Genomic DNA, 72089 nt, shown 5'->3' with positions numbered 1-72089 from the left:
ATAGCCAAAGATGGCACCGGGGGCCTGCCAGGGGGCCCACAAGGTCGGGGGGAGGGGGGCACGCCCTCCACCCTTGTGGCTGGCTGGTGGCCCCCCTCTGTTTCTTTCTTCGACCAATATTTTTTATATATTCTAAAACATGCTCTGTGAAGTTTAATGACTTTTGGAGTTGTGCAAAATAGGTCTCTAATATTTGCTCCTTTTCTAGTCCAGAATTCCAGTTGCCGGCATTCTCCCTCTTCATGTAAACCTTATAAAATAAGAGAGAATGGGCATACGTATTGCGATATAATGTGTAATAACAACCCATAATGCAATAAATATCAATATAAAAGCATGATGCAAAATGGACGTATCAACTCCGCCAAGCTTAGACCTCACTTGTCCTCAAGCAAAAGCCGATATCGATAAATATGTTCACATGTTTAGAGATAGAGGTGTCGATAAAATAAAATATGGACATGAGGGCATCGTGATCATCTTTAGAACAACAACATATATTGCCATATACTTTCTTATGCTAAAGTTACAATTCGTTCACAAAGCAAAGTATGAATCAGAAACTTCATTGAAAACTAACAAACTATGATCTCGGTCATTGAAGCAATTGCAATTTATCATAACATCGGAAAGAGTCAATTAAAGATCTTATCAGCAAGTCCACGTACTTAACTATCATTTAGTCTTTCACAATTGCTAACACTCATGCGATACTTATGGGTTCAAAGCTTCAGCCGGACATAGAGAAAGATAGGGGCTTATAGTTTCTCCTCCCAACCTTTTACCTCAAGGGTAATGTCAACAGTAATACTTTATGATAACCTACATCCGAGTGGATATATATATGTCCAAATCTCTCCAACATATAGAGCTTGCCAAAGGAAAACGTATAAAAAGGAAAGGTGGTGAACACCATGACTCTTGTATAAGGGTAGGAGATAAATGTGAAAGATAGGCCATTCGCAGAGGGAAGTAGAGGTTTTCATGCACTTTTATGGTTGGATGCACAAAATCTTAATGCAAAAGAATGCCACTTTATATTGCCGCTTGTGATGGGACCTTTATTATGCAGTCCGTCGCTTTTATTTCTTCCATATCACAAGTTCGTATAAAGCTTATTTTCTTCACACTAATAGATCATACATATTTAGAGAGCAATTTTTATTGCTTGCACCTATGACAACTTACTTGAAGGATCTTACTCAATCCATAGGCAGGTATGGTGGACTCTCATGAAAAAACTGGGTTTAGGATGTTTGGAAGCACAAGTAGTATCTCTACTTGGTGGAAATAATTTGGCTAGCATGAGAGGGTAGGCAAGCTCAACATGTTGGATGATCCATGACAATATAACATCTATTCGGATATAAGAAAACATAACCTATTATGTTGTCTTCCTTGTCCAACATCAACTTTTTAGCATATCATATTTTAATGAGTGCTCACCATTACAAAAGATGTCCAAGATAGTATATTTATATGTGAAGCCTCTCTTTCTTTATTACTTCCTATTAATTGCAACAATGACCAAAACTATGTTTGTCAACTCTCAATAACTTTTATTCATCATACTATTTATATGTGAAGTCATTACTCTATAAGATCAATATATGATCTTTTTACCCTTTCTTTAATTTTATTCCCTCAAGATCATAGCAAGAAAGCAAAGCCCTCAACTCAAAACTACTCTTTATTATATATAACTCACAGACTCGATTACATACAGGGAATATAAAGAAAAACTCAATGCTAGATCATACTAAAACTTTATTCTACTAGATCAAGATATAACCAAAAGGATCGAACTAAGAAAAACGATAAAGATAGAGATGTGATGGTGATACAATATCAGGGCACTCCCCCAAGCTTGGCAGTTGAAAGGGGAGTGCCCATACCCATGTATTTAGATCTCTTTCTTCGTGGGTGGTGATGAAGGAGTTGTTGCATTCTTCTTCTCTAGCTTGCATATGAGGCTAAAATTTTTCTCCCTCAGATCCTCATTCTCGAGCTCGAGCTTCATTATCTTTTTGCATAATGCCGCCTTGCTGTCCCGCGAAAAACGTGGTGGGATAGATTGGACCTTAGGGAGGCTTGACTTCTTGAACTCCACATGCATATCGCCAGGTTGAGGTAGTGGATCGTCCTCTTCATCCGAGCTTGTGTCCTCATTTCTCTTTGGATCATAGTATTCTTCTTCCTCCGTGGTCCAACCATAATGTTCCACATCCCCATATGCTTTTGGATTTGTGATATAATCAGCCATGTAGCTCTCTCCCTCTGAATCTTGGGACGACATCTCACTCCAAATCTGCTGTAGAAACAACTCAAAACAAAAACAAAGGATTTTGTCGTGGTACGGTGGTCAAAACCTTCGGGAGATTATATAATAATTTTTTTACCGACAAAAAGAAGTATCATGCAAGAAAACGGAGTCCGGAAGGCACACGAGGTGGCCACAAGGATGGGGGCATGCCTAGGGGGGTAGGGCGCGCCCTCCACCCTCGTGGACACCTCATGTCTCTTTCGGACTACTTTTAATTTTCCTAATTTTTTTAAATATTCCAAAATTGAGAAAAATTATCATTGGAAACATTTTAAAGTCAGTTTACTTACCGTACCACATACCTATTCCTTTTCGGAGTCTGAAACATTCTGGAAAGTGTCCCTTGTGTACTCCTCAAATGTTACGATATTAATTATATTGGTCTCAACATTTATTGGAGTACCTGAGATGTAATGTTTGATTCTTTGACCATTTACCACCTTCGGATTTGTGCCTTCAACGCTATTGATTTTTATGGCACTGGAACGATAGACCTCCTCGATGATGTAAGGGCCTTCCCATTTAGGGAGAAGCTTTCCTGCAAAAAAAATCTTAAACGAGAGTTGTATAGCAAAACATGATCACCTACATTAAACTCACGCTTTTGTATCCTTTTGTCATGCCATCTTTTAATTTTCTCTTTAGACAATTTGGCATTCTCATAGGCTTGGGTTCTCCATTCATCAAGTGAGCTAATGTCAAATAACCTTTTCTCACTGGCAAGTTTGAAATCATAATTGAGCTCTTTAATAGCCCAATATGCCTTATGTTCTAGCTCAAGAGGTAAGTGACCATGCTTTTCCATAAACTATTTTATACGGAGACATACCCATAGGGTTCTTATAAGCAGTTCTATAAGCCCACAAGGCATCATCAAGTTTCTTAGACCAATTCTTTCTAGATCTATTAACAGTCTTTTGCAAAATTAATTTGATCTCTTTATTGCTCAATTCTACGTGACCACTAGAATGAGGATGATATGGAGATGCAATTCTATGGTTGACATCATATTTAGCAAGCATTTTACGGAAAGCACCATGAATAAAATGTGAACCACCATCAGTCATTAAATATCTAGGGACTCCAAACCTCGGAAAAATAACTTCTTTAAGCATCTTAATAGAAGTGTTATGATCAACACTACTAGTTGGAATAGATTCTACCCACTTAGTAACGTAATCAACATCAACTATCATATGTGTATACCCATTAGAGGAAGGAAAAGGTACCATATAATCAAAGCCCCAAACATCAAATGGTTCAATAACAAGTGAATAGTTCATAGGCATTTCCTGACATCTACTAATATTAACAATTCTTTGGCATTCATCACAAGATAAGACAAACTTACGGGCATCCTTAAAGAGAGTAGGCCAATAGAAACTGGATTGCAATACCTTATGTGCACTTCTATCTCCAGCGTGGTGCTCTCCATGAGACTCGGAGTGGCACTTGCGTAGGATATGTTCCTGTTCATGCTCAGGTACACAATGTCTAATAACACCATCTACTCCTTCTTTATAAAGGTGTGGGTCATCCCAGAAGTAATGTCTTAAATCATAGAAAAACTTTTTCTTTTGCTGGTATGTGAAACTAGGTGGTATAAATTTAGCAACAATATAATTAGCATAATCAGCATACCATGGAGTATTACGAGAAGCATTTATGATTTAATTGTTCATCAGGAAAGCTATCATCAATAGGCAGTGGGTCATCAAGAACATTTTCTAACCTAGACAAGTTATCTGCAATGGGGTTCTCAGCTCCCTTTCTACCAATAATATGTAAATCAAATTCTTGTAGCAGAGAACCCATCTAATAAGTCTAGGCTTAGCATCTTTCTTTTCCATAAGATATTTAATAGCAGCATGATCAGTGTGAACAATTACCTTTGAATCAACAATATAAGGTCTAAACTTATCACATGCAAATACAACTGCTAAAAATTCTTTTTCAGTAGTAGCATAATTTCTCCGGGCACTGCCTAGAGTTTTACTAGCATACTAAATGACATTTAATTTCTTATCAACTCTTTGTCCTAGAACAACACCAGCAACATAATCACTAGCATCACACATAATTTCAAAGGGTAAATTCCAATTAGGTGGTTGAACAATAGGTGCAAAAATCAAGGCTTTCTTAAGTATTTCAAATTCTTCCACACAATCATCATCAAAAACAAAATGAACATCTTTTTGCAAGAGATTAGTGAGAGGCCTAGAAATTTTAGAGAAGTCTTTAATAAGCCTCCTATAGAAGCCAGGATGACCAAGGGAACTTCTTATACCTTTGATATCTTTAGGACATGGCATCTTTTCAATAGCATCTACTTTAGCTTTATCCACTTCAATACCTCTTTTAGAAATTTTATGTCCCAGGACAATACCTTCATTAACCATAAAGTGGCACTTCTCCCAATTCAAGACAAGATTAGTTTCTTCACATCTCTGCAAAACCCGGTCAAGGTTGCTTAAGCAATCATCAAAAGAAGTTCCGTAAACGGAGAAATCATCAATGAAAACCTCAACAATCTTTTCACAAAAATCAGAGAATATAGCAGTCATACATCTTTGAAAGGTAGCAGGTGCATTACATAGACCAAAAGGCATACGTCTATAAGCAAAGGTACTGAAAGGGCAAGTAAATGTGGTTTTCTCTTGATCATCTTTTGACACAGGTATTTGAGAGAAACCAGAATAACCATCTCGAAAGCAAAAAATGAGTATGTTTGGATAGTATTTCTAGCATTTGATCAATGAAAGTAGAGGGTAATGATCTTTTCTAGTAGCTTTATTTAATTTGTGAAAATCAATTACACCATTCTATAACCTGTAACAATTCTTTGAGGAATCAATTCATTCTTATCATTAGGAACAACAGTAATACCTCCCTTCTTAGGGACACAATGAACATGACTTACCCATTGACTATCAACAATAGGACAAATTATACCTGCCTCCAGGAGCTTTAGTATTTCATTTCTTACCACTTCTTTCATCTTGGGGTTTAACCGTCATTGGTGATCAACAACTGGTTTAGCATCTTTATCCAATTTAATTTGTGCTGACATAAAGTGGGACTAATGCCCTTAAGATCATCAACAATATATCCAATAGTGGCACGATGCTTCTTTAGAGTTTTCAATAATTTCTTTTCTTCATGCTCTGAAAGGTTAGCACTAATAATAACAGGATATATCTTCTTATCATCAAGATAAGCATATTTCAGAGTATCAGGTAATTGTTTAAGCTCAAACACGGTATCACCCTTGGGTGGAGGAGGATCCCCAAGGATTTCAAGAGGCAAATTATGTTTCAAAATAGGTCCTCGATTAAAGAATACTTCATCTATTTACCTTCTTTCATTCATAGACATATCATTTTCATGGTCTAGCAAATATTGTTCTAAAGGATCATTAGGAGGCACGACAATAGAAGCAAGACCAATAATTTCATCCTTACCGGGAAATTCTTTATCATGGGGTTGTCTACGAAATTTAGAGAAATTAAAATCGTGAGACATATCCCCCAAACCAACAGTAACAATATCTCTCTCGCAGTCTATCTTAGCATTAACAGTATTCAAGAAGGGTCTACCAAATATAATGGGACAAAAATTATCTTATGGGGAAGCAAGAACAAGAAAAATAGTAGGATATTTAATTTTCCCACACAAGACTTCAACATCTCTAAGAATCCCAATTGGTGATATAGTATCTCTATTAGCAAGCTTAATAGTAACGTAAATATATTCTATCTCAGTAGGTGCAATATCATTCATAATTTCTTTATATAAGGTATAAGGAATTGGACTCGCACTAGCACCCACATCACATAAGCCATGATAACAATGATCTCCTATTTTAACAGAAACAACAGGCATGCCAACAATAGGTCTATGTTTATCTTTCATATCGGGTTTGGCAATTCTAGCAGCTTCATCACAGAAATAAATAACATGCCCATCAATATTATCAATCAAGAGATCTTTAACCATAACAATACTAGGTTCAACTTTAATTTGCTCAAGGGGTTTGGGTGTTCTAATATTACTTTTGTTGACCACAGTTTAAGCTTTAGCATGATCCTTTATTCTAACAGGGAAAGGCGGTTTCTGAATATAAGGAGTAGGAACAATAGGATCAACATTATAAGTAATAGTTTCTTCTTCAACTTTAACAGGTTCAACTACTTTAACTTCAATGGGAGGATTATATTTAAACCACTTCTCGTTAGGGAGATCAACATGAGTAGCAAAAGATTCACACAAAGAAGCTACTATCTCAGAGTCAAGTCCATATTTAGTGCTAAAATCATGAAAAGCATCGGTATGCATAAAGGATTTAACATAATCGAACTTTAGAGTTGTGTTTAATTCTTTCTAATAAATCCCATTTGAATTCAATATCCTTCTTCATATAGGAACCAGCACAAGAAGTATCGAGCATGGATCGATCATTATGAGAAAGCCGAGCATAATTTTTTGAATAATAATTTCTCTTGAGAGCTCATGATTGGAATATAACATTGACTTAAGCCTCCCCCAAGCTTGAGCGATACTTTCTCCTGATTGGAATATAACATTGACTTAAGCCTCCCCCAAGCTTGAGCGATAATTTTTTTGAATAATAATTTCTCTTGAGAGATCATGATTGGAATATAGCATGGATCGATCATTACGAGGCCAAAAATTATATATATAATTTCGATCACGATGAACCAGATGCATAGGATAAAACTTCTGATGAAATTCCAATTTCAATCGGTTGTAGTTCCATGATCCAATATCATCCAATAGCCTATACCATGTCAATGCCTTTCCCTTCAAAGATAAAGGGAAGACCTTCTTCTTGACAACATCCTCGGGAATACCTGCAAGCTTAAATAATCCACAAACTTCATCCACATAGATTAGGTGCATATCGGGATGTAATGTTCCATCTCCTGCATAAGGATTAGCTAGTAGTTTCTCTATCATACTCGAAGGAATTTCATAATAAATATTTTCAGTAGGTGCAGTAGGTTGAGGAGCAACTCTTTGTTCTTCCAGTCGAGGTGAACATACCCGGAACAAGCCCCTCAAAGGATTATTTTCCATAGTAGCAAGTGACAGTAAATTTCAGAACACTATATAAATGTTTCCTTACCAAATCCCACTTACAAAAGGCGCTTCACTCCCCGGCAACGGCGCCAGAAAAGAGTCGTGATGACCCACAAGTATAGGGGATCTATTGTAGTCCTTTTGATAAGTAAGAGTGTCGAACCCAACGAGGAGCAGAAGGAAATGATAAGCGGTTTTCAGTAAGGTATTATCTGCAAGCACTGAAATTATTAGTAACATATAGTTTTGTGATAAGATAAATCGTAACAGGTAACAAGTAAATAAAGTAACTAAGGTGCAGAAAGGTGGCCCAATCCTTTTTGTAGCAAAGGACAAGCCTGGACGAACTCTTATATAAAGCAAAGCGCTCCTGAGGACACATGTGAATTGTTGTCAAGTTAGTTTTTATCATGTTCATATGATTCACGTTCGTTACTTTGATAATTTGATATGTGGGTGGACCAGTGCTTGGGTGGTGCCCTTCCTTGGACAAGCCTCCCACTTATGATTTGAAGGAAATATGCCCTAGAGGCAATAATAAAGTTGTTATTTATATTTCCTTATATCATGATAAATGTTTATTATTCATGCTAGAATTGTATTAACCGGCAACTTAGTACATGTGTAAATACATAGACAAACAGAGTGTCACTAGTATTCCTCTACTTGACTAGCTCATTGAATCAATGATGGTTATGTTTCCTAACCATAGACATGAGTTGTCATTTGATTAATGGGATCACATCATTAGAGAATGATGTGATTGACTTGACCCATCCGTTAGCTTAGCACGATGATCGTTTAGTTTGTTGCTATTGCTTTCTCCATAACTTATATATGTTCCTATGACTACGAGATCATGCAACTCCCGAATACCAGAGGAACACTTAGTGTGCTATCAAACGTCACAACGTAAGTGGGTGACTATAAAGATGCTCTACAGGTGTCTCTGATGGTGTTTGTTGAGTTGGCATAGATCGAGATTAGGATTTGTCACTTCGAGTATCGAAGAGGTATCTCTGGGCCCTCTCAGTAATGCACATCATTATAAGCCTTGCACGCAATGTGACTAATGAGTTAGTTGCGGGATGATGCATTATGGAACGAGTAAAGAGACTTGCCAGTAACGAGATTGAACTAGGTATTGAGATACCGACGATCGAATCTAGGGCAAGTAACATACCGATGACAAAGGGAACAACATATGTTGTTATGCGGCTTGACCGATAAAGATCTTCGTAGAATATGTGGGAGCCAATATGAACATCCAGGTTCCGCTATTGGTTATTGACCGGAGATGTGTCTCGATCATGTCTACATAGTTCTCGAACCCGTAGGGTCCGCACGCTTAACGTTCGGTGACGATAGGTATTATGAGTTTATGTGTTTTGATGAACCAAAGGTTGTTAGGAGTCCCGGATGTGATCATGGGTATGACAAGGAGTCTCAAAATGGTCGAGACATAAAGATCGATATATTGGAAGCCTATGTTTGGACATCAGAAAGGTTCCGAGTGAGTTCGGGCATATACGAGAGTACCGGGGGGTTACCGAAACCCCCAGGGGAGTATATGGGCTCTAATGGGCTTTAGTGGAGAGAGAGACGCAACCAGGGTAGGTCGCGCGCCCCCTCCCCCTCTGGTCCGAATTGGACTAGGAAGGGGGGGCAGCGCCCCTCTTTCCTTCCTCCCTCTCCCCCTTCCTTCTTTCCTAGTCCAACTAGGGAAGGGGGGGGGAATCCTACTCTTGGAGGGAGTAGGACTCCTCTAGGGCGCGCCATAGAGGGCCGGCCCTCCCCCTCCTCCACTCCTTTATATACAGGGGAGGGGGCACCCCATATACACACAAGTTCATCATTGATCCCTTAGCCGTGTGCGGTGCCCTCTCCACCATAATCCACCTCGGTCATATCGTAGCGGTGCTTAGGCGAAGCCCTGTTCCGGTAGCATCGTCATCACCGTCATCACGCCGTTGTGCTGATGACGCTCTCCCTCGACACTTAGCTGGATCTAGAGTTCATGGGATGTCACCGAGCTGAACGTGTGCAGATCGCGGAGGTGCCGTACTTTCGGTACTAGGATCGATCGATCGTGAAGACGTACGACTACATCAACCGCGTTGTCATAACACTTCCGCTTACGGTCTATGAGGGTACGTAGACAACACTCTCCCCTCTCGTTGCTATGCATCACCATGATCTTGCGTGTGTGTAGGAATTTTTTTGAAATTACCGCGTTCCCAACATGATTAACCCCTCTTGCAAGCATCCGCAACTACGATAGAAGAATTAAGGTAAACCTAACCATAGCATGAAACATATGGATCCAAATGAGCCCCTTACGCAGCAACGCATAAACTAGGGTTTAAGCTTCTGTCACTCTAGCAACCCACCATCTACTTATTACTTCACAATGATTTCCTCTAGGCACAAATAATAGTGAAGTGTCATGTAGTCGACGTTCACATAACACCACTAGAGGAGAGACAACATACATCTCATCAAAATATCGAACGAATACCAAATTCACATGATTACTTATAACAAGACTTCTCCCATGTCCTGAGGAACAAACGGAACTACTCACAAAGCATATTCATAATCAAGATCAGAGGAGTATTAATTATCATTAAGGATCTGAAAATATAATCTTCCACCGGATAAACCAACTAGCATCAACTACAAGGAGTAATCAACACTACTAGCAACCCATAGGTACCAATCTGAGGTTTTGGGACCAAGATCGAATATAAGAGATGAACTAGGGTTTGAGAGGAGATGGTGCTGGTGAAGATGTTGATGGTGATTGACCCCCTCTCGATGAGAGGATTGTTGGTGATGATGATGGCTCCGATTTCCCCCTCCCGAAGGGATGTTTCCCTGGCAGAACATCTCCGCCGGAGCCCTAGATTGGTTCTGCCCAGGTTCCGCCTCGAGACGGCGACGCTTTGTTCCAAAAGCTTCCTTCTGATTTTTTCTAGGTCAAAACACACCATATAGCCAAAGATGGGCACCGAAGGCCTACCAGGGGCCCACAAGGTCGGGGGGGGGAGGCGCCTAGGGGGTAGGGCGCGCCCTCCACCCTTGTGGCTGGCTGGTGGCCCCCTCTGGTTCTTTGTTCCGCCAATATTTTTATATATCCCAAAAACATGCTCCGTGAAGTTTCAAGACTTTTGGAGTTGTGCATAATATGTCGTGGAGTTGACACGGCAGATGTCCTAGTGCAAGGACTTAGTCGTGGAGCCATCGCAACTAGGTTAGCTTGAAGGGGTTAAGCGGGACCAAGGACACAGAGAGTTTGCCCAGGTTCAGCCCCTCTCAACGAGGTAAAAGCCTACTCCTGCTTTGTGTTGTATTGCTAGGGTTTTGATTACCAGGGAGCGAATACGCTTGACCTAGCCCTCGATTGTTTGTTACCTGCCCTAAACTGCCGCCGGGTCGTCCCTTTATATACACAGGTTGACGCCCAGCGGCTTACGGAGTCCCGATCGGCTCATACACAACGTGTACGGCTCGGTGACTAACTACGCTTGCCTTATAATACGAGTCATACATACATGGTGGTTCATACTCCTGGCCCTCAAGTCGCCACTGGGTCTTGGGCCGCCAATGGGCTTGTATGATCCGCCATCTTCACGGTAAGCCGCCAGTGGTATGACCCGGCCCTCCTAGGAGGTACATACCCAGTAGTTATATCCCCAACATTAGGCCCCAAGTTGATTTGAACTTGTTCACATCAATCTTTAATACCTGACCTGTCAAAACCTTGCATCGATTTTTTGATAAACCTTGCTATAACCCGCCATGACATCAACTCTTAAAATCTTCATAAGTCACCATGACATCATTTCGCATTAATCTCATACAAAACCTAGAACATCTTAATTGATCCTTATCTTAATAAGTATCCCAAAAACCGAGGCGTCCATATAGCCAGATGATGGTTTCAGCCTCCTCGATTCCCGCACATGCCTTGTATCCACCTCCTTATAAATAGGGACATGGGTCCTTATCATTTCCCCCTCGTTTCCTCCTTCGTCTTCCTCCTTCGCACAGCCGCACCAGTAGTCGAGCTCCGCCACTGTGAGCTCCGACCACTGCACCAACCTAGGCCGCTGCATCGACCTGATCGGACCAGAGAACTCCGGCGTGCCGCCGCTGCTCCTCATCACCTGTCAGTGCATCTCCCCTTTCATCTCAGATCTACATTAGGGTTCAGACCGTTCGTCGGTGTTCTTGCCGTTCTTGCGTTGTTTCCATCAACTTTGACAACTTTCAATCTGGATAGGCCATAAACTTTGCAGGGAAGTAGTTTTAACATCATTTTCATCATTAAAATGGCATCTCTCCATATAAGATCCCATTAGAGTATCCCAAACTTTTCCACTGCCGCCACCTTAGGCTAGAATTTTACTGCTTTTCTAAATTGTTGTAGATCCGAAATTATTGCTCCAACTTGCGAAATCTGTTTATCCAACACTTAGTAAAATTTGAAGTACCATAACTGCTATGGTGGCTTATACTGTAAACTACGATCCACCATATGCCTCATAACTTGCAAAACCCGACACTACCTCTCCGGTTTCACCATGATTTCCTCCATATAATTTGATTCTGCAAAACATATCGTCAACCTTAAAACTCTGTTCGACTTAACAGCAGAATCCTTAATCCAGTACGTACCATTAGGCCACTTTTAAGCCGCTGATATTTCAAAGGTTCATCCCCTGGCTTAGTCTGTCATCTGCTTATAGCATATTATCTTTGAATCAATGGTCTGGTTTAATAACATGATCTCAAACTGGTAATGTTTCTTTGTCTTAGGCCTTTGTTTCTCAAGATGGTCAAGACTGTTACCGCCTGCAACTAGGTCGTTTCCCGGGTCACCGAAGAAGACTTGAAAGAATATGTTCAGACTTGCATCTTAGCCAAAAAAGAAGCCATCCATTGGAGGGTTCCAGGTAATGAAACTCACCCTGAGCCCAAAGATGGTGAAGTGGTGGTTTTTATGGATCATATGGACCGGAGTTTTAGTCCTCCCGGCTCAAGATTCTTTCGTGATGTGCTGCATTTCTGCAAGCTCCATCCACAAGATATCGGACCAAATTCCATTTCAAACATCTGCAATTTCCAAGTGTTCTGCGAGGTGTACCTTCAACAAGAGCCCACCGTAGAACTATTTAGAGAGTTCTACTACTTGAACCAGTGGAATGAAAATTCACAGATGGATGCCTAGAACTAGGCGGCATATTGATGTCTACTACACAACCTTCTTCTTGTAGACGTTGTTGGGCCTCCAAGTGCAGAGGTTTGCAGGACAGTAGCAAATTTCCCTCAAGTGGATGACCGAAGGTTTATCAATCCGTGGGAGGCATAGGATGAAGATGGTCTCTCTCAAGCAACCGTGCAACCAAATAACAAAGAGTCTCTTGTGTCCCCAACACACCCAATACAATGGTGGATTGTATATGTGCACTAGTTCGGCGAAGAGATGGTGATACAAGTGCAATATGGATAGTAGATAATGGTTTTTGCAATCTGAAAATATAAAAATAGCAAGGTAGCAAGTAGTAAAAGTGAGCACAAACGGTATTGCAATGCTAGGAAACAAGGCCTAGGGTTCATACTTTCACTAGTGCAAGTTCTCTCAACAATAATAATATAACTGGATCGTATAACTATCCCTCACCATGCAACAAAGAGCCACTCCAAAGTCACTAATAGCGGAGAACAAACAAAGAGATTACTGTAGGGTACGCAACCACCTCAAAGTTATTCTTTCTGATCAATCTATTATAGAGTCCGTACTAGAATAACACCTTAAGACACAAATCAACCAAAACCCTAATGTCACCTAGATACTCCAATGTCACCTCAAGTATCCGTGGGTATGATTATACGATATGCATCACACAATCTCAGATTCATCTATTCAACCAACACAAAGAACTTCAAAGAGTGCCCTAAAGTTTCTACCAGAGAGTCAAGACGAAAACGTGTGCCAACCCCTATGCATAAGTTCATGAGGTCAGAGAACTCGCAAGTTGATCACCAAAACATACATCAAGTGGGTCACGTGATATCCCATTGTCACCACAGATAAGCACATGCAAGACATACATCAAGTGTTCTCAAATCCTTAAAGACTCAATCCAATAAGATAACTTCAAGGGGAAAACTCAATTCATCACAAGATAGTAGAGGGGGAGAAACATCATAAGATCCAACTATAATAGAAAAACTCACGATACATCAAGATCGTGCCGACTCAAGAACACGAGAGAGAGAGAGATCAAACACATAGCTAATGGTAGATACCCTCAGCCCCGAGGGTGAACTAATCCCTCCTCATCATGGAGAGCGTCGGGATGATGAAGATGGCCACCGGAGAGGGATTCCCCCCTCCGGCAGGGTGCCGGAATGGGTCTAGATTGGTTTTCGGTGGCTACGGAGGCTTCTGGCGGCGGTACTCCCGATCTAGGTTATTTTCTGGAGGTTTCTGGATTTATAGGAATTTTTGGCGTAGCTCTCACATCAAGAAGGTTCCCGAGTCGTCCACGAGGTAGGCCCATGTGCCTGGGAGGCTAGGGGCGGGGTGGGTGCGCCCCCACCCTCGTGGACGGCCCGGGACTCTTCTGGCCCAACTCTTTTACTCGGGGGTCTTATTTTGGTCCAGAAAAAATCATCAAAAAATGGCACGTCAATTGGACTCCGTTGGGTATTCCTTTTCTGTAAAACTCAAAGCCAAGGAAAAAACAGAAACTGGCACTGGGCTCTAGATTAATAGGTTAGTCCCAAAAATCATATAAAATAGCATATAAATGCATATAAAACATCCAAGGTGGATAATATAATAGCATGGAACAATAAAAAATTATAGATACGTTGGAGACGTGTCAAGCATCCCCAAGCTCAATTCCTGCTCGTCCTTGAGTAGGTAAATGATAAAAACAGAATTTTTTATGTGGAATGCTACCTAACATATTTATCCATGTAATTCTCCTTATTGTGGCAAGAATATTCAGATCCATAAGATTCAAGACAAAAGTTTAATATTGACATAAAAATAATAATGCTTCAAGCATACTAACCAAGCAATTATGTCTTATCAAAATAACATAGCCAAAGAAAGCTTATCCCTACAAAATCATATAGTTTGGCCATGCTTCATTTTCGTCACACAAAATGCTCCCATCATGCACAACCCCGATGACAAGCTGAACAATTGGTTCATACTTCTTAACGCACTTCAGCCTTTTCAAGCCCTACGCAATACATGAGCGCAAGCCATGGACATAGCACTATGGGTGGAATAGAGTATGATGATAGGGGTTATGTGAGAAAACAAAAAAAGGAGAAAGTCTCACATTGACGCGGCTAATCAATGGGCTATGGAGATGCCCACCGGATGTCAATGCAAGGAGTAGGGATTGCCATGCAACGGATGCACTAGAGCTATAAATATATGAAAGCTCAAAAAGAAACTAAGTGGGTGTGCATCCAACTTGCTTGCTCACAAAGACCTAGGGCATTTTGAGGAAGCCCATCATTGGAATATACAAGCCAAGTTCTATAATGAAAGATTCCCACTAGTATATGAAAGTGACAACATAGGAGACTCTATATCATGAAGATCATGATGCTACTTTGAAGAAAAAGTGTGGTAAAAAGATAGTACCATTGTCCCTTCTCTCTTTTTCTCTCATTTTCTGTTTTGTTTTTTTTTGTTTTTTGGGCCTTTTTTGTGGTCTCTTTTTTATTTATTTTTATTTTTCTCCGGAGTCTCATCCCGATTTGTGGGGGAATCATAGTCTCCATCATCCTTTCCTCACATGGGACAATGCTCTAATAATGATGACCATCACACTTTTATTTACTTACAACTCAAGAGTTACAACTCGATACTTAGAACAAAATATGACTCTATATGAATGCCTCCGGCGGTGTACCGGGATGTGCAATGAAGCAAGAGTGACATGTATGAAAGAATTATGAATGGTGGCTTTGCCACAACTACGATGTCAACTACATGATCATGCAAAGCAATATGAGAATGATGGAGCGTGTCATAATAAACAGAACGATGGAAAGTTGCATGGCAATATATCTCGGAATGGCTATGGAAATGCCATAATAGGTAGGTATGGTGGCTGTTTTGACGAAGATACAAGGAGGTTTATGTGTGATAGAGCATATTGTATCACGGGGTTTGGATGCACCGGCGAAGTTTGCACCAACTCTCAAGGCGAGAGAGGGCCATGCACGGTACCGAAGAGGCTAGCAATGATGGAAGGGTGAGAGTGCGTAATATCCATGGACTCACATTAGTCATAAAGAACTCATATACTTATTGCAAAAGTTTATTAGCCCTCAAAGCAAAGTACTACTATGCATGCCCCTAGGGGGATAGATTGGTAGGAAAAGACCATCGCTCGTCCCCGACCGCCACTCATAAGAAAAGCAATCAAAGAACACCCCATGCTTCAAATTTGTCACACAACGTTTACCATACGTGCATGCTACGGGACTTGCCAACCTTAACACAAGTATTTCTCAATTTCAAAATTACTCAACGAGCACAACTCTAATATTACCACCTTTATATCTCAAAACAATTATCAAGTATCAAACTTCTCATAGTATTCAATTCGCTTTATATGAAAGTTTTTATTATATCCCTCTTGGATGCCCATCATATTAGGACTAAATTCATAACCAAAGAAAATTACCATGTTGTTTAGGACTCTCAAAATAATATAGGTGAAGCATGAGAGTTCATCTATTTCTTCAAAATAAAACTACCATCGTGCTCTAAAAAGATATAAGTGAAGCACTAGAGCAAATGACAAACTACTCCAAAAGATATAAGTGAAGATCAATGACTAGTCGAATAATTATGCAACTATGTGAAGAGTCTCTAACATTTAATAATTTCAGATCTTGGTATTTTATTCAAACATCAAGCGAAATAGAAGAAAATAAAATGACGCTCCAAGCAAAACACATATCATGTGGTGAATAAAAATATAGCTCCAAGTAAAGTTACCGATGAACGAAGACGAAAGAGGGGATGCCTTCCGGGGCATCCCCAAGAATAGACTCTTGGTTGTCCTTGAATATTACCTTGGGGTGCCTTGGGCATCCCCAAGCTTAGGCTCTTGCCATTCCTTATTCCATAGTCCATCGAATCTTTACCCAAAACTTGAAAACTTCACAACACAAAACTTAACAGAAAACTCGTAAGCTCCGTTAGTATAAGAAAATAAATCACCACTTAGGTACTGTTGTGAACTCATTATAAATTCATATTGGTGTAATATATACTGTATTACAACTCATGTATGGTTCATACTCTCCGATACTACTCATAGATTCATCAAAATAGGCAGACAACACATAGAAAACAGAATCGGTCAAAAACAGAACAACCTGTAGTAATCTGGATCAAACGTATACTTCTTGAACCCCAAAAATTCTAAAATAAATTGCTGGACGTGAGGAATTTATCTATTAATTATCTTCAAAAAGAATCAACTAAGTAGCACTCTCCAGTAAAACGTAGCAGAAAATATCGTGAGCGCTAAAGTTTCTGTTTTTTATAGAAAGATCACAAAGACTTTCCCCCAAGTCTTCCCAAAGATTCTACTTGGCACAACCACTAATTAAAACATAAAAACTCAATCATAACATAGGCTAGATGAATTATTTATTACTAAACAGGAACAAAAAGCAAGGAACAAAATTAAAATTTGGTTGCCTCCCAACATGCGTTGTCGTTTAACGCCCCTAGCTAGGCATGGTGATTTCAATGATGCTCACATAAAAGATAAGAATTGAAATATAAAGAGAGCATCATGAAGAATATGAATAGAACATTTAAGTCTAACCCACTTCCTATGCATAGGGATTTTGTGGGCAAACAACTTGTGGGAACAAGAATCAACTTGCATAGGAAGGTGAAACAAGGATAACTTCAAGATTTTCAACACATAGAGAGGAAACTCGATATTATTGCAACTCCTACAAGCATATATTCCTCCCTCATAGTAATATTCAGTATCATCATGAATAAATTCAACAATATAACCATCACATAAAGCATTCTTTTCATGATCTACAAGCATAGAAAATTTACTACTCTCCACATAAGCAAAATTCTTTTCATTCGGAATAGTGGGAGTATCATAAGAAACTCGAATACTATAAATTGTTTCCACATTAAAAGAGTAATGTTCAGAAAGAGGGTAATCATAATCATGACAAGTTTTTATAAATATAATCATCACTACTTTTTATAGCATACATGTCATCACAATAATCATCGTAAGTAACAACTTTGTTCTCATCATAATCAATTGAAACCTCTTCCAAGATATTGGAATCATTACTAAATAAAGTCATGAACTCTCCAGATCCACTTTCATAGTTGTCACAATAAGATTCAACACCCTCCAAAATAGTGGGATCATTACTTCCTAAAGTTGACACTCTTCCAAACCCACTTTCAATATAACTATCATAAATAGGAGGCATGCTATCATCATAATGAATTTGCATATCAAAACTTGGGAGGTTAAACATATCATCTTCATAAAACATAGCATCCCCAAGCTTGGGACAAACATTAATTGCAGCAAATACATTCTCAAACATGTCACTCTCATCAAACATAGCATCCCCAAGCTTGGGCCTTTTTCATATCATAAGCATAATCACTCTCAGCATTAATAGTATGGATATCACCAATAATATAACAATTATCATCATCACAATGAGTAATAGGAGCAACATAATTTGGGAGGATTACCTTATTATCTTTGCTTCTCCATCTTTTCTTTTTCTTCTTCACATCATGGGTGGGTTTAATCCTCTTTTTGGAGCTCGTTATTAATGAGATTGGTTGGATAGAAGGCTCCTCCTCGTTACCTGATTCATCATGAAATAATAGGAGGATATTAGGAAGTCTCTTACCTTTCATTAGTATTCTCTTAATCTTCTATTTGTTTTCTTGTCTTTATGTAATTGGAAATATAAGGATTTTCAATGCAATTCACCGCACAATACATAAAAATTTCCTCTAGATCAAAATCAAGAAATCTATCAAGATTAATTGGAATACCCTCAGTTATACGTTTCATTTCTTCATACCCCAAAAGAAGACTAAGCTCTTTATGATGCTCAAGGGTAATCAAGTTATCACAATTTTTGGACATGATTTGATTATGAAACAAATAGCATTGGAGCTTTAAATGACCATGTTCATTGCAAAGTTCACAAGGATGGCGATCAATATTGAATCTTTCAGCATAATCATCTAGTCTTTCTTGCAACCATTTAGTTTCCAAATACTTATGCCTCTTGCAAAATCTATCTTCCCTATTTGGTGTGTGCTTGCAAGCTCTATGTATTCCACAAAAGTTGACATGCTTATAAGAGACATTTTCATCATGACTAGTGCAATCATCATTAGTACTATGGGTATTCAAAGAGTTCATACTAATAACATTGCAATCATGCTCATTATTCAAAGATTTAGTGCCAAACATTCTAATGCATTCTTCTTCTAACACTTTGGCACAATTACCGAAATCCTTATTTTCATGAAAGATATTAAAAAGATGAAGCATATGAGGTACCCTCAATTCCATTTTTTATAATTTTCTTTTATAAACTAAACTAATGATAAAACAAGAAACAAAAAGATTCGATTGCAAGATCTATAGATATACCTTCAAGCGCTAACCTCCCCAGCAACGGCGCCAGAAAAGAGCTTGATGTCTACTACACAACCTTCTTCTTGTAGATGTTGTTGGGCCTCCAAGTGCAGAGGTTTGTAGGACAGTAGCAAATTTCCCTCAAGTGGATGACCTAATGTTTATCAATCCGTGGGAGGCATAGGATGAAGATGGTCTCTCTCAAGCAACCCTGCAACCAAATAACAAAGAGTCTCTTGTGTCCCCAACACACCCAATACAATGGTAAATTGTATAGGTGCACTAGTTCGGCGAAGAGATGGTGATACAAGTGCAATATGGATAGTAGATAATGGTTTTTGCAATCTGAAAATATAAAAATAGCAAGGTAGCAGGTGGTAAAAGTGAGCACAAACGGTATTCCAATGCTAGGAAACAAGGCCTAGGGTTCATACTTTCACTAGTGCAAGTTCTCTCAACAATAATAACATAACTGGATCATATAACTCTCCCTCAAGATGCAACAAAGAGTCACTCCAAAGTCACTAATAGCGGAGAACAAACGAAGAGATTATTGTAGGGTACGCAACCACCTCAAAGTTATTCTTTCTGATCAATCTATTATAGAGTTCATACTAGAATAACACCTTAAGACACAAATCAACCAAAACCCTAATGTCACCTAGATACTCCAATGTCACCTCAAGTATCCGTGGGTATGATTATACGATATGCATCACACAATCTCAGATTCATCTATTCAACCAACACAAAGAACTTCAAAGAGTGCCCCAAAGTTTCTACCAGAGAGTCAAGATGAAAACGTGTGCCAACCCCTATGCATAAGTTCACGAGGTCACGGAACTCGCAAGTTGATCACCAAGACATGCATCAAGTGGATCACGTGATATCCCATTGTCACCACAGATAAGCACATGCAAGACATACATCAAGTGTTTCCAAATCCTTAACGACTCAATCCGATAAGATAACTTCAAAGGGAAAACTCAGTTCATCACAAGAGAGTAGAGGAGGAGAAACATCATAAGATCCAACTATAATTGCAAAGCTCGTGATACATCAAGATCGTGCCGACTCAAGAACACGAGAGAGAGAGAGATCAAACACATAGCTACTGGTACATACCCTCAGCCCCGTGGGTGAACTACTCCCTCCTCATCATGGAGAGCGCCGGGATGATGAAGATGGCCACCGGAGAGGGATTCCCCCCTTCGGCAAGGTGCTAGAACGGGTCTAGATTGGTTTTCGGTGGCTACGAAGGCTTCAGGCGGCGGAACTCCCGATCTAGGTTATTTTCTGGAGGTTTCTGGATTTATAGGAATTTTTGGCGTAGGTCTCACGTCAAGAAGGTGCCCGAGTCGTCCACGAGTTAGGCCCACGCGCCTGGGGGGGGGGGGGGGGGCGCGCCCCACCCTCGTGGACGGCCCGGGACTCTTCTGGCCTAACTCTTTTACTCCGGGATCTTCTTTTGGTCCATAAAAATCGTCAAAAATTGGCACATCAATTGGACTCCGTTTGGTATTCCTTTTCTGTAAAACTCAAAAACATGGAAAAAACAGAAACTGGCACTGGGCTCTAGGTTAATAGGTTAGTCCCAAAAATCATATAAAATAGCATATAAATGCATATAAAACATCTAAGGTTGATAATATAACAACATGGAACAATAAAAAATTATAGATACGTTGGAGACGTATCACATATCTATACAGTGCCAGAAAGAGGCCATCTTCCCAGATGCTAATCTTCCCAGTCACCCCAAGGACTGGAACCATAGTTGGTTTTATTGCCAAGATACTTCGCCGGAAGGAGAAAATCCCGTGCCGGGTTATCACGCCAGCCGGCTTAGCAGCAGACATCATCTTCCAGACCTTATCAGCACAGCAGCACGAAAGAAATATGTGCTAGTTTTTGCAAAGATCCGGGCCTCGATGGCCAACGGTTTTACCGGAATTGATCTAGTTCGCTGTTGGGTTGCCTGGAGAATCTTGCCTTTAAGCCGCCGGCCTAGTTTAATGTGCGAGTATACCAGCGAGCTAACAGATCCTCAGCACCACTGTCAGACCGAAATTACTGAGGAAGACGTCAATAATATGACAAAGACCCTGCTGAACAAGAGCTTGGAAGATTGCAGTGAAGTCGGATTGAGTCCTTTCTGTGTCCTGAATAAGCTGCCGGCTGTAAGTTTTTGAAGCAAACTCATCCTTGACTCATAGTTTTATTTGTACTGCCTGTTCATACTCATCCAATGTTTATAGGACGACTCACCCTTCTGGACCAAGAAGTTGCCAGAGAAGCCAAAGAAAACTCGGACAAAGAGTAAGGCTACCAAAAGGCCTGCCAAGAAGAAATCCAATGTTGTCGAGTTATTCAATTTGGATGATAAAGATGATGATGACGAGTCAGAGGTAGAACTTGATTCCCTTGGCTCATTTTTCATACATCTTATTGACAATGACTGTTATCAGGATGATGTGGAGGCCAGCCATGCAGATGATGAAGAGGTAATTATCCTTTCTTCTGGCTCAGACCCTCTGCCAACATAGAAAACCCGACAAGCAAGCTGGAAAGTAAGATTTTCTCACCCTTTAGCTCACTTGGATCCCAAATTTCTTTTGAAGAAACAACAACATGAAGCTCGCCACACAACTCGGCACAGCAGCAGTGAAATTTTATCTTTCGGCTTACCGAACACCCCAGCGCCTCGCAAACATCGACCGGAGGTTTCAAAACTTTCTGACTTAGATTATCCCAAGGCGGGTCTCTTTCATCAACCTCTTAATCCGCCTGATTCAAATTATCAGGGAACATCTCATTCCTCCTCTGGTGACTCGACGGGAACTCATATCCTGACTTTCAAGACTGTGCTTGGGTAAGGGTATATTCAATCATTCAAATTTCTTGCCTGATCAATATGCTGACATCTTTGTGTTTTTTGATTTTCAGTGGTATGGCCAAGCCAAGTAAGAAGGCAAATTGAACAAGCCAGCTGAAGACTCCAACACTTATGAGCCGGAAAAACAATTACCAAAATCCTCTCATCCAACTACCGAGGCCACTATCGATGACCCACCGCCAGAAGAAAATGAAGTCACCATAGATCATATGGATGTCGAGCCGGCCATTGCTAAGCCGCCAAGCCCAATTAAACCTGCTGAAGAGAAGAATGACGACGTCGTCCTCACCGGATTTGGTTACACAGCACCGAGTAACCCCACTGTCTTATCCAAGCACAGCGCCAAGGAAGAAATTTCTGCTGATGATAAAGGCAAGTGGAAGGCAGACTTAGAGAGCTATGCCCAGTTTGATGCTCAAGAAATCCATTCTGGTTATTTGAACCATTTATATACCAGCCATGATTTTGAGGCTGGCTTGGTCAATATGATGAAGGAGCGCTATGAAGTAATCCAATCAAATCCTCCTCATAAATATATTTCATATCAGCCGCCAAGTCTATAGGATATGATAGAATTGAATGTGTTGTAGACTTTCAAATAGTTTTAAACAGATAAACATCATCATTAGTAGCCCCCAAGGGCCAGCTTAAATGATAAGTTAAGCCGGGACTTCAATAAATAGTAATCAACTTTGCATCTATAGCCCCCAAGGGCCGACTTAATCAGTATGAATAAACCGGGACTTATAACCCTGGTTGAAACCAATATCCCGACATGTAGTCGTTATAGACCGGAGATATCCTTTTGTCCGGGTCAACAGATAAATTTGTCTTAAAAAAGAGCAATAGGCATTAGCTCCCAAGTGCCAAGGAAAATACTTGTATTGTGCTTGGGACTTCAAAAATAATCATGATCATGATACCTTCCTTGTTTGTTCATGTCACAGGCTGAACTGAGCGAGAAAGATTCGCATCTTAATGATCTGAAGGCCAACATTAAAACTCAGCAATTTGAGACATCCAAGGCCAAATCAGAACTGAAGAGTGATTTGGAAAACATTGAGAAACTTAAGAAAAGCTTCAATGATGATAAAGCTGGCTGGGAGACCAAGAAGGCGGCTCTATTGAAGAGAGCAAAGGATGCTGAAAACACGCTTAAACCGGTGACTGACGAGTTATCCAGTTTGAGGCAGCAGATCTTTAATATGTCATCAGCCATCTTCGGTAAGTTGTAAAAATGACTCCTTATATCCCATATTATAAACATTCGTCAGTTTACCAATAACTCTGTTGACGCAGGCTCCCGGAGTGTCAAGTTGGGCTCATACATGCGCATCAGGCTAAAGGCGGTCTACACTCTTGTAGAACAGTTATACACTGGCGCTCAACGAACCATTGTTGCTGCTATCCACAAGAAACAACCGCCCACCCTTATCAAGGACACATTGGAGAGGTTGTCAGTGCTGCCTCAAAGGATTGAAGAATTGAAACGAGCATCTGCCCGAGCCGGCGCCTTGACTGCTTTAAGCCGGGCAAAGGCATGGCAATCAGATCTTGATCCGGAAGACTTAGCCAATGGTTGCCCAAGTGTAAAAGAGGATGGGTCACCCTTCAATGTTGATGACATTGCAGATATAGCTAGAGCCATGCGTCCATTAGTGACCCAGCTGGCAAAAGAAACCAATCTAACTCAATACCAGGCGGCTTATGATGCCGATAACAAAAAGATGAAGGCTCCGGTGCATTCACAGGTGGATTTGATCCCACCGATGCATAAGCATACCTTCACTCCTAACATTGATCCATCTAATCTTATTGATGATGAGGCTATGTTTAGAGCTTTTACCGGCATCAACTGGTCTACGCCTGACTTCCAGCCAATGGATAATCAAGGAGCTGAAGAAGAAGACGAAGAAGAAGCGCAAGATGATCCGGAGGCTTCAACCCGCCAAGACTCATAAGAACTGATCCACTGGCCGATTCATAACTGGCATTATCAGGCCTTGATTGAAAAATACTTATTCATTTGGGCCCACAGAGCCATGTAATAGGCTAGTTAAACTTTGATCTGCCGTGCCATCATGCACGTTTTGTTTCCATAACACTGATGATCCGTCAGTTGAAGATCTGCCACTTATGCTCATGATATCATCAATTATGCAAGTCAGATTCATCATTTTTCATGCACACAAACAGATCACAAGTTCCCTGGTGATTTATCCTAGGGCGGGTCCCAATACCCCATATTAAAACCACTGGTGACTATAACAGTCCATAACCAGGGCCGGTTTAATCGCAACCTCATATAATCATAACAAAATATCATACATGTGATATTTGCTCACACTGCCGGCTTATCATACCTGTGCAGTAAGGGTTAAAACCCAAGGATTGAGAGCACAACGCCCTATTCAATTGATTCATATTTCCGGCTCATAATGCCATATGCAGTAAGGGGTAATCAGCCCAAAACTTAGAGCCAATACTCCCAGCAGAATATCATCATACGCTGGCGACTTAAAGTCCAAAGCTAGGCCGGATTAATAAACTCCGGATAGATTCATATATGAACCATAAGGCAACATAGCCCTCATCGGTTTTCAACCATGCATTAACATGTCCCAAGGGATGAATCTCAAAAAATGTTCAAATCAAATATAAATAAAAAATAAGGCTTTCATAGGCTGCCAAGCCTCAAAATCAAGTGCTTTTCAAGGGCCGCACAGTCACTGAGTTAAACTGTCACACCCTAGCTAGTTCATGCATTAGAGTGTTGCATCATGTTTAATTTCCCAAAAAACTGAAATGGGGATGACAGAACCCCCAGCACCCCCTGGAACAACTAGGGTTTACTAAAAACTTTTTCAATGAACCTGACATGCCCTTCTAAAAAGTCCACCCTTTTTGTTTTGGGTTAAAACCTTTGACAAAAATGGTGCACACTTTTCTAGGACATCTTAAGGTCATTGGATTAATTCATATAGTATTCGCATTTGGGCATTTAAATGCTATAAAATATTTTAAATGCTCAAATAATCATAAACTAAAATGTTTACTGTTGCATATATTCTAAGCAGTAGCCATGATTAGTTTTATGATTTTTGGAAATGCCCTGGCATTTTTAATAAAGCCCTGAAGTTACAGAAATAATAGAAAATAAAAAACAGAAAAAGGAGGGAGAGAAAGGATCCAGTCACTTACCTGGCGCAGCCCACCTGGCCCACTGGCCGGCCCAGCACTGCCCACTGGCCGGCCCAGCACTGTGCTGGCCCGCACCAGTCATCGCCTACCTTTCCCAGTAGGCAGAGGAGGGACACGGCGCATGCGCCCGAGCTCACCACGCCACCTCCCTGCTCGTCTGCTTCGCCTGGTCACCGCCTCGACGCCACGAACGCCTCCTCGGTGTCGCCCCGGTCTGCCCGACACCTCACACTCCCCCTGCTCTCTCCCTTGCTCCCTCGACGCCATGGCTGACGCAGCCGCGCTCGCGCCGTCATGAAACCCACAGCCACCGCCGTCCACTCGTCGCCTCGCCGTGCCAATAAGCTTCGTCGTCGTCCACTTCTTCGCCTGGACCGATCCCCGAGCGCTCGCTCGCCCCGGAGACGATGCACCGAGCTCGTCCCGATCCGCCATCGCCGGAGATCGCCCTCGCTACCTCGACCGCTCCAGCTCTTCCTCGAGCTCGCCGTTTGCTCCCCTGCACTCGCAGTGAGCCAGTGATCCTTCCCCCCCTCTCCATTCTAGCTCTCGTGCACCGTACGCACCGCCTCGAGTTCGCCCGCACGCACCGCCGCCTGTGCTCGCCGCCGACGAGTCTCCGGGCATCTAATGGTTCGGCCGTCGTGCCCAATTTCCTCCCTGCGCCACGTAGAGCACGTACATGCCCCGCAAGAGCCACCACAACCGTCACAACGACGACCCCGAGCTCACCCGAGCTCCGGCGACCGCCAAGGTCGACGCCGGCGACGACTCTGGCCACCCTAGGCCCAACCACCTACACCACTTGACGCGGACGAGTGCCCGCGTCACGTAGATGCCCTCCGCCGGCCAATTGGTCGCCGGAGGAGGAAACCCGCACCCCTCCGTCGTCCCTGGCCTTGCCGGCAACGAGCCCCGGGTCAACTCCAGCGAGTTTGACCCGGGTTAATCCCAGTTTGACTTCCCCCCTGACTCACTGACGTGCGGGCCCCAGGCCACTAACTAAACTAGGTTAGTATTAGTTTAACGCTAACTAAACTTAGTTAGTTTAGTTGACACTGACAGACGGGACCCATAGGTCAGGGTTGACCTGGGCCGTCTCAATTGACCGCTGACGTCACACTGACGCCAGGCTGACGCAGTAAATCCTTTTCTGGATTTATTCTTATATAGGAAATTCCAGAAAATATTACAAACTTCAAAAATTCATAACTTTTAATCTGTAACTCCAAATGCAAAGAATTATATATGAATTTTGATCAGGAAAATTCAATATTTCCATCTGTAGTGGTTTCATGCATGACAAAATACTTTAACATTGCTGTTTAGGTGACACAAGATAATACACTTATAATGCTTAAGAACATAAGCTTCCATTTGAATCTTTGATTCAAATGGACCCAAACCAACTTGTTTCACAAATGCATTAGGAAGGACACCTCATATTGCCATGCCATAGCATGCATCATATTGTTGCATATTGCCATGTGATGATTGTATTCTGTGGTGTCTTTCGTGGTAGGTTCTGCCTCCGAGGATATTTCCGAGTATCCAGCTGAAGGGCCGTACCCTACTACTACTCCATCAGGCAAGCAGCCCCATTGATCATATCGATACAATCCCATGTTCTCGCTCTTGCTCTCATTTACTGCGTTAAGACAACAATGTTTCAAACTGCTGTGTGCTGCGGTAGTTGAACCCTTATCTTCTGCATGACCTGTCATTGCCACAGTAACTAGATGAAACCCACTAGCATGTGTAGGAGTTGATTGAGCCATGTATGTGTTTCCTACCTTGCTATGCCTGCTATGCTTAGAGTTGTGTCAGGTCTGGTTCATCTGGGTGATGGGCTAGAGTGAAATGATTACGTCGGTAATGTGAGGGATGTGTCGAACATGTTTTGGTAAAGGTATCGATGAGAGGCCATGTAGGAGTACATGGTGGGTTGTTTCATTGAGGCCGTCCATAAGAACTGAGATCTGTATGCATGATTTAAGATTCAGCTACTACCACACATTGGGCCCTGAAATATGACCCCGCTCGACTTACTGACCCCTCTCGTCCTCTGTCCAGGAGTTGCAACTAGTTTCTGGTGTTTGTAGGTTATGTGTTGGTGGCCGTGCGTAGCGCTGACCCTAGGGGTGGGCTATGATGCGGTAGATACACCGTGGCTGGGTATGCCGGGCGCCCGTTTGGCGTCTCGGGACCCTGTACACATCGTTTGGGGCCGTTGAGGACACCCCGGCCGGATTTCCTTATGGATGGAACCTGAATAGGCGATAAACCTAGACTAGAGACTTGTGCGGTTAGTCAGGTCGTGGTCTACACCCACGTCGGCTTTCGCTTGAAGTCTGCCGAGCACATGTCGTGTGCAGACGCTAAGTGGTGGAAACATGTGTGATGGAGTACACCCCTGCAGGGTATAAACCTATTCGAATAGCCGCGTCCGCGGTAAAGGACTACTTGATTGCCTATACAGTTCATAGACAAGTTAATGGTTACTACTAAAAGACTCAAGATAAGTGTGAGTGCCGAGGATGGCCCTCTCGTAGGATGACGAGGGAGGATCCCCAGTGGAGTATTGTGTTGGTGATTAGTGGACTCGTGTGCGGAAACTATTTTATAGTGGTGTCTCGTAGGATAGCTTAGCCAAGAGTCAAAGCTGGCTTGCTGCAATATTTGCACCACCTTCATGAGAATAAGCATGTATAGTAGGATCTGTTGTAAGACTTGCTGAGTACCTTTGTACTCATGTTGCTTTAATTACTGTTTTCAGACGACAACACCGCCCCTCCGATGGGTTTTATGTAGACCTCGACGTCAATAAGTAACTTGCCACCCAGGTGGTGATTCTGGCCATGGAGGGCCCTATGTAGATAGTCAGGCTTCGACAAGCCTTCTTTCTTTCTAGTGTCTATTCCCAGACTTAATTGCTTCCGCATGTGCTTGTATGCTTGTATGACTTGAGTGTCGGGTCTTGTGACCCCTACCTGTATGAACATGTTATGTATGGCTCTCCGGAGCCCTTAAATAAAGTACTTGAGTTGTAGAGTTTTGGTGTGATGCCATGTTGTATTTACACATATCGAGCATATTGTGTGTATGATTGAAATGCTTGGTATGTGTGGGATCCGACAATCTAGTTGTTTATCCTTGGCAGCCTCTCTTATTGGGAAATGTAGTCTAGTGCTCCTTGAGCCATAGTAGTCCGCTACAGCCCGGTTCACCGGAGTCCTGCTAGCCCAGCACTACTGCTCAGGACACTTGACTGGCCGGCATGTGTTTCACTTCGTTCCTATGTCTGTCCCTTCGGGGAAATGTCACGCGGTGACCTCCGGAGTCCTGCCTAGCCTGCTACAGCCCGGGTTCCCCGGAGTCCTGTTAGCCCAGTGCTATAGCCCGGGTTCACACGCTGATGACCGACATGCTCGATGTGATTCATGTATGCCTGTCCCCATAGGTTAGTGCCGCTTTGGGTTCATGACTAGCCATGTCAGCCCGGGTTCTCTATCATATGGATGCTAGCGACACTATCATATACGTTAGCCAAAAGGCGCAAACGGTCCCGGGCCATGGTAAGGCGACACCCGTGGGGATACCGTGCGTGAGGCCGCAAAGTGATATGAGGTGAAAATCTGCCTCACCCGCCTTCTCTGGCCGAAGTTATGCTGGAGGCAGAAAGAAACAAGCATGAGACCAACCGCTTGCTGGAGCGGATTGAGCAGAACACTGCACGTCAACAGCGAAACGACTTGGTGTCAATCAATGACTTTATCAAGTTGTACCCACCATAGTTTAATCATTCCGTCGAGCCCCTCGACGCGGATGACTGGCTTCGCAGCATCACCCACAAGCTACATTCTGCCAACGTAGCCGAAGCTGATAAGTTTACCTATGCTGCCTATCACCTCGAAGGCCCTGCTAGCCTTTGGTGGGAAAACTTGGAGGCTATGCGCCCAGTCGGCCAAATCACTACTTGGGCTGAATTCAGTGAGGCTTTCCATGAGCATCACATCCCGGAAGGTCTCATAGATCATAAGAGGGAAGAGTTCTGCAATTTCACCCAAGGCAGACTGACTGTGGATGCATATAGTCGTGAATTTGGGAATCTGGCACGATATGCTCCTGAAGAGGTATCCACCGACGCTAAGAAGAAGGCAAGGTTCCGCAAGTGACTTAGCCCCGAGCTTCACCACGATCTTCTTCTGCACGAGTGCACCTCCTTCCAGAAGTTGGTCAATAAAGCCATCCGTGCTGAGACGGGCCAGTCTGAGTATGACGCTTCACGCAAGCACTCTCATGATTTTGGTTCTTCATCCGGCTCTGGATCTCAGAAGCGCCGGGTGTGCATTCCAAGCACATCGCTGCCACCCAGGTTCATTCTGAGGCCATCCTTTGAGGCGCCTCACCCCAACCAGCAGTTTGCACCGCCTAAGACCTATGGTGGCCCCGCTGCTAATGCTGCTCCATGCCCCAATGTTGTGACATGTTTCAAGTGTGGAGAGCCGGGTCACTATAGTCGAGAGTGTCCCCAAAACAACAACCCCAACCAGTCTGGAAAGTCCGTTGGCCGTGGTAAGCCAGCGGGAAAGACCTTCTACGCCAAGCCAGCCACCACTGCACATGGCCATGTCAACTATGTCTCAGCTGAGGAGGCTCATGAGGATCCTAACGTCGTCCTTGGTATGCTCCTTGTCAATTGTCATCCGGCATCTGTTCTTTTTGATACTGGAGCATCTCATTCATTCACATCTGAGAGCTATGCTCGATTGCATAACACGACATTCTGTGACATGCCCACTACCATGGAAATTCAAACCCCTGGCTCTAGATGGCAAACCTCCCGAGTAAGCCATGGGAATGAAATTCTTGTCGATAGACTTGTCTTCCTTGCATCTTTAATAGCTCTCAAGTTCTCGGACATAAACATCATCTTGGGTATGGACTGGATGTCAGCTCATTATGCTAAGATTGATTGTGCCACTAGAACCGTTCAACTTACTCACCCATCGGGCAAGACAGTCAATGTCTTAACTCGAGAGGCCAAGCACCAGCTTTACTCCCTAAATGCCAACCCCCTTGCAGACCTTGAAGATATTCCGGTAGTCCGAGACTTTCCGGATGTCTTTCTAGAAGAACTGCCAGGTGTTCCACCTGACAGGGATGTCGAGTTTGTGATAGACCTTGTTCCAGGAACCATCCCAATTTCTAGAAGACCCTATAAGATGGCACCCTTAGAACTAGCCGAGCTTAAGAACCAACTCGATGAGTCCTTGAAAAAGGGTTTCATCCGTCCTAGTTCCTCTCCTTGGGCTTGCCCCGTCCTCTTCGTTAAGAAGAAGGATGGAACGGATCGGATGGTTGTAGATTACCGACCTGGCAACTTGGTCACTATCAAGAACAAGTATCCGCTTCCCAGAATCAACGATCTGTATGATCAGCTCGCTGAATCCTCAGTCTTTTCCAAGATGGATTTGAGGTTGGGCTACCATCAAATCAAAATAAAAAACGGGGACATTCCCAAAACGGCCTTTGTTACTCGCTATGGCCAATACGAGTACACCGTCATGTCCTTCGATTTAACCAATGCCCCAGCCACTTTCTCTTGGTTAATGAACTCCGTCTTCATGGAGTATTTGGATAAATTCGTCGTGGTATACCTCGATGATATACTCATCTACTCCAAGAATGAGGAGGAACATGCCGAACATCTAAGGCTGGTATTGACGAAACTTCGAGAGCATCGCCTTTATGCCAAATTCTCCAAGTGTGAATTTTGGTTGCCAGAAGTGACCTATCTAGGCCATGTAATCTCTGGTAAGGGTATTGCTGTCAATCCCGAGCGAGTTCAAGCTGTCCTTGATTGGACTCCACCTGAAACGGTCAAGCAAGTTTGGAGCTTCCTTGGCTTAGCGAGCTATTGTCGCCGCTTCGTCGAGAATTTCTCCAAGGTTGCTAAACCTCTAACTGAACTCCTCAAGAAAGATAAAAAGTTCGAGTGGACCCCACAGTGCGAGTTCAGCTTTCAGGAACCGAAAAGACGCCTGACATCTGCTCCCGTACTGGTACCACCAGATTTCTCCAAGGACTTTATTATCTATTGCGACGCCTCGCGACAAGGACTAGGTTGCATACTCATGCAAGATCGTCAGGTAATTGCCTATGCTTCACGGCAATTACACCCCCATGAGGAAAACTATCCCACACATGATCTAGAGCTTGCAGCTGTAGTCCATGCACTTAAAATTTGGCGACATTACCTTCTCGGTAATCGTTGCGAGATCTTCACCGATCACCAAAGTTTGAAATATATCTTCACCCAACCGGATTTGAATCTCAGGCAAAGACGTTGGGTTGATTTGATCTCAGATTGACTTAGGAATAACTTAAACCCCAGGCAAAGCCAATGTCATGGCTGATGCGCTAAGTCATAAATCTTATTGTAACAACCTAATGTTACAACAAAGTCAACCACTTCTCCATGAGGAATTTCGTAAGCTTAACCTTCACATTGTTCCTCGAGGATTCCTATCCACCCTGGTGGCGAAGCCTAACCTTACGGATCAAATCATAGCTGCCCAGAAGCGTGATAAGGGCATATCCCGGATTAAGGAAAACATCGCTAGAGGAGTTGCTAAATGTTTTTCCATGGATGAGCGAGGTGTTGTATTCTTCGAGAACCGCTTGGTAGTTCCCAAGAAACAATATCTACGTCAGTTGATTCTTAAGGAAGCTCATGAATCCCCTCTCACCATTCATCCCGGTAGTACTAAAATGTATCAAGACCTACGCCAGAGGTTTTGGTGGACTAGGATGAAGAGAGAAATTGCTCAATACATTGCTAGTGGCGATGTTTGTCGTCGTGTTAAAGCAGAGCATCAACGGCCTGCTGGCACCCTTCAAACTTTGGCTATTCCTGAGTGGAAATGGGATAAAATCAGTAGGGATTTCATTACTGGGTTTCCCAGGACCAAGAGATGGAATAATGCCATCTTCGTCGTGATCGATCGTCTTTTCAAGGTGTCCCACTTTCTACCTGTTCGTGAGAGTATTACCGCTAGCCAGCTAGCTAACCTATACATCTTCCAAATAGTGTCTCTTCATGGTGTCCCATTGGAAATTAACTCAGACCGTGGGAGTCTCTTCACCTCTCGATTTTTGGGAAGTTTCCAAAATGCTATGGGAACTCGTCTCTCTTTTAGCACCGCGTTTCACCCCCAATCAAGTGGTCAAGTAGAGCGAGTCAATCAAATCCTGGAGGATATGCTCCGAGCTTCGGTTATCTCATTCAAAATGGATTGGGAGAAATGCCTTCCATTCGCTGAGTTTTCTTATAACAATAGTTATCAAGCTAGCTTGGGCAAAGCTCCTTTCGAAGTTCTCTATGGACGAAAATGTCGAACGCCTCTTAACTGGTCAGAAACCGGGGAAAGACAACTCTTTGGCCCGGATATGATTCAGGAAGAAGAAGAGCAGGTTCGCGTTATTCGTGAGAAATTGAAAACAGCCCAATCTCGTCAAAAGAGCCAATATGACCGTAAACATAAGCTCATGACTTATGAAGTCGGCGAAAAGGCTTACCTTCGGGTTACTCCGTTAAAGGGAACCCATCGTTTTGGTATCAAAGGCAAATTGGCTCCTCGTTACATTGGACCCTTTCGCATTCTTGCCAAACGAGGAGAAGTTGCCTACCAATTGGAACTACCTCCGCATCTTTCCAGAGTTCACGATGTCTTCCATGTTTCTCAACTCAGGCGTTGCTTCGTGGATCCTATCCGTGGAGTGGACCACGAAACGCTTGATCTCCAAGATAATCTCACTTATCGGGAATATCCCGTCCATATCCTTGATCAAGCCGAGCGTACCACTCGACACCATAACATCAAGTTCCTCAAGGTTTAATGGTCACACCACTTTGAAAAAGAAGCCACTTGGGAAAGGGAGGATCGTCTTCGACTCGAGTACCCCACCTTCTTCCCAACGGATCCTAAATCTCGGGACGAGATTCTTTTGAGTGGGGGTGAGTTGTCACACCCTAGCTAGTTCATGCATTAGAGTGTTGCATCATGTTTAATTTCCCAGAAAACTGAAATGGGGATGACAGAACCCCCAGCACCCCCCTGGAACAACTAGGGTTTACTAAAAACTTTTTCAATGAACCTGAAATGCCCTTCTAAAAAGTCCACCCTTTTTGTTTTGGGTTAAAACCTTTGACAAAAATGGTGCACACTTTTCTAGGACATCTTAAGGTCATTGGATTAATTTATATAGTATTTGCATTTGGTCATTTAAATGCTATAAAATATTTTAAATGCTCAAATAATCATAAACTAAAATGTTTACTGTTGGATATATTCTAAGCAGTAGCCATGATTAATTTTATGATTTTTGGAAATGCCCTGGCATTTTTAATAAAGCCCTGAAGTTACAGAAATAATAGAAAATAAAAAACAGAAAAAGGAGAGAGAGAAAGGATCCAGTCACTTACCTGGCGCAGCCCACCTGGCCCACTGGCCGGCCCGACACCTCACACTCCCCCTCCTCTCTCCCTCGCTCCCTCGACGCCATGGCCGACGCAGCCGTGCTTGCGCCATCGTGAAACCCACAGCCACCGCCATCCACTCGTCGCCTCGTCGTGCCAACAAACTTCGCCGTCATCCACTGCTTCGCCTCGGCCGATCTCCGAGCGCTCGCTCGCCCCGGAGACGATGCACCGAGCTCGTCCCGATCCGCCATCGCTGGAGATCCCCCTCGCTACCTCGACTGCTCCAGCTCTTCCCCAAGCTCGTCGTTTGCTCCCCTGCACTCGCAGTGAGCCACTGATCCTTCTCCCCCTCTCCGTTCTAGCTCTCATGCACCATACGTGCCGCCTCGAGTTCGCCCGCATGCACCGCCGCCTGTGCTCGCCGCCGATGAGTCTCCGGCCATCTAATGGTCCGGCCGTCGTGCCCAGTTTCCTCGCCATGCCCCGTAGAGCACGTACATGCCCCGCATGAGCCACCACGACCGTCACAACGATGACCCCGAGATCACCCGAGCTCCGGCGACCGCCAAGGTCGACGCCGGTGACGACTCCGGCCACCCCAGGCCCAACCACCTACACCACTCGACGCGGACAAGTGCCCGCGTCACGTAGATGCCCTCCGTCGGCCAATTGGTTGCTGGAGGAGGAAACCCGCACCCCTCCGCCATCCCTGGCCTTGCCGGCAACGAGCCCCGGGTCAACTCCGGCGAGTTTGACCCGGGTGGACCCCAGTTTGACTTCCCCCTTGACTCACTGACGTGTGGGCCCCAGGCCACTAACTAAACTAGGTTAGTATTAGTTTAACTCTAACTAAACTTAGCTAGTTTAGTTGACACTAACAGACGGGACCCACAGGTCAGGGTTGACCTGGACCGTCTCAGTTGACCGCTGACGTCACACTGACGCCAGGATGACGCAGTAAATCCTTTTCTGGATTTATTCTTATATAGGAAATTCCAGAAAATATTACAAACTTCAAAAATTCATAACTTTTAATCTATAACTCCAAATGCAAAGAATTATATATGAAATTTGATCACAAAAATTCAATCTTTCCATCTGTAGTGGTTCATGCATGACAAAACACTTTAACATTGCTGTTTAGGTGAAACAAGCTAATACACTTATAATGCTTAAGAACATAAGCTTCCATTTGAATCTTTGATTCAAATGGACCCAAACCAACTTGTTTCACCAATGCATTAGGCAGGACACCTCATATTGCCATGCCATAGCATGCATCATATTGTTGCATATTGCCATGTGATGATTGTATTCTGTGGTGTCTTTCGTGGTAGGTTCTGCCTCCGAGGATATTTCCGAGTATCTAGCTGAAGGGCAGTACCGTACTACTACTCCATCAGGCAAGCAACCCCATTGATCATATCGATACAATCCCATGTTCTCGCTTCTGCTCTCATTTACTGCATTAAGACAACAATGTTCCAAACTGCTGTGTGCTGCGGTAGTTGAACCCTTGTCCTCTGCATGACCTGTCATTTCCACATTAACTAGATGAAACCCACTAGCATGTGTAGGAGTTGATTGAGCCATGTATGTGTTTCCTACCTTGCTATGCCTGCTATGCTTAGAGTTGTGTCAGGTCTGGTTCATCTGGGTGATGGGCTAGAGTGAAATGATTACGTCGGTAATGTGAGGGATGTGTCGAACATGTTTTGGTAAAGGTATCGATGAGAGGCCATGTAGGAGTACATGGTGGGTTGTTTCATTGAGGCTGTCCATAAGAACTAAGATCTGTATGCGTGATTTAAGATTCAGCTACTACCACACATTGGGCCCTGAAATATGACCCCGCTCGACTTACTGATCCCTCTCGTCCTCTGTCCAGGAGTTGCAACTAGTTTCTAGTGTTTGTAGGTTATGTGTTGGCGGCCGTGCGTAGCGCTGACCCTAGGGGTGGGCTATGATGCGGTATATACACCGTGGCCGGGTATGCCGGGCGCCCGTTTGGCGTCTCGGGACCCTGTACACATCGTTTGGGGCCGTTGAGGACACCGTGGCCGGATTTCCTTGTGTATGGAACCCGAATAGGCGATAAACCTGGACTAGAGACTTGTGTGGTTAGTCAGGTCGTGGTCTACACCCACGTCGACTTTCGCTTGAAGTCTGTTGAGCACATGTCATGTGCAGACGCTAAGTGGTGGAGACATGTGTGATGGAGTACACCCCTGCAGGGTATAAAACTATTCGAATAGCCGCGTCCGCGGTAAAGGACTACTTGATTGCCTATATAGTTCATAGACAAGTTAATGGTTACTACTAAAAGACTCAAGATAAGTGTGAGTACCGAGGATGGCTCTCTCGTAGGATGACGAGGGAGGATCCCCGGTGGTGTATTGTGTTGGTGATTAGTGGACTCGTGTGCGGAAACTATTTTACAGTGGTGTCTCGTAGGATAGCTTAGCCAAGAGTCAAAGCTGGCTTGCTGCAATAACTCCACCACCTTCTTGAGAATAAGCATGTATAGTAGGATCTGTTGTAAGACTTGCTGAGTACCTTTGTACTCATGTTGCTTTAATTACTGTTTTCAGACGACAACATCGCCCCCTCTGATGGGTTTTACATAGACCTCGACGTCGATGAGTAACTTGCCACCCAGGTGGTGATTATGGCCATGGAGGGCCCTATGTAGATAGTCAGGCTTCGACAAGCCTTCTTTCTTTCTAGTGTTTATACCCAGACTTAATTGCTTCCACATGCGCTTGTATGCTTGTATGACTTGAGTGTCGGGTCTTGTGACCCCTACCTGTATGAACATGTTATGTATGGCTCTCCGGAGCCTTTAAATAAAGTACTTGAGTTGTAGAGTTTTGTTGTGATGCCATGTTGTATTTACACATATCGAGCATATTGTGTGTATGATTGAAATGCTTGGTATGTGTGGGATCCGACAATCTAGTTGTTTATCCTTGGCAACCTCTCTTATGGGGAAATGTAGTCTAGTGCTCCTTGAGCCATAGTAGTCCGCTATAGCCCGGTTCACCCGAGTCCTGCTAGCCCAGCACTACTGCTCAGGACACTTGACTAGCCGGCATGTGTTTCACTTCGTTCCTATGTCTGTCCCTTCGGGGAAATGTCATGCGGTGACCTCCGGAGTCCTGCCTAGCCTGCTATAGCCCGGGTTCGCCGGAGTCCTGTTAGCCCAGTGCTACAGCCTGGGTTCACACGCTGATGACCGACATGCTCGATGTGATTCATGTATGTCTGTCCCCATAGGTTAGTGCCGCTTTGGTTTCACGACTAGCCATGTCAGCCCGGGTTCTCTATCATATGGATGCTAGCGACACTATCATATACGTGAGCCAAAAGGCGCAAACGGTCCCGGGCCATGGTAAGGCGACACCCGTGGGAATACCGTGCGTGAGGCCGCAAAGTGATATGAGGTGTTATTGGCTAGATCGATGTGGCTTGGAATCGGGGTCCTGACATAAACCTTCATTCAAACCTTGTAAGCGGGGCCTCACATGACCAATCGTCGTTTTAACTTTGACAAGTTCAGGGTCTTTATAATTTGACTGTCAAGAGTACGGTGAGTCATTCCAGGATTACCTGGGCGGAGTGGCAGACTTACAAAGGCAGGACAACCCCAATTTTCTGGTGAATACACCAGGCATCCAAGCCTATTACAAGGGTAATCAAAGCTTTGTCCATTAACAAGGGCCCCCAAGTAATATTTCATTCCAGGCGTACAAGCCAGATCAGCAGGGTAGTCATAGCTATGCTCAATGAGCAGGAAGCCCCCAAGTATTGGGTAACTATGGCGTACAAGCCAGATCAAGAGGGTAGTTATAGCTATGCTCAATGAGCAGGAAGCCCCCAAGTGATCATATGAAGTGTCAATAAAGACTCATTATTCTCAGAAATGAAACGACAGAGGCCCTGAATTATCAGGGATGCCGACTTTATTATATTCATCATAATATATACATTTTCAAAATATGTACATCACAAGAACCGATGGCTCAGGTGTAATAAGGCCGAAGATGAGCAATATTCCACGGCCGGCGGGTCTCCTCCTCCGACATGCATGAGTCCTTGTGGTCTCGAACATCGATAAGGTAGTATGACCCATTGTTCAGATTTTTGCTGACCACAAAGGGTCCTTCCCAAGGCGGGGATAGCTTGTGCATATCAGTTTGATCCTGGATAAGCCGGAGCACCAAATCGTCTTCTTGAAAGGTCCTGGTTTTAACTCGGCGGCTATGGTAATGACGCAGATCTTGCTGGTAAATCACTGAATGAGCCGCCGCAAGGTCACGCTCCTCTCCAATAGGTCAATAGCATCCTGACGTGCCTTTTCATTATCAGCTTCAACATAAGCCGCCACACGAGGCGAATCATGATGGATGTCACTAGGGAGAACCGCCTCAGCTCCGTAAACCATGAAGAAAGACGTGTAACCCGTAGATCTGTCGGGGGTGGTATTGATGCCCCATAACACTAAGGGTAATTCCTCCACCCAACAACCCGGCGTCCTCTTCAAAGGGACCATAAGCCAGGGCTTGATGCCTCTCAAAATTTCTTGATTGGCTCTCTCAGCTTGACCATTGGACTGGGGGTGAGCTACTAATGATACATCAAGTCGAATATGCTCTCGTTGACAAAACTCTTTTATAGCACCCTTGGATAGATTAGTGTCATTATCAGTTATAATACTATGGGGAAAACCAAAACGGAAAATCACCTTTTTGATGAATTGAACCGTTGACGCTGCGTCACATTTACTAACCGGCTCTGCTTCAACCCACTTTGTAAATTTGTCAACTGCCACCAAAAGGTGGGTATTTTTATCCTTGGACCTTTTGAAAGGTACAACAATATCAAACCCCCAGACTGCTAACGGTCAAGCAATTGGAATCATCCTCAATTCTTGAACCGGAACATGAGCTCGTTTTGAAAATTTCTGACAGCCATCACATTTACTGACCAAATCTTCTGCATTAGCATGAGCTGTCAGCCAATAAAAACCATGATGAAAAGCCTTGGCCACGAGAGACTTAGAGCTGGCATGATGACCACAATCCCCTTCATGAATCTCTCATAGAATCTCACGGCCCTCATCTAGAGAAACACATCGTTGAAACACCCCTATGACACTGCAACTGTGCAACTCTCCATTGACAATAGTCATTGACTTAGACCGCCAGGTTATCTGCCTGGCCAAGGTTTCATATTCAGGTAGCTCGCCCTGGGTCATATAAGCCGAATATGGAACTGTCCAATCAGGAATAGCATGAAGAGCCGCCACCAGCTGTGCCTCCGGGTCAGGAATAGCAAGATCTTCCTCTGTAGGCAATTTGACTGAAGGATTATGCAGAATATCAAGGAAAACATTGGGTGGCACTGGCTTACGCTGGGACCCCAACCGGCTTAAAGCATCAGCCGCCTTGTTTTTCCTTCGATCAACGTGATCTACTTGATAACCCTTGAAGTGACCAGCAATAGCATCCACCTCTCGGAGATAAGCTGCCATGAGTTGGTCCTTAGAATCCCAAGTGCCTGAAACTTGCTGAGCCACTAAGTTCGAGTCACCAAAACACCTCACCCAGCTTAGATTCATCTCTTTAGCCATCCAAAGGTCATGGAGTAAGGCTTCATACTCAGTTGCATTGTTAGTACAAGGGAACATCAACCTTAAAACATAGAAAAATTATCACCTCATGGGGAAGTCAAAATAACTCCAGCCCCGAGCCTTCCAACTGCCCGGACCCATCAAAGTGAATAGTCCAATATGTGCTATCCGGCTTCTCCTTAGGCATCTGCAGCTCTGTCCAAATGTGGATGAAATCCACAAGTGCTTGAGACTTGATGGCTGTGCGAGGCATATACCTCAAACCATGAGGTCCAAGTTCAATGGCCCACTTGGCTACCTGACCTGTGGCCTCCCTGTTTTCAATAATATCCCCTAAGGGAGTAGAACTAACCACAGTGATGGGATGACCAAGGAAATATTGCTTGAGCTTTCGACTGGCCATGAACACCCCATATACCAGCTTCTGCCAATGCGGATACCTCTGCTTGGACTCAATGAGCACCTCACTGATGTGGTAAACCGGCCACTGAACCGGATATTCCTTGCCTGATTCCTTCCTTTCTACAATGATTCCTATGCTGACAGCTCGGCTATTGGCAGCCACATATAACAACAAGGGCTCTTTATCAATGTGGGCAGCAAGAACTGGTGGTTCAGCTAACTGTTTCTTCAAGGCCTCAAACGCCTGATCAGCAGCATCACTCGAGACAAAGTGATCTGTCTTCTTCATCATCTGGTATAGAGGGATAGCCTTTTCACCCAACCGGCTTATGAACCGCCTTAAGGCCACAATACGACCCGCCAGACACTGAACATCATTGATACACGGCGGTTTAGCCAGGGAAGTGATAGACTTTATTTTCTCCGAGTTAGCTTCAATACCCCGTTCAGAAACCAGAAAACCCAAGAGCTTGCCTGCTGGTACGCCAAAGACACAGTTGGTCGGGTTAATCATCATCTTGTAGACCCGGAGATTGTCAAAGGTCTCTTTTAAATCATCTATCAAGGTTTCCTTCTTCCTGAATTTCACCACAATATCATCCACATAAGCATGAACATTGCGCCCAATTTGATCACGGAGGCAATTTTGTACACATCGCTGGTAAGTCGCCTGGGCATTCTTAAGCCCAAAAGGCATAGAAACATAATAGAAGCCTCCAAAAGGAGTGATGAAGGATGTTCTCTCCTTGTCCTTAACTACCATCTTGATCTGATGATAACCAAAATAAGCATCCAAAAATCTCAAACGCTCACAACCCGCCGTAGCATCAATGATCTGATCAATACGGGGGAGAGCAAAAGGATCAACCGGACAGGCTTTGTTTAGGTCCGTGTAAGCCACACACATATGCCAAGTACCATTTTTCTTAAGTACCAGCATCGGGTTAGCCAACCACTCAGGATGAAAAACTTCAACAATAAACCCAGCCGCCAAGAGCCGGGCCACTTCTTCACCAATGGCCTTGCGCCTCTCTTCATTGAAACAGTGAAGGAATTGCTTGACCGGTTTAAACTTGGGATCAATATTAAGAGTGTGCTCAGTGAGTTCCCTCGGTACACCTGGCATGTCTGAAGGTTTCCATGCAAAGATGTCCCAGTTCTCATGGGTGAACTCGATGAGCGCACTTTCCTATTTCTGATCTAGATTAGCACTGCTACTGAACTGCTTAGATGAATCGCCAGGAACAAAGTCAACTAGTTTAGTGTCATCAGCTGATTTAAACTTCAACAGAGGATCATGCTCTGTAGTTGGCTTCTTCAAAGATGTCATATCTGCTGGGTCAACATTATCCTTGTAAATTTTTAACTCTTTTGTTGCACAAACGGACTCAGCATAAGCAACATCGCCCTCTTCACACTCCAAGGCTATCTTCCAGCTCCCATGCACCGTAATAGTGCCCTTATGACCCGGCATCTTAAGCTGCAAATAAATATAACACGGCCTTGCCATGAACTTAGCATAAGCCGTCCACCCAAACAGAGCATGATAAGGGCTCTTGATTTTAACCACCTCAAAAGTCAACGTCTCAGACCTGGAATCATGATCATCACCAAAAGCCACTTCCAAAGATATTTTGCCCACCGGATACGCCAACTTACCAGGCAGCACGCTATGAAAAATAGTATTCGACAGCTTAAGATCTTTGTCAGTCAAGATCATGCGACGAAAAGTTTCATAATAAAGAATATTGATGCTGCTATCTCCATCCATGAGCACCTTGGTAAATCTGTACCCTCCAACTCGAGGCGCCACCACCAGAGCCAAGTGGCCCGGGTAATCAACCCGAGGCGGGTGATCCTCATGGCTCCAGACAATATGATGTTGAGACCATCGTAAGTAACGGGGAACCACCGACTCAACTGCGTTCACTGCCCTCTTATGGAGCTTTTGATACCGCTTACATAAACTCATGGTTAAGACATGGTACTGCTCACTATTTAATTGCTTTCGGGTTACTCTGATAACCAGAATGCTGCTGCTGATTGCCTTGACCAGACTGTTGATTAAAACCACCTTGATTACCTTGGCCCTGGAAACCGGAATTTGAATAGTCACCACCAAAACCAGGACCACAAGAGCCGGATCCTGAGTCGCCGTTCGGTCCATGATTGTTCATGCTTTGGGCAAGGCTAATTCATCATCTCCTCAAGGTTGAATTTAGGTCCTCCAAACCGAGGTGGGGGTTTTCCCTTGCGATGCTGATTATTACTCTGCGTATTGGTGTTAGCCACAAAATCCAAGCTGCCATCAGCCTTACGCTTACCATTGCTGCCTTGACTTGCCGGGTCATGCTGCTGCCCTCTCGTATTGCTGCTCTTCTTTCCCTTACCCAGCTTCTCATCATCAAACTCGGGGTCCTTGGTACCATCAAAGTCGGCATACTTGACTAGAGCCGCCATTAGTTCCCCCATGTCATTGCAGTGGCGTTTAAGCCGCCCCAGCTTCTGCTTCAATGGGTGGAAATGGCAATTTTTCTTCAACATCAGGACTGCTGAGCCGGCATTGATACTATCTGAAGAATGTATAACATCTGAGATCCGGCGTACCCAATGGGTCATTGACTTGCCATCACCTTGGACACATGAGTCCAAGTCTAGGATTGACATAGGCTGCTTGCATGTGTCTTTAAAATTCTGGATAAAACATGCCTTCAATTCTGCCCTTGACTTAATGGAATTAGCGGGCAACCCTTTCAACCAAGTACGAGTCGGCCCATCTAACATCATGGTGAAATACTTAGCACATGCAGCATCGCTGACATCCAACATCTCCATGGCCATCTCATAGTTTTCGATCCAAGCCTCCCGGGGTTGATCCGCCATGTAATTAGGCACCTTCCGAGGGCCCTTGAAATCTTTGGGTAGAAGCTCGTTGCGAAGAGCCGGTACTAAACACGGCACACCCAGGGTTCTAGAGGTCACTCCTTCCTCCATAGATGCTAACGGATAAATCGGAGATTGCTGTTGAGCCGCCTGCTCCGCCTCTCGACGCGCTCTGCCCTGATCCACCAAAGCATGGGCATTATTACCAACGCACGCCGGGTCATGCCCACGAAGCTGGTTATGATGATGTTCACTGCTTGAAACTGCGGGCGACTCAATATGCCTGCTATAGCTCCGGCTTGGACATGGGGTTGAATGAATCCGTTCACGGCTATACGAATAAGCCGCGTGCTGAGATACAGCCGTCTGAAGGAGCTCTCTGGCCCTCCGCATCTCTATCGCAGCCGGAAACTTGCCTTCAACTAGAAGAGCCGCCAATCGTGACGCTACAACAATCATATTATCCAAAAGGGTTAGAATAATGACCCGGCGGTGTCAACACGTGCTGAGGCGGAGTCACATCTAAACGAGGTGGATCCATCACGCGCGGCTGAATCAGCGCTCCAGTCACCGGTGCTTCTGCCGCCCGGTTCACCATCGGCGGGTCACTGGTACCTGCACCAGGCATGTTGAAGATATTTCTCGCGTCATAAACCAGGGGTAAACGACTCTAGTGCCTCCTCCGCATGACTTCATTCGAGGCATTTTGATCCAAGGTGAGCCGGAAAGAGTGTGCCTGAATCCGCTGTGCCTGGGCCTCCAGAGCGGCCCGCTCTGTAGCCATCCTAGCATTCTCAGCCGCCAGCTCCTCCTTGGATTGAGCTATCTCATCTCATAGCTTCGCCACATCCACCTTGTGTTGTTCCTGGTTGTCCGGGGTTACCTCCACCCCCATCAGAGTCTCCAATGCCTCCAATAACTCTGTCAAAGCTTGAGCCAGCGGGCGCGCGGTACCACTAACACCAGCCGTCACCGCAGGAGCTGAGCTAGAGGTCATAGCCGCGGAGGTTGATGAACCGAGCGCCGGCTGTGTACCGGCCATGAAGATCGCAACCCTGTTCGGCGGCTCATAGGGGTCCGGAATACTGTTGCCATTGGAACAGCCCCCAAGCCGGCCATCTTGCAATTGATACATTGAATGAGTCTTGCCTGTGGACAATTCACCATCAGAATAGATGGCCGTCTCACCACCAGAGACAGATCCTTCCTCAAATTCCGCCCCATGGATAAAACCAACAAAGGTGTGCTTCACAGAGTGTTGAACCCGGGCGGGTCGTGCACGCTGAGCCGTCTCGATGATGTCGATGCAGGTGTCCAGCTCAGGGCCCGGTTCGCCGATCTTGCCGATGAAGACGTGGATTCCGCCGAAGGGGACCCGGTACCCGTACTCAATTGAGCCGGCCTTGGGGCCCCAACCTGCATCATCGATGTAGAGCTTGCCACGATGACTCTTGGTCATCTGGCCCACAACGTATCCCTTGATGCCTCCGAAGCTGCCCTTCAAGAACTCGAAACCACCGTGCGCTGGCCCCATGGTGGGCGCCAACTGTCGTGGTGTTGACACGGCAGATGTCCTAGCACAAGGACTTAGTCGTGGAGCCATTGCAACTAGGTTAGCTTGAAGGGGTTAGGCGGGACAAAGACACAGAGAGTTTACCCAGGTTCGGTCCCTCTCAACGAGGTAAAAGCCTACTCTTGCTTTGTGTTGTATTGCTAGGGTTTCGATTACCAAGGAGCGAATACGCTTGACCTAGCCCTCGATTGTTTGTTACCCACCCTAAACCGCCGCCGGGTTGTCCCTTTATATACACAGGTTGACGCCCGGCGGTTTACGGAGTCCCGACCGGCTCATACACAACATGTTCGGCTCGGTGACTAACTGCGCTTGCTTTATAATACAAGTCATACATACATGGCGGTTCATCCTCTTGGGCCTCAAGTCGCCACTGGGTCTTGGGCTGCCAACATGCTTGTATGATCCGCCATCTTTACGGTAAGCCGCCAGTGGTATGACCCAGCCCTCCTGGGCAGTTCATACCCAGTAGTTATATCCCCAACAGAATATGTCTATAATATTTTCTCCTTTTCCAGTCCAGAATTCCAGCTGTCGGCATTCTCCCTCTTCATGTAAACCTTATAAAATAAGACAGAATAGGCATACGCATTGTGATATAATGTGTAATAACAGCCTATAATGCAATAAATATCAATATAAAAGCATGATGCAAAATGGACGTATCAATGTCCATGCTACAAAGAAAAGAATATGTGATGAACATGATAGGCAGCATTCCACATCAAAAATTCTATTTTTATCATTTACCTACTCGAGGACGAGGAGGAATTAAGCTTGGGGATGCTGATACATCTCCAACATATCTATAATTTTTGATTGTTCCATGCTGTTATATTATCATTGTCGGTGTCAAAACCGGCAGATCTCGGGTAGGGGGTCCCGAACTGTGCGTCTAAGGCGGATGGTAATAGGAGGCAGGGGACACGATGTTTTACCCAGGTTTGGGCCCTCTTGATGGATGTAAAACCCTATGTCCTGCTTGATTTATTCTTGATGATATGAGTATTACAAGAGTTGATCTAGCACGAGATCGGAGAGGCTAAACCCTAGAAGCTACCCTATGGTATGATTGTATGTTGTCCTACGGACTAAAACCCTCCGGTTTATATAGACACCGAAGGGGGCTAGGGTTACACAAGGTCAGTTACAAAGGAGGAGATATCCATATCCGTACTGCCTAGCTTGCCTTCCACGCCAAGTAGAGTCCTATCCAGACACGGGATGAAGTCTTCAATCTTGTATCTTCATAGTCCAACAGTCCGGCTGTCCGGAGACCCCCTAATCAAGGACTCCCTCAGTAGCCCCCTGAACCAGGCTTCAATGACGATGAGTCCGGCGCACAGTGTTGTCTTCGGCATTGCAAGGCGGGTTCCTCCTCCGGATATACCACAGAAGAGTTTGGATACAAGGATAGTGTCCGACCCTGCAAAATACGTTCCACATACCACCGTAGAGAGAATAATATTTCCACAAATCTAATCTGCCGACACGTTTTGGCAACATGACATCATGCCATGGCTCGGTGATTATTCGAACCCTTTTTATTTAACTAGCCCCGCACATAACGTGAGGCAGTTTCCTGACACGTCTTGTCAAAGCAGAGATCGTGTCCCCCTGATTACGGGACTCTCATCAATACGGGCGTGGGTAACCCAACCGTGCCATCAATTACAGCGCTTGAGTGATAAGCGAGTTTTACCAGGCTAGTGAGGGCACATAGTTTCGGCCGCCCTTATAAAGAGATAAGTGATGTCTACTACACAACCTTCTTCTTGTAGACGTTGTTGGGCCTCCAAGTGCAGAGGTTTGTAGGACAGTAGCAAATTTCCCTCAAGTGGATGACCTAAGGTTTATCAATCCGTAGGAGGCGTAGGATGAAGATGGTCTCTCTCAAGCAACCCTGCAACCAAATAACAAAGAGTCTCTTGTGTCCCCAACACACCCAATACAATGGTTAATTGTATAGGTGCACTAGTTCGGCAAAGAGATGGTGATACAAGTGCAATATGGATGGTAGATAAAGGTATTTATAATCTGAAATTATAAAAACAGCAAGGTAACGAATGATAAAAGTGAGCGTAGATGGTATTGCAATGCGTGGAAATAAGGCCTAGGGTTCATACTTTCACTAGTGCAAGTTCCCTCAACAATAATAACATAATTGGATCACATAACTATCCCTCAACATGCAACAAAGAGTCACTCCAAAGTCACTAATAGCGGAGAACGAACGAAGAGATTATGGTAGGGTATGAAACCACCTCAAAGTTATTCTTTCCAATCAATCCGTTAGGCTATTCCTATAAGTGTCACAAACAGCCCTAGAGTTCGTACTAAAATAACACCTTTAGACACAAATCAACCAAAACCCTAATGTCACCTAGATACTCCAATGTCACCTCAAGTATCCGTGGGTATGATTATACAATATGTGTCACACAATCTCAGATTCATCTATTCAACCAACACATAGAACCTCAAAGAGTGCCCCAAAGTTTCTACCGGAGAATCACGACGAAAACATGTGCCAACCCCTATGCATAGGTTCATGGGAGGAACCCGCAAATTGATCACCAAAACATACATCAAGTGAATCACGTGGTATCCCATTGTCACCACAGATACGCACGGCAAGACATACATCAAGTGTTCTCAAATCTTTAAAGACTCAATCCGATAAGATTACTTCAAAGGGGAAACTCAATTCATTACAAGAGAGTAGAGGGGGGAAGAAACATCATAGAATCCAAATATAATAGCAAAGCCCGCGATACATCAAGATCATATCACCTCAAGAACACGAGAGAGAGAGATCAAACACATAGCTACTGGTACATACCCTCAGCCCTGAGGGAGGACTACTCCCTCCTCGTCATGGAGAGCACCGGGATGATGAAGATGGCCACCGGAGAAGGATTGCCCCCTCCGGCAGGGTGCCGGAATGGGTCTAGATTGGTTTTCGGTGGCTACGGAGGCTTCTGGCGGCGGAACTCTCGATCTAATCTCTGTTCTGGAAGTTTTACGATACGTAGGTATATATGGGTGAAAGGAGTACGTCGGTGGACCGAAGGGGGGGCCACAAGGCAGGGGGCGCGCCCCCTACCCTCGTGAGTGCCTCCTTCATCTTCTAACGTAGGGTCCAAGTCTATCCGGTAGGTTTCCTTCCAAAAATACTTCTCCAGTTGATTTCGTTCCGTTTCGACTCTGTTTGATATTCCTTTTCTTTGAAACACTGAAATAGGCATAAAACAACAAATCTGGGCTGGGCCTCCGGTTAATAGGTTAGTCCCAAAAGTAATATAAAAGTGGATAATAAAGCCCAATATTGCCCAAAATAGTAGATAATATAGCATGGAGCAATCAAAAATTATAGATACGTTGGAGACGTATCAATAAGGTTTAACCTTCTTCTACCCACGCCTTCTTCCTCTTTGCTCATCCGTCCTTGCGCACTCGAGCTCCAACGCCCAAGTCCACATCCTTCTCCTCAACCTTCTCCAAACATGTCCGGAGCGGGAGGCAAGTGGATGGCTTTCTCCATCACGGAGGGACACATCAAGAAGATGCGCGGAGCCGGATACTTATCCACGAATATCGCGCATCGGCTGCCCGCTGCGGGGCAGATCGTCCCCACCCAGAACCTCACGAGAGGGTAGTCTTCCTCCACCACTCCCTCCGCGGACTAGGGTTTCCCCTCCATCCATTTGTCTGTGGTCTTATGTTCTTCTATGGGCTGGACTTTCATGATCTAGCACCAAACTTCATCCTCAAAATTTCGGCGTTCATCGTCGTGTGTGAGGCCTTCCTTCGCATCCGGCCCCACTTCAGCTTGTGGCTGAAGACCTTCAATATCAAGTTGAAGGTGGTGGGAGGCCAACAAGCAGAATGCGGCGGAGCCATGGTGGGCAAGATGCCCAATGTTATATGGCTTGAAGGCTCCTTTGTGGAGACCATAAAGAGGTGGCAATCGGCATGGTTCTACATCACCGAGCCGCGCGACACCAACTGGGTGGCTGCCCCCGAGTTTCGATCCGGAATCCCCACGCGGCTCACCTCCTGGAAAGAGAAGGGCCTATCCTGGGGTTCATTGGTGGAGCTGGACGGACTCCAGAAATGTATCTGGAATATGGCAAGTAAGAAGCTCAAGCTTGTCAACATAGTCCAGGTCATGCTCTTCCGCCGGATCCTCCCGTGTCAACAACGGGATTTCAACTTGTGGGAGTTCGACCCGGCCCAGCACCAGACTCTGAGCGAGCTCTTCGACAGACGCACAAGGACGTCTGGAGGGTGCTGTTCAAGGGTGCCGAGGTCCCTCCCTCTCTCACCGAGGACCGCAGGCTAAGTGCGAAGCGCCCTGCGAATTCGGTAAGTTTTGTACATCTGGTAGGATTTTTACTTCCCATAGCTTAACGACGCGCGGGGTCTGTGCTCCCATGCCTTTGATAGGACTGGGTGGGGGCATCGGAGAAGATTGACTGTCTGGCCCCTCTGCCCGAAGACACTGCGGATGCTCTCCTGACGGAGATGCTGACTCCGGCTCCTTATAAGGTGCCGGAGAAGACCAAGAAGGCCAAGGGAACCCGAAAGAGTTCCCGGCGCCAGGTGGTATCGGACTCATCGTCTGATAACTCCGCGACGCACTCCTCCCCCTAAGACGAGGAGGAAGATGAAGATGCTCCCCCTCCAGTCGGGGGAGACAAGAAAAGGAAGGCCGCCCCAACCGGGGGGCCGAAGGGTCCAAGAAGGGAAGGACTCTCCTTCCGGACTACTCCACCACCGCCGTCGAAGGCGAAGACGAGTGGCTGCTCAGGGCCAAGCCCCTGGTGAAGTCGTAAGTATTCGAATACCAGAGTAACTCATAGTATACCTTTGTCGCACTTCTTCTCCTAATGCCGAATATGATTATGAAGACCGCCCCAAGCCCGTATCGACGTATCTTCGTCAGGCGGCTCCTTGGACTCGTCGGATATGGATAGCGATCCACTTCCGACCGCCACCTCCCCTTGCCCTACGGACAATGCCGAGGTATTGTCTCAAGAGGCACCGGGTCGAGGGGAGACAATCCCGGAGGCGCCTCAAGGCGACCTTCCGGACTCCGGGAGCAGAGAGAGCAAGGCTCCCGAGGGCTCCGAGTTCGGCCCTCAGCCGAACACCGCGCCGGAACCTCCAGTGGTTCCGGACTCGGGCAGGCGGCCTCCTTCCAAAAGGGGCAAGACGCCTGTGCCGGTGACCTCTGTCCATCCAGCGGCACCGGACAATCTGCCGGGAGCGCTTCACAGCGCTTCCATCGACGAAGAGCACCGCACTATTATGAGTGCGGTGATCCAGAAGGTTCAGTCCACCAAGAGCGGACTGACTGAAGCCTGTGCCAGCCTTCTAACAGGCTTTGAGGTAAGTATTTGAAATATAGGAAAAATATTACCGCATAGACAGTTGCCCCTGATGCTCTGTTTGGTGTTCAAAAAGAAAAGCCAAATAGAGGATCAACTAATATCTGCAGGAGTCTAATATAAGTATGTCTATATGCGTATGCAGGCTTCGCTGCTGACCTCTGCCGCACTGACTGCGGAGGTCGCCGTACTGAAGCAGGACCTCAAAGGGTCCAAGAAAGAGCTCGGCCTTGCCAAGAGGCAGCTCGAGGAGAACAAAGGTAAGTAATACTTGGTCTATAGATGTGTATATATACGCGATTGCAAAATGACAGGATCATCTTTAATTTGCCAGGGGCCATGACTGAGGTGGCAACCCTGAAGCAAGTGCTATCCAAGGCCGAAAACAAAGCGGCCCAGGAGCGCACCTGTGATAGCTTGGCTTATTAGGGATGATAGACTACTCATATCAATAAGGAATTCCTTCTTTTCCAGGAGCCCATTCGGACAGAACTCTAAAGTTAAGCGTGCTCAGCTTGGAGTAGTGTTAGGATGGGTGACCGACTAGGAAGTTGCTCCCGGGTGCGCACGAGTGAGGACAAAGTGCGCAGAAAAGACTAGTATTGATCTATGGGGACAGTCTAAATCCCGCCAGAAGTAACGACCACCAGCGGGTGTGTGCGGGGCGTTACAAGTTGGTATCAGAGCCGACCCTCGCGGTTACATGGATGGTTGCGGACAGGTGCGTGGTCATGTTGTTCATGACGTTTGTGACCCGTCATGGCACCCGGCATGGCACATGTACCGGACTGGAAGCACAGCCGTTTGTGCCAAGAGGGAACGTTCCTGTGGCCCGACAAGGACGTCGGTTCCTCTGAGTGGGGGTGTATGTGATAGCCTGGCTTATTAGGGATGATAGACTACTCATATCAATAAGGAATTCCTTCTTTTCCAGGAGCCCATTCAGACAGAACTCCAAAGTTAAGTGTGCTCAGCTTGGAGTAGTGTCAGGATGGGTGACCGACCGGGAAGTTGCTCCCGGGTGCGCACGAGTGAGGACAAAGTGCGCAGAAAAGACTAGTATTGATCTGTGGGGCCAGTCTAAATCCCGCCAGAAGTAACGACCACCGGCGGGTGTGTGCGGGGCGTTACAGCACCGATCAGGAAAAACAAGAGGCACGGGTGGGCGAGGTGCAGCAAGAGCTCCACGCTCTTGTGACGAAGCACGAGGCGTTGGAGCTTGACTTGAAGACACGAGAGTCCGAGCTTGCCGCGGCCCTTGAGAGTGCAAAGAGTGCCAAGGCCGAAGCCCAAAAGGCCCTTCAGGAGATTGATGCGATGAAGAAGATATCGACGGGTAAGGCATTTTATATGCAAAGCAAGCATGTGAAAGTAAATTACTTGTTACTTACCCGAATTCGGAGCTCTCCAGGAGCATTCACAGATTTGCCCCGCAGCGTGTCGGATGCCGCACAATTTTACCAGGCCAAGGAGGGAAGCTCAACGGAGAAGCTGTTCTGGTCTCAATATACTGGGACCGAACACCCGATGCCTCTGAGCGACCAGCTGAAGCAACTGGTCGAGCTGCACAAGGCGGCCGAACAGGCCATGAAGGGCTTTATAGTTCAGATGTGGCCTGGCGACGCCCTTCCCAACAGCTACTTCAGCCTGGTGAGGCGGCTTGTGGATGCCTGCCCACGGCTAGAAGTCATTAAGCGGTCCGTCTGCATCGAAGGTGCACGCCGGGCTTTCGCCCGTGTCAAGGTGCAATGGGCCAAGATGGACGCCGTGAAGCTGGTGAAGGAAGGGCCGCCTGCGGGCAAGGAGCATCGCCACCCTGAGATGTACTATGAGGGTGTCCTGAAGGGTGCCCGTCTCGTAGCGGACGAGTGTACGAAAGATGTAATATTTGAGTAAACTTGCTCGTGTAATACTGTATTATGAAAACTTGTTCATATGCGCTATGCAATGCTTGTTTGAATTTAAAATATTACCTTCTGTTCGACTATTTATCAAATCTGAGAGATGGCTAGTCGTCGGCTTCTGCCCCCATGCCACGAGTGCTGGGGTGTTCGGGATAAACCTGAGCACTCTTGTTCCCATTTTTGGGTCCTTCGAGGGAGGTGCTCAGCACAACGAACAAGGCAATCGGACTATAATGCGTTATCACTCTCACTTAGCCATAGAATTCTATAATTTTAAATTTCGGCGAAGCCCCTAGTATTTGGAAGGCCGAATTCGAGGCGCTATACACGCCTTAAGGCGGACAGGGCCGACTCCTCGCTCTAAGCGGCATAAGTCTTTAGGGACTTGAAACCTCTCAAACAACGACCAGTATCTCGCCTTATCATGACAGCTAGTTTTAGCTTTCTCTACTGAGGTTCTTAGCCCAGCAGAACCGGGGCACAATCGCAGTAGTTCTCCCAGTGCTACCTTAGCCGATATAGCGGAACGTAAGGTACCAAAATATGGGAGCCGGGAAAACCCAACTATTGACCCAAGACATGATTCGGAGCTGATGCATATAATGCTATAAGTTTGGGGTGCCGCACTGTCGAAAGTGTTCGGGCTTCTCACGCCATATTATGGGGTATGCTTAAGCCCCTAGCGTATTGGCCGTACCAGAGTGTAAGAGTGCTAGATGTCATGAATGAACATATATATATATATATAAAGGAAGAATGCAATAATAGTCTTAATGCTATGCATTGTTTATTCAAAAAGGGTGCGTTAAAGCAGAATGATACAAGTAGTGCGATAAGCAAAGAGTAGGACTATTTGACATGTCCCTTCCAAGGGCAAGCTGAGGAATAGTATTAAAGCAAGTATTTCACTCATCATCGTAATCCACCTGGGAGTTCCGTGGTGTGACGTAGCTTTCTGCCTCCTTGGTTGCTGCATCATGTGTTCGGCAATCATGCTGCCGGACAGGGTTTCCAGAGATTAAAGTCCTGAAAGAGAAAAATAACGAAGCGGGAAGCCCCTAGTGCGGTTTAAGCCGCGTCTTGGAGCTTGCCGTAGTCATGCCCCCTCCCCGCCTGTGCCCATGGTATTTTTAATGCGTAATTATGTACGTGTGGCACGGATTTCACCGTTTGGCTGGGACCGGGGTGGGGTCCACATTGCTATGCGATCTCGGAACATGCCAGGCGGTCTTGTTGCCGATTACTCTGGGCACGCTTGAAGGTTTTCGGGTCCTTAATCGCCGAACTAGTGGATTGCCTTAAGAGGCTGCTTTGCGCTTCTGCTGTGAGGGCTGCAGTGTGCTCCTCCGTGCGGAGAGAGCGCTTTGTGTTTCCATTGACTGTGATGACCCCCCGAGGTCCTGGCATCTTGAGCTTGAGATATGCATAATGCGGTACCGCATTGAATCTCGCAAATGCGGTTCGCCCGAGCAGTGCATGGTAGCCACTGCGGAACGGGACTGTGCTGAAGATTAACTCTTTTCTTTGGAAGTTATCCGGAGATCCGAAGACCACTTCCAGTGTTACTGAGCCTGTGCGATGGGCCTCTAGACCTGGTATGACGCCTTTAAAGGTCATTTTTGTGGGTTTGATCCTTGAGGGGTCTATACCCATTTTGCGCACTGTGTCCTGATAAAGCAGGTTCAGGCTGCTGCCGCCATCCATAAGGACTCGAGTGAGGTGAAATCTGTCAATGATTGGGTCTAGGACCAATGCGGCGAATCCGCCATGACGGATACTAGTGGGGTGGTCCCCGCGGTCAAAGGTGATTGGACAGGAAGACCATGGGTTGAACTTTGGGGCGACTGGCTCCAACGCATATACGTCCGTGAGCGCACGCTTCCGCTCCCTCTTGGGGATGTGGGTTGCGTATATTATGTTCACCGTCCGCACTTGTGGGGGGAACCTCTTCTGTACTCCGGTGTTCGGCTGCCGGGGCTCCTCCTCGTCATCGCTATGTGACCCCTTATCTTTGTTTTCGGCATTTATCTTGCCGGCCTACTTGAACACCCAACAATCCCTGTTGGTGTGGTTGGCTGGCTTGTCGGGGGTGCCGTGTATTTGGCACGAGCGATCGAGTATACGGTCCAAACTGGACGGGCCCGGAGTGCTTCTTTTGAATGGCTTTTTCCGCTGACCGGGTTTAGAGCCTTTGAATCCGGCATTGACTGCCGTATCCTCGGTATTGTCGCTGTTAATGCGGCGCTTATGTTTGTTGCGACGTGACCTGCCATTGCCATCCTTGGTATCCGAAGTACCATGGTTCTTTGATATGTTATTACTGCGAGCCAGCCAACTGTCTTCTCCCGCACAAAATCAGGTCATGAGTGTCGTGAGGGCTGCCATAGATTTTGGCTTTTCCTGACCAACGTGCCGGGCGAGCCACTCGTCGCGGATGTTGTGCTTAAAAGCTGCTAGGGCCTCTGCATCCGGACATTCGATGATTTAATTTTTCTTTGTTAGGAACCGTGTCCAGAATTGCCTGGCCAATTCCTCTAGCTGCTGAATTATGTGGCTCAAGTCATCGGCATCTGGTGGTCGCACATAAGTGCCCTGAAAGTTGTCGAGGAATGCGGCTTCCAGATCTTCCCAACAGCCGATGGACTCTGCTGGCAAGCTGTTGAGCCAATGCCGGGCTGGTCCTTTGAGTTTGAGTGGGAGGTATTTGATGGCGTGTAGGTCATCGCCGCGGGCCATGTGGATGTGCAGGAGGAAATCCTCGATCCATACCACATGATCTGTTGTGCCGTCGTATTATTCTATATTTATGGGTTTGAAACCCTCTGGGATTTGATGATCCATTACTTCATCTATGAAGCATAAGGGGTGTGCGGCGCCTCTGTACTGGGCTATATCGCAACGCAGCTCAAATGAGTCTTGCCCGCTGTGTTCGGCCCGGCCCGACTTACTTTTAATGTATCCGGCGTGATGATTATCATCTCGCATACTGGCGCGCCCTCGTGATCCGTAGATTGATCTTGCGTGTTTTGCTTTGTCCTCCAATACGTCTCGCAGGTCTGGCGCATTTCCCCTTGCCTTTTTATTTGAATGGCGTCGGGGTGCGGGCTGAGCTTTTGGCTGGAATGCCTCTCTGTCGCGGCCGCGAGGTGGCCGATCAGCAGCGTCATACGCCGGGGATGGTGCTTCCTCCTCCAGTCGGGGTAGCAACCTGCACTTTGGGTATCTCTTGGAGGGGCGTTCGAGTTTATATTCCTCGGCAGCCAGGACCTCAGTCCATCTGTCAGCTAGCAAATGTTGATCAGCTTTGAAGCTGCTGCTGCTTTTTCTTTAGGCTATTTTCCGTGGCTATAAGCCGGCGCTTGAAGCGCTCTTGTTCGATGGGATCCTCTGGCACAACGAATTCGTCATCGTCGAGGCTTGCCTCGTCTTCGGAGGGAGGCATGTAATTGTCATCCTCCGCCTCTCCCTCTGCCGCTCTCTCTGGAGGGCTGGCTTCTCCATCCTCCTGCCCTAAATCTTGCTGGAGGGGATTGTTGCCGTCTTCGGCACTGTCCGGAGTGCTATTATCTCCTGTGCCGGTATCACCACTTTTGCCTTGGCGGGACTTAGAGTGGCGCGGCTGACGCCGGCGCTTGGGTTGCTTCTTGGAGGGGTCGTCCTCCGTTGTCTCGTCGTCATTGCCTTCTTTGGGTGTGTCCACCATGTATATATCGTATGATGAGGTGGCTGTCTAGTGCCCTGTGGGCAGTGGTTCCTCTTCGTCTCCCGCATCGTCGTCCATACCGTCGATGTATTCGGAGTCGAAGTCGAGCATGTCAGTTAAGTCGTCGACAGTGGCTACTAAGTGGGTGGTGGGTGGGCGGCGAATTTCTTCGTCGTCCGCATCCCAATCCTGCCGGACATAGTGCGACCAGGATCCTCCTGACAAGGAGAGAGACCTTAATGAGTTCAGTATGTCGCCGAAGGGCGAGTGCTAAAAAATATCCGCGGAGGTAAACTCCATGATCGGTGCCCAATCGGATTCGATAGGAACGGGCGCTAGCGGTTCGGAGTCCGTGGCCGGAGAAGGATCCGGTAGTTTGGCAACACGGCTCTTGTGAAGGGTAAGGTCGATATTCGGCTCGCTCGCCGCTGAGGATACGGCCTCCGTGACGGGGTCTATCCACCCGTCCATGGATGGCACAACTCGCTCCGAATTGAGGCTCAGAGCGGCTGCCGGTGCGATATCCTGAATACGGTCCGATGGTAGAGCTAAATCGTACTCATCGTGACCGCGTGGCGCACAAGGCAGGGGCTCGAATCCGTCGAAGATCAAGTCTCCGCGGATATCGGCTGTGTAATTTAAGCTTCCAAACCTGACCTGGTGGCCAGGGGCGTAACTTTCGATCTGCTCCAGATGGCCAAGCGAGTTGGCCCGCAGTACGAAGCCGCCGAACACAAAGATCTGCCCGGGGAGAAAAGTCTCACCCTGGACTGCATCGCTATCGATTATAGTAGGAGCCATCAAGCCTACCGGCGACGACACAAAGGAACTCTCAATGAAAGCACCAATGTCGGTGTCAAAACCGGCGGATCTCGGGTAGGGGGTCCGGAACTGTGCGTCTAAGGCGGATGGTAACAGGAGGCAGGGGACACGATGTTTTACCCAGGTTCGGGCCCTCTTGATGGAGGTAAAACCCTACGTCCTGCTTGATTTATTCTTGATGGTATGAGTATTACAAGAGTTGATCTACCACGAGATCAGAGAGGCTAAACCCTAGAAGCTAGCCTATGGTATGATTGTATGTTGTCCTAAGGACTAAAACCCTCCGGTTTATATAGTGATCGGAGGGGGCTAGGGTTACACAAGGTCGGTTACAAAGGAGGAGATATCCATATCGGTACTGCCTAGCTTGCCTTCCACGCCAAGTAGAGTCCTATCCGGACACGGGACGAAGTCTTCAATCTTGTATCTTCATAGTCCAACAGTCCGGCCAAAGGATATTGTCCGGCTGTCCGGAGACCCCCTAATCCAGGACTCCCTCAATCATTCTTGGATGTTTTACAATCATTTTATAGCAACTTTATATCATTTGTTGGGACTAACCTATTGACATAGTGCCCAGTGCCAGTTGCTATTTTTTGGTTGTTTTTTACTTCATAGAAAATCAATACCAAATGGAGTCCAAACACAGTGAAACTTTTTCAGAATTTTCTGGGCCAGAAGACACACGATGGGCCAAAGAAGTACTAGAGGGGTGCCCCGAGGGGGGCTCAACCCACCTGGGTGCGCCTGGGGACCCAGGCGCGCCCTGGTGGGTTGTGTCCACCTTGGTGGCCTCCCATACTGCCTCTTTGCTCTGTAAATACCCCAATATTCTAGAAACCCTAGGGGAGTCGAGGAAAAACAATTCCAGCCGCCGCAAGTTCCAGAAACCACATATGCAATCTAGACACCATCACTGAGGGGTCCATCATCCTCATTGGTGCCTCTCTGATGATGCGTGCGTAGTTCATTGTAGACCTACGGGTCCGTAGTTAGTAGCTAGATGGCTTCCTCTCTCTCTTTTGATTCTCAATACAATGGTCTCTTGGAGATCTATTTGATGTAACTCTTTTTGTGGTGTGTTGGTTGGGATCTGATGAACTTTGAGTTTATGACCAGATCTATGTTTTTGTCCATGAAAGTTATCTGAGTCTTTTGATCTCTTATATGCACGATTACTTATAGCCTCGTATTTCTTCTTCGAATCTTGGGTTTAGTTAGGCTGACTAGATCGATTTTTCTTGCCATGGGAAGAGGTGCTTTGTGATGGGTTCGATCTTACGGTGCTCGATCCCAGTGACAGAAGGGGAAACAAGACATATATGTATCATTGCTATTATGGATAACAAGATGGGGTCTATTCCTATATGTGTAGATCTTGTCTACATCATGTCATCATTCTTATTGCATTACTCCGTTTCTCCATGAACTTAATACACTAGATGCATGCTGGATAGCGGTCGATGTGTGGAGTAATAGTAGAAGATGCAGGCAGGAGTCAGTCTACTAATCTTGGACGTGATGCCTATATAATGATCAGTGCCTGGATATCATCACGATTATTTGAAGTTCTATCAATTTCCCAACAGTAATCTGTTTACCCACCGTATGCTATTTTTCTCGAGAGAAGCCACTAGTGAAATCTACGGCCCCCGGGTCTCTTCTTTATCATATTTGCCTTCGAGATCAATTTTATTTGCTTTTATTTTCAGATCAATTAATCCAAAAACCCCAAAATACCTTGCTGCAATTTATTGTTATTTATTTTATGTTGCGTTACCGCGTGATCTTTTTATCCATTCTACTACAAATTTTACTTGTCTTTTACTTGGGAGGGATTGACAACCCCTCTTTTACATGGGTTGCAAGTATTTGTTCTTTGTGTGCAGGTGCCGTTCACGTAGTGTTGCGTGGTTCTCCTACTTTTTTGACAACCTTGGTCTCATCACTGAGGGAAATTCCTACCGTAGTTGTGCTGCATCATCCCTTCCTCTTTGGGGAATTACTGACGTAGTTCAAGCCGCATCAAACACCTCCATAAACCAGCCTCAGCAGACCGAAACTAGCTTGGAGCGACACTGAGAAGGGCACGCTGCTTGGGAAGAATGGAGGAGCTTGTCAAGGATACACCTCCTGCTCTTTGACGCTCCGCCAGCTCGGCCTCTCCATTGCCGAGAGGTGGAAACAAAGTTCTTGGTGCCCTGCCGTTGGCTGCGGGGGGGGGAGCGTCTCCTGTCGATCACGTGGCTCTAAATCCATGTGAGCCGGGGATGTCGGGAAATCGATCGCTGGTTCTTCATGAACGGAGGGAAGTTCTTCCCCATGGTCCATGGCTTGATCCTCTATAGCTATGGTTTGGACCTCGGCTACAAAAGTATTGACTCCCTCCCCGACATCAGACGTCGAGGGAGGGGGTGCGGCGAGGTCTCCACTGCCTCGGTTTGAGAAAGGGAGGGATTGACCTCCATTTCCAAAGAGTCCCTCGAGCTTGCTGCTAGTGAGGTCCCCGGAGACCCGTGGAGTCCTCATCCACTGAATCGTATTACTCCCTGCAGAGGAAGAAGGAGAAAGTGATAAAATATGACTTACCCCACCTTGCTAACTTAAGTTTATTAAAAACTCACCTGTGAGCAGTAGGACGTGTTCGATGAGGGTGGTCGGTAGGCCAAGACTTCTTGGAAGGATCCGAGTCGGTGTCCTGATCACTCAGCAACGAGGAGTGGCTCGCCGCAGGAACCTTCGATCTACTCGGGCGCTTAGAAGCCCTGTGAGAGGGCGATGCCTCATCGTCCCCCAATGCCACTCGCATTCTTTTCCCACCTTGGGACTGCAGGGCATCACTGGACTTCTACTGCTACTGCTCGAAGCTGGAGTCGGAGCCTTAGCTCGGCTGGCTCCCCACAGGGAGCTTGGGGATGTTGTCTCGAATGGCTAAGCCCTTTGAGGCATTGTCCTTCCGAGTCCCAGCAGTCTTCTTTGGCTTGACCATGACCATATACGGGTCCTCGATCAATGACTTCTCTATCTCGGCGCTCGTGAAGTCCCCATGTTGAGGCGCCGATGATCACACCGATCTGGCGAAAGTACGCCAGTCCTGTAATGTGGTCAATTAAATTCAATTCCTCGGTTGAAGATGAAGAAATAAAGGCTTTATCGCCAATAAAGGAGGAATAGAAAACGAATCTCAGCAGGTGGGCTTGCTCGGCTATGGCCGATGTCATCTCCCTTGGTCCGAAAGACCTTTTCCTTGGTCGGGGCTTGAAGAGGAGCATCAGCATCCTGTCAAGGTCTGCCCCTCTATAGAGGCTTCGAATTACCGAGACCTCGCTGCCTAGAGTATACCTCCATAAAGGAGATGCACGGGCCTGGAGGGGCTGGACCTTGCGATTGAGGTGGATCACATCCACTAGAGTGACGCCCTCATCGGTGAGGAACTTCACCTGATCTTGGAGGGCCTTGACCTCCTCTGTGTTCCCCCAATCATGGTTCTTGGTCATCCAAGAGTGTAGCCTCTTCAAGAGCGCGACTGAGAAAGCAGGGACTCCTTTACTGTCCCCCGATGGTATGTCGGCCATATAGAACCACTCCTCCTATCATTGTTTCACCGTCTCGGTGAACTTGCCAGGAAGCCACTTGATGCCATGGAACATGCTAATCATGGTTCCACTGCACTATGTGATTTGGCCGCCATTGGTCTGTGGTTTGACACCGAACAGCTTGAGCCAGAGCCCAAAGTGGGGCTCAATGCGGAGGAATGCCTCACAAAAGGAGATGAAGGAGGCGATTTGTTGGGAAACATGGTAGAAAAAAATCGCCCTACAATCACCCAAGAACAGTATGAAGATGCATTAACAATTTGGATCAGACCATTACCGACTCTGAGTAGCAGTGGAAGTTGATCATACTTAGAGTCCCTCGAACCGTAGATGAACGATCCCGCGAACCGCCCATGAACAGTCCCTTGAACGAAAGACCGAAAGCACGACCTCTCTACGAGTTACAAGTGTACGACCTTCACGATTCGGCACTGCTTCGCCGTCTAGAGCTAACTATCTCCAGATAATTAGAGGGAGGAGATTAGAACCACACTAGGCTTCTAATTATGAGGATTAGAGGATCTAGATCAAGCTCTGAATGATCAACAATGACCAACTATAACTAGAACTAGAGAACTAGATGGGGCTCCTAAACTTGTGTGTATTAATGCAAAACCCTATAGTATATATAGGTCGGAGGGGAGTGGAAGGGGCACCTCAAGGAGGGAAAGGACTCCCCTCCTTGGCCGGCCAAGCGGAGGGGAAGCCCCCCTCCAATTCGTCCTCCCTCCCTTCCTAAGTGGGAAAAGGGGGGCGCCACCTCTACTTGGGCACAAGTTGTTAGAAATATGCCCTAGAGGCAATAATATTTGTATTATTATATTTCCATATTCATAATTAAATATTTTATATTCTATGTTATAACTGATATGATCCTAGAATATGTGATTCCGTGGAAAACTCGTATGCACGTGTGGAATGATAAACAATTAAATAGAAGATTCCTAGTCTTACCTCTACGACTAGCTCAAGTGTTGTTGGTGATCATGTTTTCTTGGTCTTAGGATATCGTTAAGTGTTAAACAATAGTCCTAAAACAACATTGAGATTATGATGTTGGAAGAATGATCATATCGAATCGACCCAAAACTTGTCTATAAGCAATTGCAATAACATAGAGTGTTAACGTGTGATTTTTCTCCTTAGACCATGAGAGTATCGTAGTCACCTCTTACCGTACGACAAACTTTTGGGTTGCTCAAACTTCACCTGTAACACAGTGATCATAACGGCAACTTACAGATTCATCTGAAAGTTTGACAAGGGACTAGATAGCTCGAGAGTGGGATTTTGCTCCTCTGACAATGGAGAGATATTCTTAGGGCCCTCTCAATGTGACAGCATCCACCATTGTCTACCATACAAAGGTGACTACGTCACGGGGATGCTGGAACACAGAAACGAGAAAAAGAAACAAAAGCGGTAAGGAGGATTTCAGTATAGTGAGCATGTGTTGACTCAAGAGGATACCGATGCATCTAGGATTTTGTAAAGTATCGTGAAGCAAAGTTAACATCACATGATAATAAAAGGTTCACTTGAATATCATTCATGTGCTCATAGGGACCGATATGGACGTCCACGGTTCCGCTGTTGGTCATTGAACACATGGTTTCCTTCATGTCTATGAGTTACTGAACCTACGGTGTCACAAGCTTAAGGCAATCACGATCTGCTTATTTTTAGTAGAACAGGGGTGATGAGAATATATTTGTGTAATTGTTTCATTAATATCCAGACTAGTTCCGAGAGGATCCTGAAGCGTTCGGAGTCACCGGAAGGGTTTCGGTGAATATCGGGTAATACCGGGTATTACCGATATATATATACATATATATATATAGGTGGAAAATGTTTCTGGGGATGTTAAATTATATATATAATAGTCTAGAAATATTTAAAACATTTTTATATTTAATTTAATACCAACGGGCCTAAAAAGGCCAAGTGGAGGAAGGCAACTTGGGCCACCAAGGGCCAAGTGGGGAGGCGCCCCTTCCCCTATGGAAGGAGGCCGAATTGGGGAAGGGGAAGGACCCCCCTTCCCTCCTTGGCTGACGGAAGGGGAGGGGAGTCCTCCTCCTCCTCTTGGCTGCCCTCCCTCCCCTCCAACCTATATAAACTTGAGGTATTGAGCTCTTTTAAACACACAAGTTTTGGGGCCCCCTCTAGTTCTTCTAGTTCTAGTTCTAGGTGACTAATTAGAGAAAGAATAATCCTAGAATCCTCATAATTAGAAGCCCCATTTTGTTCTAGTCTCCTCCCTCTAGTTCATAGCTCTAGATGGCTAAGCACTGCCGAATCGTGAAGGTTGCACGCTTGCAACCAAGTAGAGAGGCCGTGCTTTCAGTCTTCGGTTCGAGGGGCCGTTCATGGGCGGTTCGCGGGATCACTCATCCATGGTCGAAGGTGAGAGAGTCCAGGACTAGGGGGTCCTCAGGTGTCCGGACTATTCGATATGGGACGGACTGATGGGCCGTGAATATAAAGCAGAAGGCTATCCCTCGTGTCCGGGTGGGACTCCTATTAGCGTAGAACGGCAAGTTTGGTGTCCGGGTGAAATGTTTCCTTCATGTGCAAGCCGACTCTATAGAACCCTAGACCCCTTTGGTGTGTATATAAACCAGAGGGTTTAGTCCGTAGAGATCATCAGAAGAATTATAGGCTAGACAGCTAGGGTTTAGCCAATATGATCTTGAGGTAGATCAACTCTTGTAACCCCTATACACATCGAATATAATCAAGGACGTAGGGTTTTACCTCCTTTAAGAGGGCCCGAACCTGGGTAAACATCATGTCCCTATTATCCCTTGTTACCATCGATCCTCAGATACTCAACTTGGGACCCCCTACCCGAGATCTGCCGATTTTGACACCAACATTGGTGCTTTCATTGAGAGTTCTGTTGTGTTGTCGATAGAATAATATATGGCTCGCCTCGTCATCGACAATGGCGCGGTCTCCGGGGAGACCTTCCTCCCTGGTCAGCTTTTTGTGTTTGGCAGCTTCATGCTACATGCCAATTCGACCGGTCACCTTGAGCAGGTCGACAGCTACCCCCTGGTCACCAGATCAGGTTTGGAAGTTTAAACTACATCGCAGATATCCAAGGAGACCTGATCTTTGAGGGGTTCACGGCCTTGGCCGCCGCTCCCCGCCTGCACAAAGGAGGCCCTCCGGATCTATCAGCAGATCCCATATAGGGGTCGACCCTCACACCTGCCCCGGACTTAGATTTGGAGTGGACCACATCATCTGAAGACGGGAGGATAAACCCCACCGGACTCTCTTTCCCCATGGAGCTTCTAGTCGGAGACTCAGAGACGACCGCACCATTGGTGGACCCAAAATCAAACGGGACTCTTCCCGTCATCGGGAAGCCGGACTCGCCTCTGGAAACCAACTCCGAACTCGTGAGGTCCGCGTCCTTCAGGCTCAGTCAAGTGGTTATTGCCGAGCCTAGCTCTGCAGATCCTTGGACGCCTGTCCAGCTCTCGCTCTTAAACGAGGTGCTATATGTTGGGGAACGTAGTAATTTCAAAAATTTTCCTACGCACACGGAAGATCACGGTGATGCATAGCAACGAGGGGAGAGTATGATCTACGTACCCTTGTAGATCGCAACGGAAGTGTTGACACAACGTAGAGGAAGTAGTCGTACGTCTTCTTCCCGATCCGACCGATCCAAGCACCGTTACTCCGGCACCTCCGAGTTCTTAGCACACGTTCAGCTCGATGACGATCCTCGGGCTCCGATCCAGCAAAGCGTCGAGGAAGAGTTCCGTCAGCACGACGGCGTGGTGACGATCTTGATGTACTACCGACGCAGGGCTTCGCCTAAGCACTGTAACGGTATGATCGAGGTGGAATTTGGTGGCAGGGGGCACCGCACACGGCTAAGGAACGATCTCAAGGATCAACTTGTGTGTCTTGGGGTGTCCCCTGCCCCCGTATATAAAGGATGAAGGGGGGGAGGCTGGCCGGCCAAGGAGGGAGGCGCAGGAGGAGTCCTACTCCTACCGGGAGTAGGACTCCCCCCCTCAATCCTATTCCTAATAGGATTCCTTAAAGGGGAGAGGGAGAGAGAGGTGGCCGGCCCCTCTCCTAGTCCTAATAGGACTAGGGAGAGGGGGGGAGGCGCAGCCCTATGTGGGCTGCCTTCTCACCTTTCCACTAAGGCCCATGTTAGCCCATTTGGCTCCCGGGGGGTTCCGGTAACCCTCCCGGTAATCCGGTAAAATCCCGATTTCACCCGGAACACTTCCGATGTCCAAACATAGGCTTCCAATATATCAATCTTTACGTCTCGACCATTTCGAGACTCCTCGTCATGTCCGTGATCACATCCGGGACTCCGAACAACCTTCGGTACATCAAAATGCATAAACTCATAATAACTGTCATCGTAACGTTAAGCGTGCGGACCCTACGGTTCGAGAACAATGTAGACATGACCGAGACACATCTCCGGTCAATAACCAATAGCGGGACCTGGATGCCCATATTGGCTCCCACATATTCTACGAAGATCTTTATCGGTCAGACCGCATAACAACATACGTTGTTCCCTTTGTCATCGGTATGTTACTTGCCCGAGATTCGATCGTCGGTATCCAATACCTAGTTCAATCTCGTTACCAGCAAGTCTCTTTACTCATTCCGTAATATATCATCCTGCAACTAACTCATTAGTTGCAATGCTTGCAAGGCTTTAAGTGATGTGCATTACCGAGAGGGCCCAGAGATACCTCTCCGACAATCGGAGTGACAAATCCTAATCTCGAAATACGCCAACCCAACATCTACCTTTGGAGCCACCTGTAGTACTCCTTTATAATCACCCAGTTACGTTGTGACGTTTCGTAGTACCCAAAGTGTTCCTCCGGCAAACGGGAGTTGCATAATCTCATAGTCATAGGAACATGTATAATTCATGGATAAAGCAATAGCAACATACTAAACGATCGGGTGCTAAGCTAATATAATGGGTCATGTCAATCAGATCATTCAACCAATGATGTGACCTCGTTAATCAAATAACAACTCTTTGTTCATGGTTAGGAAACATAACCATCTTTGATTAACGAGCTAGTCTAGTAGAGGCATACTAGTGACACTCTGTTTGTCTATGTATTCACACATGTATTATGTTTCCGGTTAATACAATTCTAGCATGAATAATAAACACTTATCATGATTTAAGGAAATAAATAATAACTTTATTATTGCCTCTAGGGCATATTTCCTTCACTATACTTAATACAATCTCTCTCCATCAAGGAGGTATCACCTCCGAACCATGCCCAGTTCGAACTAGGGGCTGAGACTAGGGAATTTTTTGTCCTACCCACCACCCACTTAGTAGCCACTGTCGAGGATTTAAATGACATGCTAGACTACGCTTCTTAAAACATCGATGGCATGCACGACGATGTCGAAGCTGAATTAGGTGAAAACCCGCCCATCACCGGGCGTTGGACAACCACTTCTACTTACAATGTATACATGGTGGACACGCCTGAGAAGAAGAACGATGATGGCAGTAAAGATCCAGCTGAGGATAATCCCGTCGATGAACCACCAAAACGACGGCATAAACGGCGCCGCGCACGATCACGTCGAGGAAGGGAAAGCAACACCGACACCGGAGACAATTGTTGGGGAACGTAGTAATTTCAAAAAAATTCCTATGCACACTCAGGATCATGGTGATGCATAGCAATGAGAGGGGAGAGTGTGTCCACGTACCCTCATAGACCGAAAGCGGAAGCGTTAGCACAGTGCGGTTGATGTAGTCGTACGTCTTCATGATCCGACCGATCCAAGTACCGAACGTACGACACCTCCGAGTTCAGCACATGTTCAGCTCAATGACGTCCCGTGAACTCCGATCTAGCAGAGCTTCACGGGAGAGTTCCGTCAGTACGACGGCGTGATGACGGTGATGATGTTGCTACCGATGCAGGGCTTCGCCTAAGCACCGCTACGATATAACCGAGGTGGAATATGGTGGAGGGGGGCACCACACACGGCTGGAACAGATTAACAGATCAACTTGTGTGTTCTAGGGTGCCCCTGCCCCCGTATATAAAAGATCAAGGGGGGAGGCGGCCGGCCAGGAGGAGGACGCGCCAGGGGGGATCCTACTCCCACCGAGAGTAGGACTCCTCCTTTTCCTTGTTGGAGTAGGAGAGGGAAGGAAGGGAGAGAGGACGAGAAGGAAAAAGGGGGGCGCCGCCCCCCTCCTTGTCCAATTCGGACTAGAGGGGGAGGGGGCACGCGGCTGCCCTGGCCGCCCCACCTCTTCTCCCACTAAGGCCCATGAGGCCCAATTAACTCCCCGGGGGGTTCCGGTAACCCCCCGGTACTCCGATTTTTATTCGAAACCACTCGGAACACTTCTGGTGTCCGAATATAGTCATCCAATATATCAATTTTTACTTCTCGACCATTTCGAGACTCCTCGTCATGTCTGTGATCATATCCGGGACTCCAAACTACCTTCGGTACATCAAAACACAAAAACTCATAATACCGATCGTCACCAAACTTTAAGCGTGTGGACCCTACGGCTTCGAGAACTATGCAGACATGACCGAGACACGTCTCCGATCAATAACCAATAGCGGAACCTGGATGCTCATATTGGCTCCTACATATTCTATGAAGATCTTTATCGGTCAAACCGCATAACGACATACGTTGTTCCCCTTGTTATCGGTATGTTACTTGCCCCAGATTCGATCGTCGGTATCTCAATACCTAGTTCAATCTCGTTACCGGCAAGTCTCTTTACTTGTTCCGTAATGCATCATCCCGCAACTAACTCATTAGTAACATTGCTTGCAAGGCTTATAGTGATGTGCATTACCGAGAGGGCCCAGAGATACCTCTTCGACAATCGGAGTGACAAATCCTAATCTCGAAATACGCCAACTCAACAAGTACCTTCGGAGACACCTATAGAGCACCTTTATAATCACACAGTAACGTTATGACGTTTGGTAGAACACAAAGTGTTCCTCCGGTAAACGGGAGTTGCATAATCTCATAGTCATAGGAACATGTATAAGTCATGAAGAAAGCAATAGCAACATACTAAACGATCAAGTGCTAAGATAACGGAATGGGTCAAGTCAATCACATCATTCTCCTAATGATGTGATCCCGTTAATCAAATGAAAACTCATGTCTATGGCTAGGAAACATAACCGTCTTTGATCAACGAGCTAGTCAAGTAGAGGCATACTAGTGACACTCTGTTTGTCTATGTATTCACACATGTATTATGTTTCCGGTTAATACAATTCTAGCATGAATAATAAGCATTTATCATGATATAAGGAAATATAAATAACAACTTTATTATTGCCTCTAGGGCATATTTCCTTCAGTCTCCCACTTGCACTAGAGTCAATAATCTAGTTCACATCTCTATGTGATTAACACCCAAAGAGTGATCATGTTTTGCTTGTGAGAAATTTAGTCAACGCGTCTGCCACATTCAGAGCCGTATGTATTTTGCAAATTTTCCATGTCTACAATGCTTTGCACAGAGCTACTCTAGCTAATTGCTCCCACTTTCAATATGTATCTAGATCGAGACTTAGAGTCATCTAGATCGGTGTCAGAAGCTTGTATCGACCTAACTCTTTACGACGAACTCTTTTATCACCTCCATAACCAATAAATATTTCCTTCGTCCTCTAAGGATAATTTTGACTGCTGTCCAGTGATCTACTCCTAGATCACTATTGTACTCCCTTGCAAAAATCATTTTAAGGTATACAATAGGTCTGGTACATAGCATAGCATACTTTATAGAACCTATGACTGAGGCATAGGGAATGACTTTTCATTCTCTTTCTATTTTCTGCCGTGGTCGGGTTTTGAGTCTTTACTCAACTTTACACCTTGCAACACAGGCAAGAACTCCTTCTTTGACTGTTTCATTTTGAACTACTTCGAAATCTTGTCAAGGTATGTACTTACTGAAAAAACTTATCAAGCGTCTTGATCTATCTCTATAGATCTTGATGCTCAATGTGTAAGCAGCTTCATCGAGGTCTTTCTTTGAAAAAACCTTTTTCAAACACTCCTTTATGCTTTCAAGAAAATTCTACATTATTTCCGATCAATAATATGTCATTCACATATTCTTATCAAAAATGTTGTAGTGCTCCCACTCACTTTCTTGTAAATACAGGCTTCACCGCAAGTCTGTATAAAACCATATGCTTTGATCACTTTATCAAAGCATATATTCCAACTCTGAGTTGCTTGCACTAGTCCATAGATGGATCGCTGGAGCTTGCTCACTTTGTTAGCACCTTTAGGATCGACAAAAACTTTAGGTTGCATCATATACAACTCTTCTTCCAGAAATCCATTCAGGAATGCAGTCTTTACATCCATTTGCCAAATTTCATAATCATAAAATGCGGCAATTGCTAACATGATTCGGATGGACTTAAGCATCGATACAAGTGAGAAAATCTCATTGTAGTCAACACCTTGAACTTGTCGAAAACATTTTGCGACAATTCGAGCTTTGTAGATAGTAACACTACTATCAGCGTTCATCTTCCTCTTGAAGATCCATTTATTCTTAATGACTCATCGATCATCGGGCAAGTAAATCAAAGTCCATACTTTGTTCTCATACATGGATCTCATCTCAAATTTCATGTTCTCAAGACATTTCGCGGAATCTGGGCTCATCATTGCTTCCTCATAGTTCGTAGGTTCGTCATGGTCTAGTAACATGTCTTCCAGAAAGGTTCCGTACCACTCTGGTGCAGACCATATTCTGGTTGTCCTACGAGGTTTGGTAGTAACTTGATCTGAAGTTTCATGATCATCATCATTAGCTTCCTCACTAATTGGTGTAGAGATCACTAGAACTGATTTTTATGATGAACTACTTTCCAATTCGGGAGAAGGTACAATTACCTTATCAAGTTCTATATTCCTCGCACTCACTTCTTTCGAGAGAAACTTCTTCTCTAGAAAGGATCCACTCTTAGCAACAAAGATATTGTCTTTCAGATCTGTGATAGAAGGTGTACCCAACAGTTTCTTTGGGGTATCCTATGAAGACTCACTTTTCCTATTTAGGTTTGTGCTTATCTGGCTGAAACTTTTTCACATAAGCATCACAACTCCAAACTTTAAGAAACGACAACTTAGGTTTCTAGCCAAACCATAGGTCATACAGTGTCATCTCAATGGATTTAGATGGTGCCCTATTTAACATGAATGCATCTATCTCTAATGCATAACCCTAAAGCGATAGTGGTAAATCAATGAGAGACGTCATAGATCGCACCATATCTAGTAAAGTGCGATTACAACGTTCGGACACACCATTACACTATGGTGTTCCAGGTGGCGTGAGTTGCGAAACTATTCCGCATTGTTTCAAATGAAGATCAAACTCGTAACTCAAATATTCTCCTCCATGATCAGATCGTAGAAACTTTATTTTCTTGTTACGATGATTTTCCACTTCACACTAAAATTCTTTGAACTTTTCAAATGTTTCAGACTTAGGTTTCATCAAGTAGATATACCCATATCTTACTCAAATCATCTGTGAAGGTCAGAAAATAATGATACCCGCTGTGAGGCTCAACACTCATCAGACCGCATACATCAGTATGTATTATTTCCAATAAGTCATTTGCTCGCTCCATTGTTCCGGAGAAAGGAGTCTTAGTCATCTTGCCTATGAGGCATGGTTCGCAAGCATCAACTGGTTCATAATCAAGTGATTTCAAAAGCCCATCAGCATGGATTTTCTTCATGCGCTTTACACCAATATGACCTAAACGGCAGTGCCACAAATAAGTTGCACTATCACTATTAACTTTGCATCTTTTGGTTTGAATATTATGAATATGTGTATCACTATGATCGAGATTTAATAAACCATTCACCTTGGGTGTATGACCATTGAAGGTTTTATTCTTGCAGACAGAACAACAATTATTCTCTGACTTTAAATGAATAACCGTATTGCAATAAACATGATCACATCATATTCATGCTTAATGCAAACACCAAATAACATTTATTTAGGTTCAACACTAATCCCGAAAGTATAGGGAGTGTTTGGTGATGATCATATCAATTTTGGAACCACTTCCAACACACATCGTCACTTCACCCTTAACTAGTCTCTGTTCATTCTACAACTCCCGTTTCGAGTTACTAATCTTAGCAACTGAACTAGTATCAAATACCGAGGGGTTGCTACAAACACTAGTAAAGTACACATCAATAACATGTATATCAAATATACCTTTGTTCACTTTGCCATCCTTCTTATCCGCTAAATACTTGGGGCAGTTCCGCTTCCAGTGACCAGTCCCTTTGAAGTAGAAGCACTTAGTCTCAGGCTTAGGTCTAGACTTGGGCTTCTTCACTTGAGCAGCAACTTGCTTGCCGTTCTTCTTTAAGTTCCCCTTCTTCCCTTTGCCCTTTTCTTGAAACTAGTGATTTTGTCAACCATCAACACTTGATGCTTTTCTTGATTTCTACCTTCATCGATTTCTGCATCACAAAGAGCTTGGGAATCGTTTCCGTTATCCCTTGCATATTATTGTTCATCACTAAGTTCTAGTAACTTGGTGATAGTGGCTAGAGAACTTTGTCAATTACTATCTTATCTGGAAGATTAACTCCCACTTGATTCAAGCAATTGCAGTACCCAGACAATCTGAGCACATGCTCACTGGTTGAGCTATTCTCCTCCATCTTTGTAGGTAAAGTACTGTCAGAGGTCTCCTACCTCTCGAAACGGGCATGAGTATGAAATACTAATTTCAACTCTTGGAACATCTTATGTGCTCCGTGGCATTCAAAACATTTTTGAAGTCCCGGTTCTAAGCCGTAAAGCATGGTGCACTAAACTATCAAGTAGTCATCATACCGAGCTTTGCCAAACGTTCATAATGTCTGCATATGCTCCTGCAATAGGTCTGTCACCTAGCGGTGCATCAAGGACATAATTCTTCTGTGCAGCAATGAGGATAATCCTTAGATCATGGATCCAATCCGCATCATTGCTACTAACATCTTTCAATTTATTTTTCTCTAGGAACATATCAAAAATAAACAGGGAAGCTATGGGCGAGCTATTGATCTACAACATAGATATGCAAATACTATCAGGACTAAGTTCATGATAAATTTAAGTTCAATTAATCATATTACTTAAGAACTCCCACTTAGAAAGACATTCCTCTAATCATCTAAGTGATCACGTGATCCATACCAACTAAACCATGTCCGATCATCATGTGAGATGGAGTAGTTTTCAATTGTGAACATCACTATGTTGATCATATCTACTATATGATTCACGCTCGACCTTTCGCTCTCAGTGTACCGAGGCCATATCTTCATATGCTAGGCTCGTCAAGTTTAACCCAAGTATTCTGCGTGTGCAAAACTGTCTTACACCCGTTGTAGATGAACATTGAGATTATCACACCCGATCATCACATGGTGTCTTGGCACGACGAACTTTGGCAACGGTGCATACTCAGGGAGAACACTTTTACCTTGAAATTTAGTGAGAGATCATCTTATAAAGCTACCGTCAAACTAAGCAAAACAAGATGCATAAAAGATAAACATCACATGCAATCAAAATATGTGACATGATATGGCCATGATCATCTGGCGCCTTTGATCTCCATCTCCAAAGTACCGTCATGATCTCTATCATCACCGGCATGACACCATGATCTCCATCATGTTGAGCTCTATCAACGTGTCATCACATGGTCGTCTCGCCAACTATTGCTCTTGCAACTATTGCTATCGCATAGCGATAAAGTAAAGAAATTATTTGGCGCTTGCATCTTATGCAATAAAGAGACAACCATAAGGCTTCTGCCAGTTGCCGATAACTTCAACAAAACATGATCATCTCATACAACAACTTATATCTCATCACGTCTTGACCATATCACATCACAAAATGCCCTGCAAAAACAAGTTAGACGTCCTCTACTTTGTTGTTGCAAGTTTTACGTGGCTGCTACAGGATGAGCAAGAACCGTTCTTACCTACGCATCAAAACCACAACGAAAGTTCATCAAGTTAGTGTTGTTTTAACCTTCCCAAGGACCGGGCATAGCCACACTCGGTTCAACTAAAGTAGGAGAAACTGACACCCGCCAGCCACTTATGTGCAAAGCATGTCGGTAGGACCAGCCTCACGTAAGCGTACACGTAATGTCAGTCCGGGCCGCTTCATCCAACAATACAGCTGAACCAAAGTGTGACATGCTGGTAAGCAGTATGACTTGTATCGCCCACAACTCACTTGTGTTCTACTCGTGCATATAACATCTACGCATAAAATCTGGCTCGGGTGCCACTGTTGGGGAACGTAGTAATTTCAAAAAAATTCCTACGCACACTCAGGATCATGGTGATGCATAGCAACAAGAG

Source organism: Triticum urartu, chromosome 7 (genome assembly GCF_003073215.2).
Source record: "Triticum urartu cultivar G1812 chromosome 7, Tu2.1, whole genome shotgun sequence".
Classification (NCBI taxonomy): Eukaryota; Viridiplantae; Streptophyta; class Magnoliopsida; order Poales; family Poaceae; genus Triticum; species Triticum urartu.
Note: the sequence above shows the minus strand (reverse complement) of the source record.